Source organism: Oncorhynchus clarkii, chromosome 7 (assembly GCF_045791955.1).
Source record: "Oncorhynchus clarkii lewisi isolate Uvic-CL-2024 chromosome 7, UVic_Ocla_1.0, whole genome shotgun sequence".
Taxonomy (NCBI): Eukaryota; Metazoa; Chordata; class Actinopteri; order Salmoniformes; family Salmonidae; genus Oncorhynchus; species Oncorhynchus clarkii.
In genome coordinates, this window is record NC_092153.1 from 69,531,668 (window position 1) to 69,592,054 (window position 60,387).

Genomic DNA, 60,387 nt, shown 5'->3' on the forward strand with positions numbered 1-60,387 from the left:
CTGACATAAACTGTCAACTGTGAGACATTATATAGACAGGTGTGTGCCTTTTCAAATCAAGTCCAATCAATTCCTTTTTCCACAGGCAATGAGGCCCTTTATCTACTTCCCCAAAGTCAGATGAACTTGTGGATACCATTTTTATTTCTCTATGTCCAGTGTGAAGAAAGTTAGAGTTAGTTTCGCAAGCCATTGCTATTTAGCGTTAGCGCAATGAAGATACCCATGGACTTACAGTCATTGTTCTAACGCTACTTAGCATTGGCTCACAAAACTACCTCTAACTTCCCTTAATCACTTTGCCATACCCTAGCTTAGCTGAAAGGACGCCCCTGCTCTCTGGTTGCTGGCCAATAGCATACTGTGCTCCTCTTTAAAAGGCTGTGTGTGTTTTGTGGGGTTTCATTTCTGCTGAGGTCATGATGGAGGGAGTCACAGTACGAGTCGGCCTTCTTGGACTGCTGCTGGCCTGCGTTACCACAGCAATGGCCAATAAGGTACAGTAGGGTCACGCACAGGACGCAGGGTCACAAGGGGGAGGGCACTCTGTCAGGGATTATATTGTGTTATGTTGTGTTGATTAGCATGCATGTGATTGACTGTGTGTTTTTGTGGGGTTACATCAGTTCAGATGTGTCTTTTGACTACAGTTTTGGATGTGCAGAGAGCACAAGGTTGGAGAGCTCAAGATCCCCTCAAGTTTTAGGGGTTAGATTGAGCTATGCTGTGATAGACTTAGACAAGTCTACGGTTGTCCTTGTTGCTGTTTCCCTAAACCGTCCGATCAGCCCAAAACAGATAGAGTGCACCATGTCTCCTAGGTAGACAAACAGCAACATGTTATCATATCACGTCTGGGGTGAAAGACCGACTGGTCAACACCTTTTTCTCTTTCGAGAGTGCATGAGTCTAGAATGCAGTCAAACAAACATGTAGGTGTAACCAGTCCGAGCCCAATCAGGTTTCAGATATACTAATCTTCAGTTCTGCTGGTTATTATTTAGTCGTAAATGGTGCAATTGCTTATGTGTGTGTGGGTCTCGCGCGTGTGTGTAACTTGAGTGTGTGTGTGTACAGAGGCAGTCTTGTTTTCTGGGCAAGTCATGCCACAGCATGCCACAGTATTATGGAGGGTTATCATTGCTAATTTTAAAATGCAACTCTTAAACGCTAAATTGCATTAATCATTTTTGCATCCCAATCATTAAATGTAATTTGGAATGGTTATTGATAAATGCAATGCTTAAATGCTAAATTGGAATTCCAATGTAGTATTTAAGCATTTAATTTTTAGAAATTGCACTGCTAACACTGTGTGAAAAAAAAGTCTACATCTGTATTCAAATGTTGTCTGACAGTAAACAGTGCTGATGGTGTTTCCTGATCCTTTATAGAACAGGGACTGGGACATCTACAGCTTTCACATCAACTCCACAGTGACCAGTCGCTATGCGACCACTATTATCACCAGTCGTGTGGCCAATCGGATGGACCAGTCACAGGAAATAGAATTCCATGTCAAAATTCCCAAGATGGCCTTCATCAGTAAATTCAAAATGTGGGTCTACATGAATGTATCCCTATTGAGCCTGAGCAGATATCTCTACTGTCTTACATATAGCTTACACAAATGTTTGCATATAAACTCTCTCTTCCTCAGGACCATTGAGGGGCAGACGTATGATGGGGTTGTGAAACAGAAGGAGGAGGCTCAGCAGCAATACACTCAGGCAGTGTCTCGTGGCCAAAGCGCTGGCATAGTCAGGTGTGTGTGTGGGTGTCTGCAGGTCCGGCCCTAGCCAATAAGGGACATAATTGGCCACTTGTTTGTGGAACTCAGTCATGGTATCAACTTACTGTTGAGCGTTAGAGTAGTAGACGACACAAGGTTCAATTAAAACATTTGGCAGTGCATCAACAGTTTTCCTATTATGTAAGTCACTGACAGTCACTCAATTACCAATAGGGGTCAGTGGTATAGTGGAGGGTAAATGCAAGTAAACACAGTTTACCCACCTTTTGAGAAATGCATTGCAAGTATAGGGAGTGCTACTTTTTTGCTGTGACCAGCAATCCGAGTTTTCCCATCTATCTTTTTACCACTATATCTTGGTATACTACAAAGCAGGATCAATGCGTTAGCCAGCTAATTTGCCTAAATATAATAAAATATTCTCTCCCCATCGTAAAAATGTGTAGAATTGCAGGAAATTCATTTTAAAACAGCAACATCTTCTCTTAACCACACAACAAAATGTTTGCAGACAACTGAAAAATGTTCTCTAAGATCAATGGCAAAAATGCGTAGAATTTAACGAAATGAACTTTAAAACTACAAACTACGTGTTGGTGCGTGCTAGACTGTCTCTATATGTCTCCTCAGTTCTGTGGGGAGGACCCTTGAGGAGTTTAAGACGTCTGTGACTGTGGCCGCGCTCAGTAAGGTGACCTTTGAACTGACCTATGAGGAGCTGCTGAAACGCCGACTGGGCAAATACGAACTGCTGATCCACGCTCGACCCATGCAGCCTGTCGCTGACTTCAAGGTGAGAGCATTAGCATTATCAAGGCATGTACTCATGTGCATACAGTGCATTCGGGAAGTATTTAGACCATTTCTCTTGTTCCACATTTTGATACATTACGGCCATATTCTAAAATGTATTAAATAATTTTTTCACTCATCAATCTACACACAATACCCCATAATGACAAAGTAAAAAAAAAAAATTGTTATACATTTTTGCAGAAATACCTTATTTACCTAAGTATTCAGACCCTTTACTATGAGACTCAAAATTGAGCTTAGGTACATTCTATTTACATTGATCATCCTTGAGATCATCCTTCCTTTTTACAACTTGATTGGAGTCCACCTGTGGTAAATTCAATTGATTGGACATGATTTGGAAAGGCACACACCTGTCTATATAAGTTCCCACAGTTGACAGTATAAGTCAGAGCAAAACCAAGCCATGAGGTCGTAGGAATTGTCCGTAGAGCTCAGAGACAGGATTGTGTCGAGGCACAAATCTGGGGAAGGGTACCAACAAATGTCTTGAGCATTGAAGGTCCCCAAGAACACAATGGCCTCAATCATTCTTAAATGGAAGAGGTTTGGAACTGGGACTGGGAGACTAGTCAGGATCAATGGAAAGATGAATGGTGCAAAGTACAGAGATCCTTGATGAAAACCTGCTCCAGAGCGCTCAGGACCTTAGGTTCACATTCCAACAGGACAACGACCCTAAGCACACAGCCAAGACAACGCAGGAGTGATTTTGGAACAAGTCTCTGAATGTCCTTGCCAGTGGCCCAGCCAGAGCCCGGACTAGAACCCGATCTAACATCTCTGGAGAGACCTGAAAATAGCTGTTCAGCAATGCTCCCCATCCAACCTGACAGAGCTTGAAAGGATCTACAGAGAAGAATGGGAGAAACTCCCCAAATACAGGTGTGCCAAGCCCCATACCCAACAAGATTTGAGGCTGTAATACCTGCCAAAGGTGCTTCAACAAAGGACTGAGTAAAGGGTCTGAATACTTATGTAAATGTGATATTTCCATTTTTGGATATTTGTCATTATGGGGTAATGTGTGTCTATGGATAAAAAAATTAATATATATATATATATATATATATATATATATATATATATAATCAATTTTAAAATAAGGCTGCAATGTAACAAAATGTGGAAAAAGTCAAGGGGCCTGAATACTTTCTGAATGCACCGCACAGTAATACTAATCCTAGTGAAATCAGGTGGATAGTGCTCATAAGGGTTGATGTGATGTTTTCCTTCTCTTCCTTATGGCCAGATTGACGTGTACATCAATGAGCGACCAGGCGTTAACTTCCTGGAGATTAAAGGAGGGCTGAGCACCAAAGAGCTGGCTAATGCCATCACCAAAACACACGCTTCTAGTGAGGTAGTCCACAACAGAGTAATGTAGAGCTAACCAAAATAACATGTGAAATCAAATCAAGTTTTATCGGTCACATACAGGTGTTTAGCAGATGTTATTGTGGGTGTAGCGAAATGCTTGTGTTTCTCCCTCTGACAGTGCAGTAATATCTGACAAGTAACATCTAACAATTTTGTAACAAATACCCAATACACACAAATCTATGTAAAGGAATGGAATAAAGAATATATAAATATATGGACGAGCAATGTCAGAGAGGGATAGACTTAGATACAGTGAAATAGCATAGAATACAGCATATACAGTACAAATGAAATGAGTAATGCAAGATATGTAAACATTATTGTAGTGCATTATAAAATAGACTAGTGTTACATTTTTTAAAGTGGCCAGTGATTTCAAGTCTGTGTAAATAGGCAACAGACTCTCTGTGCTAGTGATGGAAAATTAACAGCTTTGAAATATAAGTTGTTTTTCAGTCCCTCGGTCCCAGCATTGATGCACCTATACTGACCTCGCCTTCTGGATGATAGTGGGGTGAACAGGTAGTGGCTCGGATGGTTGATGTCCTTGATGATCTTTTTGGCCTTCCTGTGGCATCGGGTGCTGTAGGTGTCCTGGAGGGCAGGTAGTTTGCCCCCGGTGATGTGTTGTGCAGAACACACCACCCTCTGGAGAGCCTTGGGTTGCAGGCGGTGCATTTGCCGTACCAGGCGATGATACAACCCGACAGGATGCTCTCAATTGTGCATCTGTAGAAGTTTGTGAGTGTTTTAAGTGACAAGCCACATTTCTTCAGCCTCCTCAGGTTGAAGAGGCGCTATTGCGCCTTCTTCACCACACTGTCTGTGTGGGTGGACCATTTCAGTTTGTCAGTGATGTGTACGCCGAGGAACTTGAAACTTTCCACATTCTCCACTATGGTCCTGTCAATGTGGATAGGGGGTGCTACCTCTGCTGTTTCCTGAAGTCCACGATCATCCCCTTAGTTTTTTTGACGTTGAGTGAGAGGTTATTTTCCTGGCACCACGCACCCAGAGCCCTCACCTCCTACCTGTAGGCCGTCTCGTTGTTGTTGGTAATCAAGCCCACTACTGTTGTGTCGTCTGCAAACTTGATGATTGAGTTGGAGGCGTGCTTGGCCACGCAGTCATGGGTGAGGGGGATGAGCACACACCCTTGTGGGGCCCCAGTGTTGAGGATCAGCGAAGTGGAGGTGTTGTTTCCTACACGTCAGGAAGTTTAGGACCCAATTGCACAGGGCGGGATTCAGACCCAGGGCCTCAAGCTTAATGATGAGCTTGGAGGGTACTATGGTGTTGAATACTGAGCTATAGTCAGTGAAAAGCATTCTTACATAGGTATTCCTCTTATCTATATGGGATAGGGCAGTGTGCAGTGTGTTGCCGATCATGTATCGTCTGTGGATCTATTGTGGCGGTAAGCAAATTGAAGTGGGTCTAGGGTGGTAGGTAAGGTAGAGGTGATGTGATCCTTCACTAGTCTCTCAAAGCACTTCATGATGACAGAAGTGAGTGCTACGGGGCAATAGTTCAGTTACCTTTGCATTCTTGGGTAAAGGAAAAATGGTGGCCACCTTGAAGCATGTGGGGACATCAGACTGGGACAGAGAGAGATTGAATACAGTATGTCTGTAAACACACCAGCCAGCTGGTCTGCGCATGCTCTGGTCTGCGCATGTCCAGTCAATACATAACATATATCACATGAAGATGAACCAAGGGGATTGACACCTTCAAATGTATTCAATTCAAAACATCGTACAATTTGGTGGCATAATTTCAAACCCTATTCTTCGCACCCATGTCATTGTCACATATCTGTGCATGTTAATTCTAAAATGTATGATCTCATGCTGAGCCAAGCTAAATTAGGCTGTATTTTTAAAAGCAGAAGCCTAAACTACCACCATCTCCGCAGGCCTGGGTACATTTCTACCCAAGCAAGGAGCAGCAGAGTCAATGTGACAGCTGTGGAGAACAGGGCCTGAACGGAGACCTGGTCATTGTTTATGACGTCCACAGGAACACATCCATGGGAGAGCTCAAGGTACACTTATCTCACTCTAATCGTGTCATTCATTTCTTTATTTCTACCCTGTCATTTAATCACTATCTCTGATTCTCTATTCAGGAGTCAAAAGGGTATTTTGTCCATCACTTTGCTCCCAGTGACCTACCACGCATACCAAAGAATGTAGTGTTCATCATCGATCGGAGTGGCTCCATGCATGGCAGGAAAATGAAGCAGGTTTGTTTGTGTGTTTGAATGTGTTGCCTGCTGTAATGACGCTAAAGGCTTAACGATTGAGAATTGTACACATTTTTCTATTTAATGCATGTAACAATTAATTTTGATTGGTTGATTGGTTAATTTTGATTGGATGCACTGTCAGACCCGGCAGGCCTTGTTGAAGATCCTGGTAGACCTGATGGAGGACGACCACTTTGGCCTGATCACCTTCGACTACACTGTGTCTGCCTGGAAGAACGAGCTGCTGCCGGCCAACCAGGAAAACCTGGAGGCTGCCAAGAGCTTTGCACGACACATTCGAGACAGAGGAGGTACAATTTATTATTTACTTACTTAATCCTCTTCCCTATTTTCAAAAGTTTCCAAAACCAACAGTACAATTACAGTGTATCATAATTTTGTAAGACACAGGCAGCCCAATTCATATTTCCTAATGTGTAAACAGCGATAACCACATGGTATCCCATCATTTAACTTCTGATTTATACCATCTCCATATGTAGATTTGGTTTAGATCAGATTTGGTTCAACTGAAGTGTTTTCTGTTTTGCACATGACCTGCTGTTACCATGACAACAACCCAAAGATTTTTAAAGGTGGTGTGACAAGTAATGGACAGTCAGAAAAAAACATTGGATATAGAAAGAAAATCAGATTTGGATTCTTGGGGTGGCTGTGTAAACAAATCCAAAGTGCACAAAAATCTGTAGATTCTATTTGATTAGATAGATTGAAATTGTGCCTTAAACATCATAGCATAGTTGAAAGATATGTGTTGCGTAGAAACACGAAGTGGGTGGCCAGCAGAGATAGATGGGATGGGCTGAGGGAAGCTGAGGGTTGGTACGTGGAATTGGAGACAAGTGGGAGTGGAGCTGCTGTGTGAGAGAGAATGATGGTCAAAAGATAAAGGGGGAAAAAAAGTCAAAATAAAACATAATAAAAGCATATTTGAATGACACTAAGTGGCAGTGTTTTTACAACTAATGCCAGATTCCCTGAGGCTGAGGCTGTGCAGGTGTTTGTACACATGCATATACACACACTCTCATTCAAATAAACACATACAAGAACACACACATACAGTACATGCAATAGTGCCAGACATGCACACAAACATATAATGCTGTTATGATTTCAGTTGTCCTTTGTTTTAAATTTATTTATTTATTTATTGAATTGTTTGTTGTTTTCTTCTGTCTTTTCCTTGTTTCATTCTCTTGGTTGTTGGTGCATTGGGGGGTTCATGGGGGTGGGTAATGGAATTAATTGTTGTTTTCTTCTTCTGAGGGGGCTTGAATGGTTGAGGAACTTGGAGGGTTCATGTTTCACAAGATTGTGATCATATTTTATTTTAATTTCATTTATTATTTTACCAGGTAAGTTGACTGAGAACACGTTCTCATTTGCAGCAACGACCTGGGGAATAGTTACAGGGGAGAGGAGGGGGATGAATGAGCCAATTGTAAACTGGGGATTATTAGGTGACCCTGATGGTTTGAGGGCCAGAATGGGAATTTAGCCAGGACACCAGGGTGAACACCCCTACTCTTACAATAAGTGCTATGGGATCTTTAATGACCTCAGAGAGTCAGGACACCAGTTTAACGTCCCATCCGAAAGACGGCACCTTACACAGGGTAGTGTCCCCAAACACTGCCATGGGGTATTGGGATATTTTTTTAGACCAGAGGAAAGAGTGCCTCCTACTGGCCCTCCAACACCATCTGGTTTCCCATCCAGGAACTGACTAGTACCAACCCTGCTTAGCTTCAGAAGCAAGCCAGCAGTGGTATGCAGGGTGGTATGCTGCTGGCAATCATGAAAAAGGAAACTATGACATATATTTTATATCACTATCATGCATACGCACCCTCACACATAAGGATGGCTCTGTTGCAGAAAGACTGAGACATGTTTGATAGTGTCTTGATGCTGTATTGTTTGTCCTTCATGTTCTAATACTTTAATGTCACCCCTTCCTTGTGTTTTTTGTAATAAATAATAAAAAATAAATACAAATAAACAAATAAAATAAGTGCACAAAAGGGTAAAATAATGGGAGCAATGAACAATAGCCTAGTTAGTGACAATAGGAGCTAATACATAGATGTGTGGTCCTCTCTCTTCTCTTCTTAGCCACCGACATCAATGCTGCTGTGTTGGAGGGCACAGCCATGCTAAACCGAAACCCACGAGAGGGCTCAGCCTCCCTCCTTATACTACTCACTGATGGAGACCCAACCACAGGTACACACACACACACCACACCACACCACACCACAAACACAATAAAAGCCAATCTCACTTTCCTCAGGTGAGACCAACCTGAAAAAGATCCACAAGAATGTAAAGGAAGCCATTGGTAAGAAATTCCCACTCTACTGTCTCGGTTTTGGAATGGATGTCAACTTTGAGTTCCTGGAAAAGATGGCACTGGAGAACAGCGGTGTGGGACGCAGAATATATGAGGATTCTGATGCTGCTCTGCAGCTGCAGGTAAGGGAACACCCACTGTGAAGCAGTGCATTCACACAACAGTCTCTGCACTACAATGAATTTGAATGATTTAAATCATAAAACACCAATGATCAAAAATGGTCCCAAGTAAGCTTAATTAGCTGGAATATAAAAGGCCTGAACTAACCTTTAAAGCACAATAAGATCATATCTCATCTAAGGAGGCTTTACTGTTGAGTCCTGATTTCCTAAATGTAGATTATGCGAGCGGAAACCAGGAGGAGCAAGGGGCGTGACTAATGGCCTCTGTACATTTTAGTCATTTAGCAGACACTTATCCAGAGTGACTTACAGAACCAATTAGGGTTAAGTGCCTTGCTCAAGGGCACATCGACACATTTTTCATATAGTCGGTTCTGAACCATCAACTTTTCTGTTATTGGCCCAACACTCTTAACCTCTAGGTTACCTGTAATGTATGATTAACAGGGCTTTTATGAAGAGGTGGCCACACCCCTATTGACGGACGTGCAGATGGTGTATGTGGGTGGAGCTAACCTGACCCAGACCAACTTCAGCCAGTACTACAACGGCTCTGAGATCGTGGTGTCTGGCCAGATCACTGACAACAACATAGAGACATTCACTGCAGAGGTCATAGCCATATCGGTGAGGTCACCTCTACTCTGCTACCTTCACAAGTTCATAGGTCAAATCACTCCATACTGTTCTGTATTTTTTATTTATTTTGAAGGCAATAAAAAAATATATATAAAAATTATCACTCCATATGATTACTTTGGAGAGAGTTCAGCAAAATATCAAAATATACAATCAAGTCAATGTTTAGTATTGTAATGTGAGGATGCCTTGATTATTTCAGAAAAGCAATAGGGTGATGTACTCTGAGACAATATCAACGGACGAGCCCATTGAAGCCAGGCCTGATAGCCACATCCAGAGGCTGTGGGCCTACCTCACTGTGAAGCAGCTACTGGACAAAGAGTGAGTCTGCTTTGCATGGCATTTTGTCTGTTATTGGGTGTATTTGCACCTGTGTCTATGCAGGTTTCCATCCTAGTTGTTCTTATATTATTTTAAAAGATACTGATCTAATTAGTATTTATTAATCTTCCTCTGAAAAATGCAGTCCAAATGATGTCACTACCAAAACACACACATTAAAAGACTGTAGAATGAATGTGCCTTAACATTCACCCCTACAATTAAAATCAGGAAATGGGATTGCAACCCTCTCCATCATGGCCACATAGTGAGTAGTCTGTCTGCCAACATTTTAAAAACATTTGTGAACAAGTTAGTAAATCTTCATGTATTTCTAAGAAGTGCCAATACCGAACATATAATATTTTAAATGTATAAAGTTTGGTTTTGGGATTCAAATATGTTTTTGGGGATGTACATCTGTCCAAAGGATATGCCAGCCATGGGGATTCATTAAAGTCCAAAGTAAGTCTATTGACACTGTTTTTCTTTTCATTGATTGAAAAAAACATCTGATGTGATGATCTACATTAAAAACATAGATATCTACATATCGACTGTACTACTCGCGCTGCTAAGACTCTCGACCATTGCTATTCAAACTTCCGGGAATGCTTACAAGGCCCTCACCCACCCAAATTTCGACAAATCTGACCACGACTCCATCTTGCTCCTCCCGTCCTATAGACAGAAACTCAAACAGGAAGTACCCATGCTTCGAACTATTCAATGCTGGTCTGACCAATCGGAATCCACGCTTCAGGATTGTATTGATCACGTGGACTGGGATATGTTCCGGGTAGCTTGCGAAAATTATCTACACACATACACGGATACGGTGACTGAGTTTATAAGGAAGTGTATAGGAGACTTAGTACCTGCTGTGACTATTAAAACCTACCCTAACCTGAAACCGTGGATAGATGGTAGCATTCGCGCAAAACTGAAAGTGCGAACCACCACATTTAACTATGGCAAGGTGGTAATGTGGCAGAATATAAACAGTGTAGTTATTCACTCTGCAAGAAAATCGATCAGGCTAAATGTCAGTATAGAGATAAAATGGAGTCGCAATTCAACGGCTCAGACACGAGACGTACAATATGTAGCAGGGACTACAGACAATCACGGACTACAAAAGGAAAACCAGACACGTGGCCGAGACCGACGTCTTGCTTCCGGACAGGCTAAGCACATTCCGCTACCAAGGACTGTGGGCTCTCCTTTTCCGTGGCCGACATGAGTAAAACATTTAAAACGTGTTACCCCTCACAAGTCTGCCGGCCCAGACAGTATCCCTAGCCGCGTACTCAGAGCATGCGCAGACCAGCTGGCTGGTGTGTTTATGGGCATATTCAATCTCTACCTATCCCAGTCTGCTATCCCCACATGCTTCAGGATGGCCACCATTGTTCCTGTACTCAAGAAATCAAAGGTAACTGAACTAAATGACTGTCGTCCCGTAGCATTCACTTCTGTCATCATGAGGTGCTTTGAGAGACTATTCAAGGATCATATCACCTCTACCTTACTTGCCACCCTAGACCCACTTCAATTTGCTTACCGCCCCCAATAGATCCACAGATGATGAAATCGCCATCACTCTGCGCACTGCCCTATCCCATCTGGACAAGAGAAATACCTATGTAGAAATGCTGTTCATTGACTACAGCTCAGCATTCAACACCATAGTACCCTCCAAGCTCATCATTAAGCTTGAGGACATGGGTCTGAACCCTGCCCTGTGCAACTGGGTCCTGGACTTCCTGACAGGCCGCCCTCAGGTGGTGAAGGTAGGACACATCACCTCCGCTCCTCTGATCGTCAACACTGGGGCCCCACAAGGGTGCATGCTCAGCCCCCTCCTGTACTCCTTGTTCACCTATGACTGCGTGGCCAAGCAAGCCTCCAACTCATTCATCAAGTTTGCATATGACACAACAGTAGTAGGCTTGATTACCAACGATGACGATAGGAGGCGAGGGCTCTGGGAGTGTGGTGCCTGGAAAACAACCTCTCACTCAACGTAAAAAAAAACAATGGAGAGGATTGTGGAATTCAGGAAACAGCAGAGGGTGCACCACCCTATCTACATCGACGAGACCGCAGTGGAGAAGGTGGAAAGCTTAAGTTCCTTGGCATACACATCACTGACAAACTGAAAAGGACCACCCACACAGACAGTGTGGTTAAGAAGGTGCAACAGAGCCTCTTCAACCTCAGGAGGCTGAAGAAATGTGGCTTGTCACCTAAAACACTCACAAGCTTCTATCGCCGCCTGGTATGGCAACTGCACCGCCTGCAACCGCAAGGCTCTCATTACCGGCGGCAAACTACCTGCTCTCCAGGACACCTACAGCACCCGACGTCACAGGAAGGCCAAAAAGATCATCAAGGACATCAACCACCCGAGCCACTGCCTGTTTACCCCGCTGTCATCCAGATGGTGAGGTCAGTACCGGTGCATCAAAGCTGGGACCGAGAGATAGAATCTGTTTTTCAATCTCAAGGCCATCAGACTTGCACATTAAAGGCCATCACTAGCACATTAAAGGCTGCTGCCTATAGGCATAGACTAGAAATCACTGGCCACTTTAATAAATGGCGCACTAGTCACTTTCATATGTATATACTGTATTCTATACTATTCTACTGTATCTCATTCACTTAATGTCTACATATCTTGCATTACTCCTATTATGTACATACTCTATTCTATACTATTCCACTGTATCTTAGTCCTTTCCACTCTGACATCGCTCGTCCATATGTATATAGTCATAATGAATTCCTGCTTAGATTTGTGTGTATTGGGTATATGTTGTGTAATTTGTTAGATATTAATTGTTACATTTTACTGCACTGTTGGAGCTAGAAGCTCGAACATTTCGCTACATCCGCAATAACATCTGCTGATCACGTGTATGTGACCAATAAAATTTGATTCAATTTAATAATTTCTGTTTTGGATTATTTGTAGTTATTGAAGGACAGGGACATCCATTAAGTGCCAACATGCTGAAAAGTACACAAAAAAGACAGAGAGGATAAAAACTGCCCCTGTGATATATCAAAAATATTTGAAAAAAGAAAGGGGAAAAAATGCTAAAAGAAAGGAAGAAGGAAATGAACATTTAAAATATTTACCTGAGAGGGAGAGGATGTATACAAGGGCAAGATGGAGGTCAAGTCAAAGACAACACAGGGCAGGAGTGAAAAGGCAAAAAGTCAGACAAAAATACTGACATTAATGTATTTAATTGATTGTGGTAATAATATACAGAATGTCAATCACATATGCCAAGGCTCATGGAAGTTGTTCTGGCTCGTGGTGGCCCAATGCTCGATTAAGACGCTTTAGCCGTTGTTTCCTTTATTTTGGCAGTTACCTGTATATGAAAGGTCACAACCGAAACAAACAAAGATATCAAAAGTGAATTTAAACATATAGCAACATAATTAATTACACGCATAAATAATTACATGCATAAATAATTCCATCAATCAGTACTGAATTAGAGGGTGATGCCTCTGGAATTTGTACACTGAGTAGGTGAAATGATGGCGATTGTACTCCTTTTAGAGCGACGTGAGAGAGACAGTTCCTCAATTTAGGGTTCTTTAATGTTGATTGGAGATTTTAACAAGCTTTTCAATTTTGTGCCATGTAACTCAGCTGTGGTTATCCAATTAACTGTCCAGTTATCCATGCACGATGTTGAAAATGTAGCTAACAATGTTAGATAACTAGCATTTAAACAAGATACTTAATTCTGTAATAATGACCAAAATATTCATAAACTATTGACAAATTAGTTTGTTAAACAGTGGAAAAACATATACCTTACCTACAGTTCTGGTATTCACGCACAGTGATGAATAAATTAGTCAGAAAGGAAAAACAAAGATTTGTGTTCACAGCAGTAGGTAGCGAGTGTAAAGCCTCTGGTGAGATGAGTCAGGCGCAGGACAGCAGATATGAGAAATGAAATAAATTTTACTCAAATAAATCACAATACACGTCGCATAAATACAAGGCCACAAATACGGACCGTAATACAATAAAATATTACTCACAAACAAACATGGGGGAACAGAGTGTTAATTAAATAATGAACAAGTAATTGGGGGATTGAAACCAGGTGTGTAAAACAAAGACAAAACAAATGGAAAATGAAAAGTGGATAGGCGATGACTAGAAGGCCGGTGACGTCGACCGCCGAACGCCGCCCGAACAAGGAGAGGGACCGACTTTGGCGGAAGTCGTGACAGCGAGCTGCACTTGGTAATGAACTAAACACTCTGCCAGCCACGGTTACCAGGTCAAGCTAAAATGTCTAGCCCAATGACTACACAAACCCTGCCCACAAGGCCTGAAAACTAGGGCCAAAATGTTGTTTTTTTGCAGCAAGAGGGGAGTTGCCACATTTAGCTAATAAACCCTTTTTTTATAATGTCATTGAGCGAACTAAGAAGGAATCTCAACTTAACTTCTAACAAACTAAGAATCAAAATGTGGTTTTCCATCAAAATAATAATTATTGCGAGCTATTGTGACTAAAGGAATTTGAATATGTAGCAATAGAAAATATCATTTGCCCTTTTTAAACTTAAAAAAATGTATGTTAGGCTATTTTCTGGCAGTCGTGATGTTATTATGTGCCAGATGTTAAGACTACAAACTGTCATAAATGGCTTATTTGCGAGATTGACATTTCAATTGGCATCTGGGTTTATGATTTGTAATTCAACTTTGTCATGGTTGGGTTAGCTAGATGCAGGTAACCTATAGCTCCTGATGGGCCTACATCTAATTTCAGAGAGCCTACAGTAGCCTAGGCAAGATGTTAGATGAACGATTTAGCAGCTTGCTTAGTTCAAATTGACAGACTAATTTATTCAACATGAACAGCGAGGCAATTTCGAGGTAAGAAGTGCTTCCGTTGCCTGCTAAAATAGGCTACTGAGGATGGGGTTGTAGTTTCAATCACTGAATCAAATATTAAAATATGGATATGAACTGAATAGGCATGTGCTTGTCAACAACAGCCAGTATTGTTTTTTACCTGTAGCCTAATCTGACTGACTGTTGCCTTCAATCTAATGCATTCTAACATCAGCTGATCGGCAATTGCGACAGAATTGTGACTATGATCACAATTGATAACTTCCAATTTTATTAACTAAACATGTCCATAAATAATTGAATAATAACACAAGGCTACAACAATAATAAACTGAAGTTATAGGCTATTTGTTAAATCCGTTTGTCAGCTCCAGATAGGCTACACAAGTGGCACAAATTGATTTGCAATGACTCCAGTGATATCATAATTTCAACATATTTATTGTTTTAAATGGTAGCCTTCATAGGCATATAATAATTAAATAATCAAATAAAATAATCAAATTAAATAATCAAATTAAATAATCAAATAATTAACAGGCTAATTAATGGCCAACAGATGCAAATGTATCATTCTCCACATTTAAAAAAAAAAACTCTGTTTATTAAGTTTTACACACACACAGAGACAAGACAACACAAAGCAATATAAATAATATACTCAACTAGTGAAAAAAAATAGCTTTAAAGATACCATACTTTAGACAAGTTAAACACACCAGGCAGAAAGCTACAAAGGTTAAAGGGCAATCTATAGTACAGGGACAGAGCAAACACCTCACCATTGTTCCTGTAAACAGTCAAGGGATAAGGGTGGAGAAATGCAACCACTCACAGACAGCCATGGCCACAGACCGACCATCCACTGGACCAAAAATAAAGTTTACAAAGTTTTAAAATAAAAAACAAATAGAATGATTATTCATGTAGGTGTGAACAAAATGTAAAAATAACTGGGAAAAACAAGCTCACACTTCAGTCTCTGCCCGGGCAAGATGAACAAGGCATCCGCGGGTCACAATCAATAAGCACATGGACCTTAATACCCCCCCAGCAAAAACACAGAGAGAAGCTCCTCCAACCCTTAAGTCACAGGGGGGTCAAATACAGACTTATTTTAGTTTTAATTGAAATGCCATCAGAGGACTGTTTAAAGTAAGACCGGAATGGAGCCCAAGCCTCATTAAACAGTTTGGGGTTTCCACGTGAATTGAATTGACTTTTTTCTAGTTTCAGAGAGCAGAACACATCTCTCACCCAATATTTATAAGATGGGGGAGCTGCCATCTTCCAGTTCTGTAGTATTAGCCGTCTAGCTAAAAGAGTTGTATAAGCAACAGTGTCCGACTGGATTATTGATAGGGGGGTATCCATGGGCAGGACTCCAAAAAGAGCTGTAAGGGGAGACGGATCTATAACAGTGTCATATATATCAGAGAAACATTTAAATATTAATTCCCAGAAACCTGACAGTTTATGACAGCCCCAAAACATATGCAACAGTATGGCTGGTTCCACTTTACATCTGACACAGGTAGGATCAAAATCAGAGAATATTCTTCCAAGTTTGGCCCCCGACCAGTGGGGTACGGTGAACCACCTTGAATTGAATGAGGCTGAGTCTAGTGCTAGAAGAGGACGAGTACACCCTGTGCAGCACAGATTCCCAGGCGTCTTCCCCAAGTTCCTCCCCCAAATCCTTTTCCCATCGAGTCTTTAAAGGCACCAAAGAAGGGTTCTGTAAGTCATGAATGATTGCATATACATGGGCAACACCTTCATATTCTCCACAATTTAAGGTTAGTTTCATTGTGGGCTTTTACCCATAACCAGTGCTTAATTTTAGCCGGATCCTGTCTCCGTTTTGGACTGTTTTGTTCTGAAACCTATTTTTCCGGATCCGATACCTCTCATGGCCTGAAAAATAATTTTGACTTTTTACAATGTAAAACTTATAATAAAAATGTTACAAACAAAGAGACAAAGATCAATCGAGTTACCACCTGGACTGGACACAGATAGACAAACGTATATTTTTGAGAAGATTAGGGTGTTTTAGAGGCTATGGACAGAAACAGGCTCTCCGAATATAGATTCCCTTGTTCATGCGTGGTTCGGACGGACCAGTCATCAGCATTGCTGCTACTATTTTTTTTATCCTGCTGCTCAGCCACTTTACCCCTGATTGTATGCATATAACCACCTCATCATTCACTACTATCATTATTGATTTCGTTCGTGTACATACTGTATATTATTTAATTTATATTGACACTATTTCTGATACTGCTACTACGCAAGTAACCATTTGGCTGTACCATTTACACCTTCTGTTGAGACCCATCCACTTAGCAAGACTTAGCAAAATATTGATATATAAAATGAATATTGATATGTGTGGTCGTAACATGACTTTGTAACATACCACAACAATGTTATGTGTAACGAATCTCTTCTTCGGCTGAGGAGGAGTAGGAAGGATCCGACCAATATGCAGCGTGGTTAGTGTCCCTGTTAATTTATTAGAACTGAACACACAAAATAAAATAACAAAGTAAATGAAAGAAACAAAACAGTCCTGTCAGGTGAAACAACACAGTAAACAGAGAATAACTACCCACAAATCCTAGTGGGAAAACAGGCTGCCTAAGTATGGTTCTCAATCAGAGACAACGATCGACAGCTGCCTCTGATTGGGAACCATACCAGGCCAAACACAGAAATACCAAACCTAGAACAAAAACATAGAATGCCCACACCAACTCACGCCCTGACCAAACTAAAACAGAGACATAAAACTTTTACTCAAGTAGTTTTTTACTGGGTAACTTTTACTCAAGTAGTATTTTTCTGGGTAACTTTTACTTCACTCATTTTCTATTAAGCTATCTTTTACATTTACCCAAGTATGACAATTGAATACTTTTTCCACCAACAGATGTGGCTGGGTGTTATAGTATTTCTTTCACACGACCCATCAATTTAGACAAGTGTGTCTGGGGAGGCATCATAAAACATGTATATCTGGACACATAAATAATTACCCACTACACCATGAGGCCTAGAATCTTTTTATGTTTTATATATAGCCTAGATGTAGATGTAGCCCAATAAGCAGGCAGTCTACAGGAGGGAACACTGAAAATCTGTCAGTAAACAAACAGCATGCTGACAACAGGCCTTTAGCAGTACTTAAAATGCAATAGCGGGAAAACACAGGTTGGAAAGCAAATGGCTCCTGCTGAAAAGAGAAGACTCTTAGCAGTAGGCAACCAAAATATTTTAATAACTTCCAAATATTGTTTAACGAAGAGCTTTTTGCCATCACAAAGGAGTGTGAAACTGGAAATCATTTTTAGGACTAATTTCCTCCTCATATTGTAGCCTACAATATGGGAAAGGGAGGATACCTAATCAGTTGTAAAACTGAAGGCATTCAATTGAAATATGTTTTCCGCATTTAACCCAACCCCTCTGCCATAATAAAATCCACGGCGCCCAGGGAACAGTGGGTTAACTGCTTTGCTCAGGGGCAGAACAACAGATTTTTACCTTGTCAGCTCAAGGATTCAATCCAGGAACCTTTTGGTTACTGGCCCAATGCTCCAACCAATAGGCTACCCGCTGCCCCTCAATGTCTCCAAACACCTAGACCTAGGCTATTGATGGATTCATGAAATGGCTGTTTTTATTGATCTCAGTTTGTCAGTGTCAAAGTAGCCTGTCATTGCGTTTATTTGTGTGGTATTAAAAAAGATTATGCCAAAGCCTCCAGTTGTGTAAAATTATGTTGAATTGCATGAAATGCATTTATAAAAGGCCACATTTTTCCCAGACACTAGGCTACTAAAAATGTTCCCCATGTGTGCTACTTCTGTAAGTGCCTCTACTCTACTGCTCTATGGCCCTACATAAGGCTGTATTGAGACAATTACTTATCAATGACCCAAGACCAGATCAGGTAATCCCTACCATTGTGTTGCTGAATTGTCATAATGCTGCAGCAAATGTACATTATCCCAGGGGCGTTGGCAGACACAATGTAAGTGACTTAAGGGGCCTTTTGGACCTAGACTTGGCGCTCTGGTATCGATTGCAGTGCAGTAGCAGAGAGAACAGTCTATGTCTTGGGTGACTGGAGTCCTTGACCATTTTTGGGGCCATCCCCAGTCAGGATGCTGTCGATGGTGCAGCTGTAGAACGTTTTGAAGATCTGGGGACCCATGCAAAATCTTTTCAGTCTCCTGAGGGGAAAAGGTGTTGTAGTGCCCTCTTCACAACTGTCTTGGTGTGTTTGGGCTATGATGTGGACACCAAGGAACTTGAATCTCTCAACCCGCTCCACTTCAGCACCCGTCAATGTTCCTGTAGTCCACGATCAGCTCCTTTGTCTTGCTCACATTGAGGGAGATGTTGATGTTCTGGTACCACACTGCCAGTTCTCTGACCTCCTCCCTATAGGTCGTCTCATTGTTGTCGGTGATCAGGCCTACCACTGTTGTGTCGTCAGCAAACTTAATGATGGTGTTGTAGTCGTGCTTAGCCAAGCAGTTGTTGGTGAACAGGGAGTACAGGAGGGGACTAAGCACGCACCCCTGAGGGGCCCTTGTGTTGAGGATCAGCGTTTCAGATGTTATTGCCTATCCTTACTACCTGGGGGCGGCCCATCAGGAAGTCCAGGATCCAGTTGCAGAGGGAGGTGTTTTGTCCCAGGGTCCTTAGCTTAGTGGTGTGCTTTGTGGGTACTATGGTGTTGAATTCTGAGCTGTAGTCAATGAACAGCATTCTTACGTAGGTGTTCCTTTTGTAGAGGTGGGATAGGGTAGTGTGGAGTGCGACTGAGATTGCCTAATCTGTGGATCTGTTAGGGCGGTATGGGAATTGGAGTGGGTGTCGGGTTTCTGGCATGATGGTGTTGATGTGAGCCATGACCAGCCTTTCAAAACACTTCATGGCTACCAACGTGAGTGCTATGGTGCGGTAATTATTTAGGCAATTTGGCTTCTCTTTCTGGGGCACAGGGACTATGGTGGTCTGTTTGAAATGTGTAGGTATTACAGACACGGTCAGGGAGAGGTTGAAAATGTCAATGAAGACACTTGCCCTTTGGTCCGCGGATGCTTTGAGTACACGTCCTAGTAATCCATCTGGCCCCGCGGCTTTGTGAATGTTGACCTGTATAAAGGTCTTGCTCACATCGGCTAAGGAGAGAGTGATCGCACAGACATCTGGAACAGCTGGTGCTCTCATGCATGCTTTAATGTTGCTTGCCTCAAAGCGAGCATAAAAGGCATTTAGCTTGTCTGGTAGGCTCTCTAAGCTTTACATGAATGTGGTTCTGAATATTAACAAGTTGAGGAGACTAAATTACTTGTTATGTTAGATTGTAAACTGTCATGGTCAAACCATATAGATTCAATGGTTGTAAAGATGGGGAGAGGTCAGGCCATAATAAAGAGAGCTTTTTTGACACCACACTCCACAAAGCAAGTCCTGCATGCTCTAGTTAAGTCATATCTTGATCCCACCATGTGGTCAAGTGCTGCTAAAAAAGTTAAGCTGCAGCTGGCCCAGAACAGAGCAGCACATCTTGCTCTTCATTGTAATCAGAGGGCTGACATAAATGCTATGCATGCCAGTCTCTTTTCGCTAAGAGTTAAGGAGAGACTGACTGCATCACTTCTTCTTTTTATAAGAAAGATTGTGTTGGAAATTCCAAATTGTTTGCATTGTCAACATACGCACAGCTCTGACACACACACACTTCTCCCACCAGGCATGCCACCGGGGGTCTTTTCATAGTTCCCAATTCCAGATCAAATTCAAGAACGTGTACAGTAATATATAGAGCCATTATTACATGGAACTCCTTTCTATCTCCTATTACTCAAATGAACAAAATACCTGTTTTCAAAAACAGTTAAAGCAACACCTCATGACACACAGCCTCTCCCCTATTTGATTTAGATACTTTGTGTATATGTATTGATATGTAGGCTGTGTGCCATTATTTAAATGTATGTAGTTCTGTTCTTGTCTATAAATGTTCTGTATTATGTCATGTTTCATGTTCTGTGTGTAGTAGCTCGGCTTTCGCAACAGCTAATGGGGATTCTAATAAAATTCCAAAACATACATGGCAAACTCAATCTGCCTTTCTCTCACTGGACACCTCCGATCTCCAGCCCTATGATCACTCCCACAACTAACACGCACAACTTTCTCCACCGATACCACACATTCCTTTGTCTCATGCAGTCCTGCACACTTCTCACATCTAGGCATTTCCCTCCTACACACTGCTGCAATATGCCTGTAAACTTGACACCTAAAACGCCGTAATAGTTTCTGAACAAAAGCTCTCACTGGATAACGAACGCTTCCTACCTTGACCTTATCTAGTATCCACTCTGCATCAAAACCCAGCATGACAGATAATGTCTTCTACGTTTCCCCACGCTCTCCACCGGATCTACTTCTCACCAAACAGTGGGCGTCACAGACACTGGGAATCCTCCATTTCAACTGATCCCCCTCAACACCTAATGCCACAACCTGTTATCAGTCTATTCAACGGCACCCTGCTCTGGAGAGCAAAAGCATGTCACAATTCTTGTCCCTAATCTTGTAATCCTGAGCGCCCTCTCCCTCTTGGCGGAGGAAATACAATAAATAATTTACGAGTCCACTACGAGTTAATTTCACCAACTCAGCAATCCCCAACCTCTCCACCACCCAGGAGCATACAGATCATATTAAATTACTAGAAAGGCTATGTCATAAACCCTCAAAATTCCACAATGTGGTGTAAATGGAAGCCATGTTGGTTAGGAAGAAATCCAAACCAGTCTAATTGGAATTAATGGCAGTAGAGGTGTCACACCCTGACCTTACAGCTTTTATGTCTCTATTTTGCTTTCGTCAGGGTGTGATTTTGTGGGCATTCTATGTCCCTTTTTCTATGATTTGTATTTCTGTGTGTTTGGCCGGGTGTGGTTCTCAATCAGAGGCAGCTGTCTATTGTTGTCTCTGATTGAAAACCATACTTAGGTAGCCTTTTTCCCACCTGTATTTGTGGGTAGTTGTCCGTGTATAGTTGCCTGTGAGCACTACGTTGGCTTCACGTTTTCGTTTTGATGTTTATTGTTTTGTTGGCGACATCTTATAATAAAGGAGTATGTACGCTCACCATGCTGCGCTTTGGTCCGTTGTTTCCACCTCCGTTGTTTCCACCTTGTTTCCACGATCGTGACAAGAGGCATAATCCTACTTTTACTTATGCAGGAAAATATAAGTAAGGAATGTGATATCAGAAATTGTGTAATATAGTTGTTGTTAACCTAAAATATTGTAATGTAATTATAAATAGTTTATATAGGTTTTATACAAATGTTCTGTATTAATAGCCTCTACAGTATTCACACTCCATAACTTTTTCCACATTTAGTTGCGTTACAGTCTAAATTTAATTGATAAAATGTAGATTTTTGTTCAATGGCCTACACACAATACCCCATAATGTCAAAGTGGAATTATGTTTTTCTTTATGTTTACAAATGAATATAAATAAAAAGCTGGAACGTCTTGTGTCAATAAGTATTCAACCCCTTGGTTATGGCAAGCTTAAATAAGTTCAGAAGTAAAAATGTGCTTAACAAATCATATAATAATTTGCATGGACTGTGCAATAATAGTATTTAACATGATTTTTGAATGTCAACCTCATCTCTGCACCCCACACATACAATTATTTTTAAGGTCCCTCAGTCAAGCAGTCAATTTCAAACACAGATTCAACCACAGGAGGTTTTGTTGCTTTGGGGAGTGTTGTGTGTTTTTTCCTGGGTTTACATTTGCTTTTCTGCTAGTATTTTCCCTTTAAACAATGGCTTGACATACTTTTGATGTTACCCTAATAAAGTTTAGAAATGTTTGTGAAGGTGTGGTATTGTGTGGCTGTTATTAAGCTTTAGCTAATGCAGACCTATGATATGAAGGAAGTGCGCCCCAGCGATTCAACTGACTCTGACAATTGAACTTGAGGTAAGGAAGACTGTTTCAGACCTACCAGAGTTACTTCTATAATATAACAATATAATGCTTATCTTTATACAAAATATTCTGACCGAACGATAACAAATTACCCTCCTTCTGTATGTCTATAACTGTTTGGCAGACGTAGTAGCCGTCTGACATGAAGAAATGCACGTTGGTGTAATAACATGCCACACATACAGCTCTGGAAAAAAATGTAGAAACCACTGTAAAATGATCCGTTTCTCTGGTTTTACTATTTATAAATACGTGTTTGGGTAAAATTTACATTTTGTTTCATTCTTTAAACTACTGACAACATTTCTCCCAAATTCCAAATAAAAATATTGTAATTTAGAGCATTTACTTGCAGAAAGTTACAACTGGTCAAAATTACAAAAAATATGTCAGACCTTGAATAATGCAAAGAAAATAAGTTCATATTAATTTTTAAAAAACACACGTAGGAAGAGTTCAGAAATCAATATTTGGTGGAATAACACTGATTTTCAATCCCAGCTTTCATACGTCTTGGCATGCTCTCCGTCTTTCACATTGATGTTGGGTGACTTGATGCCACTCCTGGCGCAAAAAAATGAAGCAGCTCGGCTTTGTTTGATGGTTTGTGACCATCTGTCTTCCTCTTGATCACATTCCAGAGGTTTACAATGGGGTTCAGGTCTGGAGATTGGCCTGGCCATGACAGGGTCTTGATCTGGTGGTCTTCCATCCACACCTTGATTGACCTGGCTATGTGGCATGGAGCATTGTCCTGCTGGAAAAACCAAACCTCAGATTTGGGGAACATTGACAGAGCAGAAGGAAGCAAGTTTTCTTCCAGGACAACCTTGTACGTGGCTTGATTCATGTGTCCTTCACAAAGACAAATCTACCTGATTCCAGCCTTGCTGAAGCACCCGCAGATCATCACTGATCCTCCACCAAATTTCACAGTGGGTGCAAGACTCTGTGGCTTGTAGGCCTCTCCAGGTCTTTCACCCAGTGAAATTTGGTGATTAATTTATTGTTTTAGGAAAGGAGTCTAAAAAACAATAAAATAATAACCTATGAAGTTTCCCATGTGCTTCACATTGAAACACCAGGAATAGTGTTTTTGTAATTTGGTATAGGCTAATTTTAAGGACAGGTAAATGTGGCTCATTTCGCCAATAACCCTTGTTTGTTGATGGCGCTGGCTGCGCCAGGTCAGATCTGAATGTTTGTTGATGGCGCTGGCTGCGCCAGGTCAGATCTGAATGTTTGTTGATGGCGCTGGCTGCGCCAGGTCAGATCTGAATGTTTGTTGATGGCGCTGGCTGCGCCAGGTCAGATCTGAATGTTTGTTGATGGCGCTGGCTGCGCCAGATCAGATCTGAATGTTTGTTGATGGCGCTGGCTGCGCCAGGTCAGATCTGAATGTCCAACACCAACATTTCCTAAATGAAACTAAAACGGCATATTGTTTTTATGAAGATTTTAGAATATTCGCATGAAAATCTGAGGACAATTGGATGGAAACCTAGCTAGTGAGCTAGTCCAGCATCACTTTGGTTATGCCTGTGCATCATGGCACAAAATATATGGAAGTGGAGGTGTTCTAGACAATTATGCCTGTACCATACATTGGCTGATATGGCGATCAGGATTGCAGGTAAATAAAAAGTGTTAGGAAATGTGATAGTTTTTTATTCCATAACTGTCACGACTTCCGCCGAAATTGGTGCCTCTCCTTGTTTGGGCGGCGTTCGGCGGTCGTTGTCATCGGCTTTCTAGCTGCCACCGATCTACGTTTCTTTTTCCATTTTTCCATACGTTATAATTTATTCCCTATTTAACCCTCTAGTTCCCACATGGTTTTGTGCGTGTTTGTTCTTTGTTTAGTGTTCAAGACTTCTGTGAGCTGGTGTGTTTTCATTGCGTGGAAATTTTGTTGATTCTTTTCGAGTAAAGTACGTATTTTACTTAGTTCTGTGTCCTGCGCCTGACTCCGTCCTAACCGCTGCACATTGACACATGACAATAACTCCATTGATGATAATCTTATTGTGATTATGTGGCACAACACAATTTCGTGATTTCACAGATGGACCACTTAAAAGGAGAATTTAACCCAAATCTCTATTTATTTTATATAAACAGCATACTATAGAAGGGTTTGTTTTCCCATTTTACCCATAACCAGCGATACACTTTCTTATCCTTGCAGTATGGAGGCTCTGAAAAAACACGGACAAATGCTAAAAACAACAACAAATACTGTATGTCCTATTAGAAATGGAAAAGCTATCAGTTTAGTGATGCAGGTCTTTACATGTTGTACACATATAATTGTGTCATTCAAACTTTATCCGCCGAAATTACAGAAGTTAAATTCTTATCCCATTAAAGAAATATATTTTACTATTTGGTAAATGTTTTATGCAAATAAAATTATTATTGTACTTAAATCATACCTGTGTGTGTGTGTGTGTGTGTGTGTGTGTGTGTGTGTGTGTGTGTGTGTTTGTTTTAGGGTGCAGTCAAGCGGGAAGATGAAGGAGAAGGTGAAGAAAGAGGCCCTGGATCTTTGTCTGAAGTACGGCTTTGTGACTCCTCTCACCTCCATGGTGGTCACCAAGCCCCAGGGAGAAGCCTCACAGGTGGCCCACAAGCCCAAGGAGGGAGAGAAGCCTTCAGGATCCAGGCAAGACTTCTCTGGGTTGGGTTTCCAGTTCATGAGTGGAGAAGCCGGATACCCCGGTGAGCAAAACTACCATCATCAATGCAAGCACACCAGCATGCATGCACACACAATAGGTATACACATATGCTTATGTGTGCACTCATACACACACATACTGTCTACAACAGTGAATGACAATTACTGTATGGTGTGAGTCAATGGAGTAAATAAAAGAGCAAATACTGTCAATCTATAAACGTACAATTATAACCTGTATATTGACTTTAAATATACTACATGAACAAAATCTCATTCCAATATCATGGGAATTCATATGGAGTTGGTCCACTTTTTGCTGCAATAACAGCCTCCACTCTTCTGGGATGGCTTTCCACTAGATGTTGGAACATTGCTGCAGGGACTTGCTTCCATTCAGCCACAAGAGCATTAGTGAGGTCGGGAAGTGATGTTGGGCGATTAGGCCTCTGTTCCAATTCATCCCAAAGGTGTTCGATGGGTTTGAGATCAGGGCTCTATGCAGGCCAATCAAGTTCTTCCACACTGATCTTGACAAACCTTTTCTGCATGGACCTCCCATTGTGCACGGGGGCATAATCGTGCTGAAACAGGAAAGGGCCTTCCTCAAACTGTTGCCACAAAGTTGGAAGCACAGAATTGTCTAGGATGTCATTGTATGCCATAGCATTAATATTTCCCTTCACTGGAACTAAGGGGCCTAGCCTGAACCATGGAAAACAGCCCCAGACCATTATTCCTCCTCCACCAAACTTTCCAGTTGGTACTACGCATTGGGGCAGGTAGTGTTCTCCTGCCATCAGCCAAACCCAGATTCATCTGGTCGAACTGCCAGATGGTGAAGCGAGATTCATCACACCAGAGAACAAGTTTCCACAACTCCATATTCCAATGGTGGCGAGCTGGTTCAACCGACGCTTGGCGTTGAGCATTGTGATCTTAAGCTTGTGTGTGACTGCTCGGCCTGGAAACCGATTTCATGAATCTTCCGACTAACAGTTTTTGTGCTGACGTTGCTTCCAGGGGCAGTTTGGAACTTGGTAGTGAGTGTTGCAACCGGGGACAGACAATTTTTACACACTACGCGCTTCACCACTCTGCGGCCCCGTTCTGTAAGCTTGTACCACTTTGTGGCTGAGACATTGTTACTCGTAGACGTTTCCACTTCACAATAACAGCACTTACAGTTGACCGGGGCAACTCTAGCAGGGCAGAAATTTGACGAAGTGACTTGTTGGAAAGGTGACATCCTATGATTGTGCCACGTTGAACGTCACTGAGCTCATCAGTAAGGCCATTCTACTGACTGAAATAGCCGAATCCACTCATTTGAAGGGCTGTCCACATACCCTATATATATACAAAAGTATGTTTTCTGTTTACCAGGGCCCCCTGCACAGCCAGTGTCAGATTAAGGTGGTTAAACAAATAACCTACCCCTAATTTTAATCTTCAATCTTCGCTGGGATATTCACTTCAGGATTTCCGGAAAAAAGGTGGCTTTGAGAAAGTTGCTTGAATTTCTCAACCCTTACTGCTATTAATCCATACAAATGCATACTGTACATACATGGCAAAACAGTCAAAATGAAGTATGTTTTGAAACGTCTGAAATACATCTGAGAGATATAGTAAAGTCCTGGGGAAAAAAATCTATAATTGTGTATGATAGTCTATGTGGAAAAAACCCTATCAGCTCCAATTCATTTTACCCCAGAGTTATTTTGTTGGGAGTTAGGACTTCGGCATCCTTGGGTCCTGTACAGTTTGTGAGCGTCATTGTACACAACAGACGACTTGCGTGCGTGTTCGTGAGAGAATACGGTCTTAATAGTTTGTAGCTCAAACCGTTGTAGCTTAAACACTGCTCTAGGTTAGCTCCCATCCACCGCACAGGCAAATGGATGCATTGTAATGAGACGTGTCGCATGCAAGATCCTGGAAGTCTATAATTCAAACTCACAGATCTTGACAGTAATTTAACAGCATCGACATTCATCTTACAGCTGGAATCCATAGTGGTGAAACTGCCAAGTCCGTTTGCGATGTTACAACAACAAAGACGGTACTTCAAACAACAAACACTCGACAAGGACATCATTGTATGTAGTAACAAAACTATAACAAATAGCCTGGGCGGCGAGTGGCGCTGATTCGCCTATTGCGGGACTCAGCGTTAAAGGCCCAGTGCAGTCAAAAACATGAATATCTTATGTTTTATTTCCAGAGTGGACAAAACATTTAGAACACCTTCCTAATATTGAGTTGAATGTTTGTACACTCAGTGTATACAAACACTGAAACCACTATAAATAGCATCAGGATCAGTGTGATCGGGTTTAGATTAGTATAGGTAGATGCAATGATTAAAATGAAATCAAATCAAATCTACATTTTGTTAAAGTGTGATTTTTAAACAAAATAATTGTCACAATACTGTACACTTACTAGCATAACAAAAAGGGGAGTCAAAATGTGTAGAGGGACAACATTCCAACAAAAACAATGTCAACAACAGTAGAGAGATGCTATATTAGTGCAATGGCCCAACGCTATTAAGCCAATGCACTTTCGTGGATCAGGAGGAGGAGGTGGTGGAGTAGGAGGAGCAGGTGGTGGAGTAGGAGGAGCAGGGGGAGGAGCAGGAGGAGCAGGACAAAGAATAGGCAAGTGACTACTGTATCTTTCCCCTACATCATAGCTCCACTTGTTGAACATCAGTTTAGTTGTGCTCAACGTGTGATGTCTTTTGTCTTAGGCTTGCTGTTTGATGCTGCGGAGGATTCATATTCTGCCTATATAATGGGTAATTGTTCCACGTTATAAAATAATTGCAGAATATGTTTTGTCTGTTTGTGCTGTCTGTGTGTAGAGCCATGCCTGTTTCAATGCCCTCACTGACCAACTGATTGACTGTACGGTATGTGTGGTGCGTGTGTGTGTGTGTGCGTGCGTGCATTTGTGTATGTGTGCGCACGAGTGCGTGTCTGGCTGGCCGGACGTCTGGCAATGGGTGTGTGTGTGTGTGTGTGTGTGTGTGTGTGTGTGTGTGTGTGTGTGTGTGTGTGTGTGTGTGTGTGTGTGTGTGTGTGTGTGTGTGTGTGTGTGTGTGTGTGTGTGTGTAGGATCCTTTGTGTAATGTTCTGACTGTGTGTAGGATTGTCTTTGTAAATGTTCTCTCATCTTACATTTTCAACTGAAATAGAGGAACATCAACCAACTCACTCAACTAAAACTGCAACTAGAGCTACACCTACAACTGGTACTGCAATAATTGTTTCTTTTGTGTTTGATTAAGATGATGCTGTTTTTTCATAAACTAATTATCCTCATCTCTCTACCCTCTGCATCCTATCTCTCTGTCTCTGTCTCTGTCTCTGTCTCTGTCTCTGTCTCTGTCTCTGTCTCTGTCTCTGTCTCTCTCTCTCAATTACATTTTCAATTTAATGGTCTCTATTGGCATGGGAAATATATGTTTACATTGCGAAGCAAGAAAAATAGATAATAAACAAAGTGAAATATATATATATATATATATATATTGTATAGTAAACATTACACTCGCAGAAGTTCCAAAGGAATAAAGACTTCAAATGTCCTCTTTCTCTCTCACACTCTCACTCACTCACTCACTCACTCACTCACTCACTCACTCACTCACTCACTCACTCACTCACTCACTCACTCACTCAGTGAGTTCTCCCCTGAGGTTACTGTTGCCAGCTGAGGATCAGGCCCTGCCACTGTGCTATGACATCCCTGTGGCTCTCTCGCTCAGACTCCTAAAGGACCCCAACAATGGTGACCTGACCTTAGATATCAAATGTTCTTCAATGCCTTACTTCATTCGTAAATTTATTAATTCCTTGACCTGTCCACATTATCCCCTCACTCCTCAAACATCTTTGAATGAATGAATGGTGTCCATCTTTTCCCAGAGTTGTCTATGAACGGTCAGCTTGGACAATCAGCCAGCGCAGGCTACCAGAAGATTGTGATCCACTACAAAAACAATCAACATATTGAGTTAGACACCACTGTCATCACCTTCAACAATGGACAGGATGCAACATATTTCTCCTGGAGTCTGAAAATCAATCACAAAACAGACAGGTTCTGAATCACAGACAAACTACAGACCTTCTGATATAAGTCATTTTGTGCTACAGTATTGTTTGTTTCTGTGATTAGATTTCTGCTTCAGCTTATTGTGCAGTGCAAGGTGTTTTAATTATATTATAATGAGTGAGTATATCCCCCCACACACACACACACTTCCAGAACAGCCACAATTATTCGGGGAATGGACTCTACTAGGTGTCAAAAGCATTCCACAAGAATGCTGGCCCATGTTGACCCCAATGCTACACACAGGAAACTGTTGAGCATGAAAAACCCATCAGCGTTGCAGTTCTTCACACACTCAAACTTGTGCACATACTCCCATACCCCGTACAATGGCACTTAATTATTTGGTCTTGCCCATTCACCATCTAAATGGCACACATACACAATCCATGTCTTAATTTTCTCAAGGTTTAAAAATCCTTCTTTAACATGTTTCCTCCCCTTCATCTACACTGATTAACAAGTAACATCAATAAGGGATCATGGCTTTCACTTGAGTTCACCTGGTCAATCTATGTAATGAAAAGAGCAGGTGTTCTTAATGTTTCCTTTCTACATTTATACATTTGGTAAAAATAGATATTTACTTTTTTTGTCAATTGAATTGATATGTCACTTCCTGCAGTGTGTCTCTGATCCTACGGGACAAGGAGGTGGACATCACCATAGGGTTAACACGGATCATCATCATGCTCTATGAGAGGAATGGAATTAAGTTCCTGTGGCCCGTGCTGAGGCAGCGCCCAACGGGAGGCAATATTATGGGGATCGTGGGTGAGTGAAACATTATCAGTTAGGACTACATTCCACTTCATATTCCTTCGTTTCTATGTGAGTGATTACATTTTTTTGAGACGCTTTTGAAAAAAATCAAGTACTCTAACTAGGAAATGTGCCCTAAAGAATTCCCACTATGGATGCTCACTAAATTGATGAAAATACAGTAGTTAATGACACAGTCTGCTGTTTAGCACTCACTTTTATCCAAAGCGACTTAAACATGCATGCATACATTTTACGTATGGGTGGTCCCAGGAATCAAACCCTCGACTCTACCAACTGAGCTATAGAGGAACACTCCTGATTTATTGTAGCAGGGGATAGATTTTAACAAGGCTAATCTGAAAACAAGGCTCCCTAAATTTTATCAGCATTTCGAATGTGCGACATGGGCTGGCAAAGTCCTGGACCATTGTTACTCTAACTTCCGCGACGCATACAAAGCACTCTGTCGTGTCTTTGGCATCATTAAAGTGAAGACTGTTATTTTATCAAATCAATTCTCTGTTATTATTATTACGTGACTAAACAAATCATGTAAATGTAATTAACTAGGAAGCCGGGGCACCAAGGAAAATCTTCAGATTACAAAGTTATAATTTTCCTAATATAACATTTCAGATATTTTAATATCTGGTCAATTAGTCTTCTAATTAATGAATTGTTCTTTACCTCACGTTAGTCTCATTCCAAACATTGGTTATAACATTGGTTATCTGCACGAACCCAGCCTTCACTATGAATCATCCAGACATCAATTGTCTAAATCATTTATTTACTAAATAAATAAATAATCACAGAAATGCATAAACAACAAACAAAGTAGATATGGTTACAAGGAAATGATAGGGGATGTGCCCTAGTGGGCTAAACCGATATGACGGTTTGGTAGACAAAGGGACTGAGAAGGGTGCAAAAGACAAAAGACACTACACAGTTGATAATTATAATAATTGAAATGCTAATCCTTTGGCAGCATGAGTGAAGGATGCTTTGTTGCGAAATAGGAAGCCAATTCTAGATTTAACTTTGGATTGGAGATGTTTAATGTGGGTCTGGAAGGAGAGTTTACAGTCTAACCAGACACCTACAGTGCCTTGCGAAAGTATTCGGCCCCCTTGAACTTTGCGACCTTTTGCCACATTTCAGGCTTCAAACATAAAGATATAAAACTGTATTTTTTTGTGAAGAATCAACAACAAGTGGGACACAATCATGAAGTGGAACGACATTTATTGGATATTTCAAACTTTTTTAACAAATCAAAAACTGAAAAATTGGGCGTGCAAAATTATTCAGCCCCCTTAAGTTAATACTTTGTAGCGCCACCTTTTGCTACGATTACAGCTGTAAGTCGCTTGGGGTATGTCTCTATCAGCTTTGCACATCGAGAGACTGAATTTTTTTCCCATTCCTCCTTGCAAAACAGCTCGAGCTCAGTGAGGTTGGATGGAGAGCATTTGTCCAGCCATCCAGAGTAGTGATGTTGGACAGGTGGGCAGGTGCAGGCAGTGATCGGTTGAAGAGCATGCATTTAGTTTTACTTGTATTTAAGAGCAATTGGAGGCCACGGAAGGAGAGTTGTATGGCATTGAAGCTTGCCTGGAAGGTTGTTAACACAGTGTCCAAAGAAGGGCCAGAAGTATACAGAATGGTGTCGTCTGCGTAGAGGTGGATCAGAGACTCACCAGCAGCATGTTTTGGGTAGCATCGAGCAACAACATTGATGTAAACGCTGATTCAATGAGTGAGTTTATTAGCAAGTGCATCAGTGATGTTGTACCCACGGCGACGATGAAAACCTTCCCCAACCAGAAACCGTGGATTGATGGCAGCATTGGTACAAAACTGAAAGCACAAACAACTGCTTTTAACGGGATGATATGACAACAGCCAGTGAAAGTGCAGGGCTCCAAATTCAAAACAACAGAAATCTCATAATTAAAATTCCTCAAACATACATGTATCTTATACCGTTTTAAAGGTAATCTTGTTGTTAATCCCACCACAGTGTCCACTTTCAAATAGGCGTTACAGCGAAAGCACCACAAACTATTATGTTAGGTGACCACCAACTCACAGAAGAAAAACAATTCCTGCCAAAGAGAGCAGTCACAAAAAGCACAAATAGAGATAAAATGAATCACTAACATTTGATCATCTTCATCAGATGACACTCATAGGACTTCATGTTACACAATACATGTATGTTTTCTTTGATAAAGTTCATATTTATATCAAAAAATCTGAGTTTACATTGGCGCGTTACATTCACAAGTTCCAAAAACATCCAGTGATTTTGCAAAGCCACATCAATTCAACAGAAATACTCAACATAAATGTAGATGAAAATACAAGATATACAAATGGAATTAGAGATATACCTCTCCTTAATGCAACCATTGTGTTAGGTTTAAAAAAAAACGTACGGAAAAAGCCAACCTTGCAATAATCTGAGACGGCGCTCAGAAAATAAATAAAATTATCCGCCATGTTGGAGTCAACAGAAATCAGAAATCACATTATAAATATTCCCTTACCTTTGATGATCTTCATCAGAATGCACTCACAGGAATCCTAGTTCCACAATAAATGCATGATTTGTTCGATAATGTCCATTATTTATGTCCAAGTAGCTACTTTTGTTTGCATTTTTAGTACACAAATCCAAACGCAAGTGCAGGTCCATCCGGACGTCGGACGAAAACTTCAAAAAGTTATATTATAGATCGAAGAAACTTGTCAAACTAAGTATAGAATTAATCTTTAGGGTGTTGTATTCATAAATCTTCAATGAAGTTCCAACCGGAGAATTATTTTGTGTGTAGAGAAGCCATGGAATGCTGGTCGCTATCATGTGAATTGTGCATGACCAGGACCTGGCTCTCTTCCAGACATCTGACTCATTCAGCTCTCATTCAGCTCCACAACACAGTAGAAGCCTCATTCAAATTTCTAACGACGGTTGACATCTAGTGGAAGCCCTAGGAAGTGCACGTTCATCCATATCCCACTGTGAATTCAATAGGGGCTGGGTTGAAAATCGACCAACCTCAGATTTCTCACTTCCTGTTTGGATTTCTTCTCAGGTTTTTGCCTGCCATGTGAGTTCTGTTATACTCACAGACATCATTCAAACAGTTTTAGAAACGTCAGAGTGTTTTCTATCCAATAATAATAATGATATGAATATATTAGCAACTGGGACTGAGGAGCAGGCCGTTTACTCTGGGCACCTTTCATCCAAACTACTCAATACTGCAGCCATAAGAAGTTTTAATCAGGGCAAGGCGACCGGAAACATGACCGAATACAAACAGTGTTGCTATTCCCTCCGCAAGGCAATCAAACAAGCTAAGCGTCAGTATAGAGGCAAAGTAGAGTCGCAATTCAACGGCTCAGACACGAGAGGTATGTGGCAGAGTCTACAGTCAATCATGGACTACAAAAAAAAACAGCCCCGTCGCGGACCACGATGTCTTGCCCCCATGCAAACTAAACAACTTCTTGGATTGCTTTGAGGACAATACAGTGCCACCGACACGGCCCACTACCAAAACTTGGGGGCTCTCCTTCACTGCAGCTAACATGAGTCAAAAATGTAACATGTTAACCCTCGCAAGGCTGCCGGCCCAGACGGCATCCCTAGCCGCGTCCTCAGAGCATATGCAGACCAGCTGGCTGGTGTGTTTACGGACATATTCAATCAATCCCTATCCCAGTCTGCTGTTCCCACATATTTCAAGAGGGCCACCATTGTTCCTGTTCCCAAGAAAGCTAAGGTAACTGAGCTAAACGACTATCACCCCGCAGCACTCACTTCCGTCATCATGAAGTGCTTTGAGAGACTAGTCAAAGATTATATCACCTCCACCCTACCTGACACCCTAGACCCACTCCAATTTGCTTACCGCCCCAACAGGTCCACAGACGACGCAATCCCACTACACACTGCCCTAACCCATCTGGACAAGAAGAATGCCTATGTAACAATGCTGTTCATCGACTTCAGCTCAGCATTTAACACCATAGTACCCTCCAAACTCATAATTTAGCTCGAGACCCTGGGTCTCGACACCGCCCTGTTCAACTGGGTCCTGTACTTTCTGACAGGACGCCCCCAGGTGGTGAGGGGAGGAAGCAAAAGCGCCTCTTCAACCTCAGGAGGCTGAAGAAATTTGTCTTGTCACCAAAAACACACAAACTCTTACAGATGCACAATTGAGAGCATCCTGTCGTGCTGTATCACCTGTCGTGCTGTATCACATACTGACTCAGGGGCGGGGCGGCAGGGTAGCCTAGTGGTTAGAGCAATGGACTTGAACTTGCAACCGGAAAGTTTCAAGTTCAAATCCCCAAGCTGACAAGGTACAAATCTGTCATTCTGCCCCTGAACAGGCAGTTAACCCGCTGTTCCTAGGCCGTCATTGAAAATAAGAAATTGTTCTTAACTGACTTGCCTAGTTAAATATAAAGGTTAAAAAAATTATACAAAAATATCTAGCCACTTTAACTTCGCTAGGGTAGGGGGCACTATTTTCACTTCCGGATGAAAAGTGTGCCCAAAGTAAACTGCCTGCTACTCAGGCCCAGAAGCTAGGATATGCATATAATTGGTAGATTTGGGTAGAAAACAGTCTCAAGTTTTCGAAACTGTTAAAATAATGTCTATGAGTATAACTGAACTGATTAGGCAGGTGAAAACCTGAGAAAAATTCATCCAGGAACTTTACGGATACTATTTGGATTTTTCGTCTGCCTGTTGTGACTGCGTTTGAGCCTGTGGATTACTGAACAAAACATGCGAACAAAACTGAGGTTTTTGGATGTAAAGAGAGACTTTATCGAACAAAACTAACATTTATTGAGTAAATTAATGTCTTGTGAGTGCAACCATATGAAGATCATCAAAGGTAAGTGATTCATTTTATCTCTATTTCTGACTTTGCTGGTTTCTGTTTGTAATGATTTGTCTGCTGGGCACTGTTCTCGCATGGTTTGCTTTTGCCTTAAAGCCTTTTTGAAATCTGACACTGTGGTTGGATTAACAAGAAGTTAATCTTTAAACCGATGTTTTACACTTGTATGCTTTATGAATTTTCATAGTGAATGTTTCTGTTTTTGAATTTGGTGCTCTGCAATTTCACTGGAAGTTGGCCAGGTGGGACGCTAGTGTCCCACGTACCCTAGTGAGGTTAATAATTAAAAATTGGATGTAATAAATGTATCACTAGTCACTTTAAACAATGCCACTTTATATAATGTTTACACACACTACATTACTCATCTCATGTGTATATACTGTACTCTATACCATCTACTGCATCTTGCCTATGCCGTTCTGCAATCGCTCATCCATATATGTATATGTACATATTCTTATTCGTTCCTTTACACTTAAGGTAGTTGTTGTGAAATTGTTAGATTACTTGTTAGATATTACTGCATGGTCGGAACTAGAAGCACAAGCATTTCGCTACACTGACATTAACATCTGCTAACCATGTGTATGTGACCAATAACATTTGATTTGATTTGATTAGAGCTACAGAGGACCACCTGCTCATACTGTTCATTTGATTCATGGTGACAGTATTTGTACTGTGTGTTACAGCCCGTCCACCTGTTGCCTATGAGGAGGTCCAGGGAACAACAATGAAACTGAAGATTCAGGACAAAGAAGTAGAAGTCTCCAGGTAAGATCAACTGTCTATCAGAAACGAACTGCATGAATAGTGATCTTGACTGTTCAGAGGATATGTGTCTTCAGCAATAATGTGTCTTTAGTGTATTTATTGAGTTTATATTTTGATGATTATGTTTAATTGTATAGTTCTGTGAGAATAGTTAGGGAAACTGAAGTGTACTGTATATGCTAAGAACCTTGTGTGTGTGTTTTTTTGTGTGTTTTTTTTGTAGGGACTCTGCTGTGGATCTCAGCATTCGCTCTGCCCCCACCGTGGCATGCTGGTTGCTGCCTCTTCAGTCTGCCCTACAGGGGGAGCTATCTGACTTTACCGTCACACAACTCTAACTGACCATGTAATTTCTCCCATCACCAACTAATCAACACTATACATACAGTAATTCTGTTCTAGAATTAAGAAGAGAAACAATAAAGCCGGAGGTTTCTTTATAGAGTCCAATGAGTTCACATAATAACACAGCTAAATTCTCCTGTTACATATACATTGTTGAATAAATGGATCCTTTTTTGAACAATGACAACTTTTGTGTTGCATTCCACACTCTTCAATAAATAATGTTTTTGTGACTAAACTCAAGCGAAGGATCAATATAGAACAAAACATACTTGGCACCATGAACACACATACACACTCTCTCTCACACACACACACTCACATACTGTATGCGAGCACACACACACACACACACACATACACACACACACACACACACACACACAAGCCTACTGTGTGCCTGTATTTGCATTAATTTTTCACTCTCTGACTTCCGTTTACACTGAGGTCAGTAGCTGTTTGTACTGGGTGGGTCTAGGAGGTTGTGGGTCACCATGTTCATAGCATGGACATTAAACATTCTCTATTTACAGCTAACCATAATTTTATCAGCTGTGTATCGTATGATCTTAGAAGTCATGTGTGTATCATCCCCACCAGGGAAAAGCTATTAAGCAATCCAGGAATGCATTTCTGTAATAGTTCTCTTGAAGTAAGGTGACTAATACATTTTACAGGACACCCTGCTGAAGGAAACAAACTGAACAGGAAAACTGTGCCTTGAACCACTACATACAGTATGGGGTGGGAGGGTAGCCTAGTGGTTAGAGCGTTGGACTAGTAAGGTTGCAAGTTCAAACCCCCGAGCTGACAAGGTACAAATCTGTCATTCTGTCCCTGAACAGGCAGTTAACCCACTGTTCCTAGGCTGTTATTGAAAATAAGAATTTGTGCTTAACTGACTTGCCTAGTAAAATAAAAAAAATCACTGATATTTTCACTAAATCTACAATCTAATTGTAGTGTCACTCCCTGACCTTAGAGAGACGTTTTATTTCTCTATTTGGTTAGGTCAGGGGGTGGGCATTCTATGTTCTGTTTTGTATTTCTTTGTTTTGGCCGGGTATGGTTCTCAATCAGGGACAGCTGTCTATCGTTGATAGCCCTTTTCCCACCTGGCCTTGTGGGTAGTTGTCTTTGTTTGTTGGCACTATAACCTTTAGCTTCACAGTTGTTTTGGATTGTTTATTGTTTTTGTCGGCGTCAAATAAATACAGGAATATGTACTCTCACAACGCTGCACCTTTGTGCTCTTCATTTGACGGCCGTGACATGTAGACTCTTCTGTGGGTCTTGACATGACTAAGCGTACAGTATATTAACAGACAGACACATGCTTGACAGACTTTACATTGGATTTACAGTGCCTTGCGAAAGTATTCGGCCCCCTTGAACTTTGCGACCTTTTGCCACATTTCAGGCTTCAAACATAAAGATATAAAACTGTATTTTTTTGTGAAGAATCAACAACAAGTGGGACACAATCATGAAGTTGAACAACATTTATTGGATATTTCAAACTTTTTTAACAAATCAAAAACTGAAAAATTGGGCGTGCAAAATTATTCAGCCCCCTTAAGTTAATACTTTGTAGCGCCACCTTTTGCTGCGATTACAGCTGTAAGTCGCTTGGGGTATGTCTCTATCAGTTTTGCACATCGAGAGACTGACATTTTTTCCCATTCCTCCTTGCAAAACAGCTCGAGCTCAGTGAGGTTGGATGGAGAGCATTTGTGAACAGCAGTTTTCAGTTCTTTCCCCAGATTCTCGATTGGATTCAGGTCTGGACTTTGACTTGGCCATTCTAACACCTGGATATGTTGATTTTTGAACCATTCCATTGTAGATTTTGCTTTATGTTTTGGATCATTGTCTTGTTGGAAGACAAATCTCCGTCCCAGTCTCAGGTCTTTTGCAGACTCCATCAGGTTTTCTTCCAGAATGGTCCTGTATTTGGCTCCATCCATCTTCCCATCAATTTTAACCATCTTCCCTGTCCCTGCTGAAGAAAAGCAGGCCCAAACCATGATGCTGCCACCACCATGTTTGACAGTGGGGATGGTGTGTTCAGCTGTGTTGCTTTTACGCCAAACATAACGTTTTGCATTGTTGCCAAAAAGTTCAATTTTGGTTTCATCTGACCAGAGCACCTTCTTCCACATGTTTGGTGTGTCTCCCAGGTGGCTTGTGGCAAACTTTAAACAACACTTTTTATGGATATCTTTAAGAAATGGCTTTCTTCTTGCCACTCTTCCATAAAGGCCAGATTTGTGCAATATACGACTGATTGTTGTCCTATGGACAGAGTCTCGTCCCTCAGCTGTAGATCTCTGCAGTTCATCCAGAGTGATCATGGGCCTCTTTGGCTGCATCTCTGATCAGTCTTCTCCTTGTATGAGCTGAAAGTTTAGAGGGACGGCCAGGTCTTGGTAGATTTGCAGTGGTCTGATACTCCTTCCATTTCAATATTATCGCTTGCACAGTGCTCCTTGGGATGTTTAAAGCTTGGGAAATCTTTTTGTATCCAAATCCGGCTTTAAACTTCTTCACAATAGTATCTCGGACCTGCCTGGTGTGTTCCTTGTTCTTCATGATGCTCTCTGCGCTTTTAACGGACCTCTGAGACTATCACAGTGCAGGTGCATTTATACGGAGACTTGATTACACACAGGTGGATTGTATTTATCATCATTAGTCATTTAGGTCAACATTGGATCATTCAGAGATCCTCACTGAACTTCTGGAGAGAGTTTGCTGCACTGAAAGTAAAGGGGCTGAATAATTTTGCACGCCCAATTTTTCAGTTTTTGATTTGTTAAAAAAGTTTGAAATATCCAATAAATGTCGTTCCACTTCATGATTGTGTCCCACTTGTTGTTGATTCTTCACAAATAAATACAGTTTTATATCTTTATGTTTGAAGCCTGAAATGTGGCAAAAGGTCGCAAAGTTCAAGGGGGCCGAATACTTTCGCAAGGCACTGTATACCTCACTGATAACACACACACACAGCCAAGGATATAGACTTTGATCCGTCTGGGTACATTAGTTAAAGTTTTACCACAATAAACAAGCAGGGTTCCTGCTGGATATTACTGCTGCGTTGCCTTGTCTATTACTATGGGTTGTAATGGGCTGTAACGTGTATGTTTAAAAAACATTTTTTAACTAGGCAAATCAGTTAAGAACAAATTATTTTTTACAATGACCGCCTACTCTGGCCAAACCCGGACGACGCTGGGCCAATTGTGTGCCGCCCTATGGGACTTCCAATCACGGCTTGTTGTGATACAGCCTGGAATCAAACACGGGTCTGTAGTGACGCCTCTAGCACTGAGATGCAATGCCTTCGACCGCTGCACCAAACTCGGGAGTATGTGTGTTGTGTGTGTGTGAGAGAGAGTGTGTGGCTGTCGGGGGGGGGGGGGGGGGGGGGCTGGAGAAGGACACGGGGGCTGGACAAGGACACAGAGGGGAGGGATCATGCCATGGTTGAGCGATAATCACCACATGACTCAACCTACCAAATACCAATTACCTGGCATTGACAGAGTACACTAACAACAAAACTGTTGGATTTCACAGGATGCATAATCACTGTATTCCCTTACTGCGTAGAGTTGTAGCTTTTTCAATCAAGGAATGTAATATACTCTGGCAGATGGACGTGAAGATAAAATATCTATGCTGTAAGTATTACACATGTATGCTCATGTAACCGCTGATTAGAATAACATACTACATATGATAGACACTGAGTGTACCAAACATTAAGAAAACCTGCTCTTTTCATGACATAGACTGACCAGGTGAATCCAGGTGAAAGCTATGATCCCTTATCGATGTCACTTGTTAAATCCACTACAATCAGTGTAGATGAAGGGGAGACGACATGTTAAAGAAACATTTTAAGCCTTGAGATAATTGAGATATGGATTACGTAGGTGTGCCATTCAGAGGGTGAATGGACAAGACAAAATATTGAGGTGCCTTTAAATGGAGCATGGTAGTAGGTGCCAGGTGCACCGGTTTGTGTAAAGAACTCTAACACTGCTGGGTTTTTCACGCTCATAAGTTTCCTGTGTGTATCAAGGATGGTCCACCACCCAAAAGACATCCAGTCAACTTGACACAACTGTGGGCTATTCTCTCATTCTATCATAGCTAGGCTGTCATTAATGTTTACTGTACCAGTTGAAATTGAGCAAGGCATGTCACAAAGATCTATCTAATCTTAGTTTACAGGCAGCACTTTGTTCTCTCTGTTTCCCTCAGGTAATCCCCTCAATTCTTCAACACAGGCTGGTGTCTGACATCAGGAAGTTGGCATCAGTCTAGACTTCTAACAAAGCTCAATGCCAGAAAATTGGACTTGCTCAACTTGATTTTAGAACTTGCTCAACTTGTTTTCCATGTGTCGCTAGAAACACAGAGGCGTGCTGATGGTGTTGTGTGTGGACATATCTGACAACAGTTGATAATCACAGATGAAGAAAACAAGTGCTTGAGGATCAAAGTGGTACAAACCTTAATGTGTCAAATTTGAGGAAAATTATGAAAGCAATGTTTTTGTGGTGGTCGCTTGCAATCCTTCTCTTGATCCAGATTGTCGCTTCAGCTTTGGAGTTGGAGATGCTTGACTATAAGAGTGAACACTTCACCTGCTCAAAGGTAATAAACTAATGATCATGATAATGAGAGGTCAACAATCAAGGTGTGTGTGAGAGAAAGAGAGGGAGGGAGGGAGAGAGTTAAGGAGTCTGACATAGAAATGAGGGACAGGAATGACAGAGATGGGAATGGAACAGAGAAAGTGTGCCTCAGAAGAAAGAAATGTTGAATTCTTTCCAAATAATAAACACTTTTGAAATGTAACAAATGTACAGAAAGATCCAGAGGTATATCAAGCCTTTTTTGATATACTACATTATTATTTTTTTTGAACCTTTATTTAACTAGGCAATTCAGTTAAGAACAAATTCTTATTTACAATGATGGCCTAGGAACAGTGGGTTAACTCCCTTGTTCAGGGGCAGAATGACAGATTTCTACCTTGTCAGCTCGGGGATTCGATCCAGCAACCTTTCGGTTACTGATCTAATTCTCTAACCTCTATCCCTAACCCTTTTGTTTAGTTGTTAGATTGTTCCATTGCTAGCTTGTTTTAACTACTCCTATAGAAATGGTAGTCTGTCAGGTACTCAGCAGGAAGGTCTGATTTCCCTATTATTAAAGCAAGACCCAGATGGCAAATATAAAGATCCAGTCTATCTAAAAAAACTAAAAATACTAGCAAAATGCGTAGCACTCAGAATTAAAAAGGTTTTACCAGGTATTGTTCATCCTGATCAGACAGGTTTTTTACATGGATGATACATTGGAGATAATATACGACAACTACTAGAAGTAATAGAACATCATGAAACATCTAAGAAGCCAGACCTGATATTTATAGCGGATTTTGAAAAGGCCTTTGATAAAGAAAGACTGGATTTTATTTATAAATGCCTGAATTTTTTACATTTCGGTGATTCTCTTATAAAATGTGTAAAAGTAATGTATAGCAACCCTACGTGTAAAATAGTAAATAGTGGCTACTTCTCAGAGAGTTTACATTTGTCGAGAGGAGTTAAACAAGGGTGTCTGCAGTCACAATATCTATTCGTTATGGCTATCGAAATGCTAGCTATTAAAATCAGATCCAATCACAACATTAGAGGATTAGATATCCAAGGCTTAAAAACAAAGTTGTCTATGTATGCCGATGACTCAAGTTTTATATTAAGTCCACAAGCTAGATCCCTGCAATGTCTCATTGAAGATCTAGATAACTTTTCCGGACTCTCTGGACTAAAACCTAATTATGATAAGTGTACAATATTACGTATTGGATCTTTAAAAAATACAACTTTTACATTACCCTGCAGTTTACCTATAAAATGGCTAGACATACTTGGTATTCATATCACAAAATATATAAATGAGCTCTCTAAAATGAATTTCAATAGAAAACATGGAGAGGTAAATATATGTATATTTATGGAAAAATTGCCCTGATTAAGTCCTTAGTCATATTTCAGTTTATTCACTTACTTATGGCACTGGCTACTCCTGATGATACATTTTTCAAATCATATGAGCAAAAAAATATATATTTATCTGGAACGCTAAACAAGACAAAATAAAGCATGCCTATCTATATAATGAATAGGGTGGGTTGAGATTATTAAATAGAAAAGCACTAAAACTCTCTTTAAAAGCTTCACTTATTCAAAAGTTTGACTTGAACCCTAAATGGTTATCCAGCAGATTACTAAGAAAAGCTCATCCATTGTTTAAAAATTGCCTTTTTGCCTTTGTGCAGATTGCCATGTCTCATTTTCGATTAATTGAATATGATACTTTTTACAAATATTACAACAAATATTATTGCTGAACTCAAATATGCTGGTTGATAAAATACCTGTATTTATGAGAAAGATGTTTGAAAAGGGTATGTTCTTAAATTATATTGTAAATTGTAATGGTAGAGTTATGTCTTTCATGGAGTTCAGAATTGTATGGGAAGGTCTGCTCAATCCAAGAGTACAACCAATTGATTACAGTATTACCCCCAAAATGGAGGAGGCAGGTGGCAGCGAGAGGAGGTAGGGAACTGGTCTGTCTGCCCAATATAAAGGATCAAAACTGGCGGAGGAATAAAAATAGCATAAATAGGAAAGTATACCAGTTTCATTTGAGGACCAGGATGTTGACAACTGTGCCATACAGATACATGGTGTATGAGTTGATATATAAAATGATGCAAGATTCAAGACTTCATGCTTTAGGATAGGCATGCATAGGAACAGAGATGTTTCAAAATAAGAGGCACTTCCTGATTGGATTTTCCTCAGGTTTTTGCCTGTAATATCAGTTATGTTATACTCACAGACAATATTTTTACAGTTTTGGAAACTTTAGAGTGTTTTCTATCCTAATATGACAAGTATATGCATACTCCAGTATCTGGGGCTGAGAAATAGGCTGTTTCAAATGGGTACGTTTTTAGCCAAAAATGAAAATACTGCCCCCTACACGCAAAAGGTTAATTAAAAAAGTGCTTTCTGGACCATTTTTCGAAATTCTTTTGATTTTTTGGGGTCAATTATACATGTATAAGAACTATATGAACATACTTTAGTCAGGCATATATTTTGTCCATTTGCAATATGATTTCATAGGAAGTCAAAAGTCGGTGAACCATTGCCAAATGCAATAAGAAATGTCCAAATGCAATATGAAAGAATTGAAAGTGCCAAATCAGGATGTTTTGTCCATTTGCCATGTACCATCATAGGAAGTCAGTTTCCAAACCCAAAAGTTAGTGAACCATGTCCAAATGGCATTTATACTGCCCAAATGATATATTACACTATATTAAGCCATGAATCAACCTAGATGGTCTATTTGTCATGTATGATGAGGGAGAAGTGGGACTCTGTTGATTTAAAAAAAAAAAATGAATGTAAACATCCAAAATGTCCAGGGGCACCCCCTATTGGATGGGCACGGGTGGGGGGTGCTCCCTACCCAACCATAGACCCCTTGCACCCTCCTAAAGGCATTAAAAAACATTTAAAAAATGTGCTTCTGGTAACCCATTCCAATCACCAGGCTGTCCATTTGCAATATGTTTCAATGGGCATTTACCAACACAAATTTGACATGCTCAAAACTGCTGCAGGAATGCAAAATTGACTGGCCCAATGAACTCGAGATGGCCGGGCAGTGATTCTGGATCCTCTCCATCGCTCGTTGGTGTTGATTTCAGAATGTCCATTTGGTGATGGTCTATCACTGTTTAAACATATTGCATATGGACAAAAGTCAGCCAGCAAGTCACCGTCCATCAGTCAACTAGATATCATTCTGACACCAAAATGATACAAGCTGACAACAAACCCACTTTTTCCAACTCTTTCAGAAGACAACTATCAGATATTTCAGAGCAGGCCCAAAATTCACAGCGCCTTCTGTTTAAACAATAATAAAAACAATAAACACGTAGTTACGTTCTAGCTGCAGGTCCAGTTCTGACATTATGTGTAGGCCTAGCTGAGGAAACCCAGAATCCCAAGTTTTGGCTCAATAGGTCATTTGGAGCCCGAGCAGCGACCTTAATTGGTGCTGAAAATCCACATTTTCCGTGCGTTGCTACGGGGTCCTTGAATGAGCTATAGGACAGAAACATTAGGGTCCGTCTCTATGGGCCGAAGGCGGTTTCAATGCACCTAATCTTGCGACTCCGGGACTTTTCTAAATGTCGTCATTTTCGTGATGGTCAAAATGAATTTAAGTTATTGCAAATGTACGAGGCTGTTTCTTGGTCTGAGAATCTTCCAGAGCCACATAACTCACCGTGCACTATCAACTCTAGAACAGGTTTTCAAAGTTTCAGAGCTCTAGGTCTGACAGTTCTTTGATAGTTCGAACGAAGGTGACTATAGCAGGCTCTACTGTGTCACTCCATCCTTGGTGTGTGTGTGTGTGTGAGTTTTTCTTGGAAATATTATGGGAGAAATGACTGTTCTACAGTTCATGAGGGATGCCTTATCACACATTTGAAGTTTTGGAAAGATGTTACTTTTTTAACCCTTCGAAACAGCCCCTATGACCCCAATTTAACAAACTTTCGGTTGGCACAGGAAGCTGAAAGTGAACACATATCCTCATTGGGGTAGGCTTTTACAGAATCCTGAGTTTAAAGTCTTTACGTTAAGAATTGACTTATTTACAAAGGTTTGAATGCAATGATTTTCACAAACTGCAGGTTTGGTACATCAAAACACCTACCATTTAACCACTACATTTAACCACTTCCGGTTGCTCCAGGAAGCTTAGAATCAACACAGGTAGACCTCATAGTGGCTTGATGAATTGTCATCGAAGACAGGTTCATAAGGCATTCATAACCCACATAGGCTTCAGGTTGAATTTAGGGGAGCAGACAATGTATTCCTATGGGGAGAGAAGTCATTGCAAACTGTTTGATGTAAACACCTTCTTTTCACTGTTAAAGGTTAATGGCACACGGTCAAGGTTAGGCTTGCACAGATCGGGAGGACCTCAGGAACGTTCCTGAGGTCGAATTCTAACCCTAATGGTTCTCCCGCTGTCACCCAAAAGCACCTGAAATTTTGGGCCAGGCTTCATAATCTCTAGGCTGTGCCGAGTTCAACGAGATTCCCCTCTTGACCGTAGATTATGGTAATGACATTACAGGCTCTGTGTGTCTTTAAGCCCCGTACCGTGTCACTCCATCCTTGCTGTGTGTGTGTGTGTGTGTGTGTGTGTGAGAGTGTGTGTGTGTGTGTGTGTGTGTGTGTGTGTGTGTGTGTGTGTGAGAGAGTTTTTTCTTTGACATCTGTTGGGAGAAATGATTGATTTACAGTTCATGAGGGTTGCCTAATCACACATATGACGTTTTGGAAAGATCTGATCTTTTTAACCCTTTAAAATCAGCCCCTATAAACCCAATTTAAGGCACTTCCGGTTGACACAGGAAGCTGAAAGTGAATACATATCCTCCTTGGGGGAGGCTCTTACAGAATTTTGAGTTTTAGGTCTTTACGTTAAGAACTGACTGATTTACAGAGGGTTGAATGAGTGTGTGTGATTTCAGAAAACCACAAAAATTCACAGAAATCTTGCAGAGCTCCGAAACCTGCCTTAATGGATTCGTCTGAACACGCTGCAACTGGATCTGTAACTTTTTTTTAAAACACACATTTCTTTGAACTTCACCAATTGTACATTGTACGATTTCTCTTAAATTACGATAGATAAATGGCTGGTTCTTTTTTCCCCGGCACCATAGGTTCATGTTCTTTGACGTGAAGCGGTCAAATTAGCGCTCTATTTTCATTTTTGACCTAAATCAATGCCATCTTGTTTCTGGGCTAACAGCCCATTAGTCCAAACCTATGCTCACCAAGTTTTGTCTTCGAAGTCTTTTCCGTTTAGGAGAAATGGCCATGTCGTGATTGGTGATGTTTTGTACATTTGCAATAAGATTCCACAGAATTTACCGGGACAGCGGAAAAATGACCAAAATTGGTCAGTTGTCATTTTCTGAGGTCCCCCTTTGTGGCACCTGACCACACGACTGAACAGTAGTCCAGGTGCGACAAAACAAGGGCCTGTGGGACCTGCCTTGGTGTTAATGTTGTTAAGAAGGCAGAGAAGTGCTTTATTATGGACAGACTTTTCCCCACTTTAGCTACAGTTGTATCAACATTTTTTGACCATGACAGTTAAGGTTACTTGTCCAAGGTTACTCCAAGCAGTTACCTCCTTTTTGAAATATGTAGGACTAACTTTTACCTTGCCACCTATTCTGAAAGTAACTGCAGCTCTTTGTTAAGTGTTGTGTATTCACTCACTGTAGCAGCTGACGTGTATAGTGTTGATTCATCCACATACATAGACAGCCAGTGCCATGGCATTAGTAAAGATTGAAAAAAGTAAGGGGCCTAGACAGCTGCCTTGAGGAATTCCTGATTCTACCTGTATTATGTTGGAGCATGGTGAAGTTATTAATTACACTTAAATGATCAATAAACCCTGTCACTACAAAGATACAGGCGTCCTTCCTAACTTAGTTTCTGGAGAGGAAGGAAACCGCTCAGGCATTTCACCATGAGGCCAATGGTGACTTTAAAATAGTTACAGAGTTTAATGGCTGTGATAGGAGAAAACTAAGGATGGATCAACAACATTGTAGTTACTCCACAATACTCATTTAATTGACAGAATGAAAGGAAGGAAGCCTGTACTGAAAAATTACAGCATATTTCTGGAATGATTTTCTCTTAACAGCTAATCAGAGTTTTGACAGTTGATACACATGTTTGATATCGTTATGAAGCTTAAAATCTTCTCTTTTCAACAGTATATATAGCTTAAATGTATGTTGTGGTCCATGCGACTGATAATGATGGAGCAAGTTACATATGTTTCACACATTTGTAAAAAAAAAACATTTTTCTCATGTTCGTTCAACAATGACCTGCTAATTGCTAAGGAAAATGCTTTAAGGCCTACCTTCACTTGTAAATTAAATCCATTAATCTATCCTTCTGGATGATATCAATTTTGTCAGGTTAATGTGTATGCTAGCTAGTTAACTTCATTAATGTTAGTTGACACTCAGGGGATGACAGTGCCAAACTATGTAAACACAACCATAAGCACTGCATATCCTCAAAGGGGAAGAGGTGACTATCTCTGATATACAAAAACATTTTTAAGGCAATACGCATGTACAAACTATGAAATTTGCTCAATGAAATGAATGTAGATAGCACCATCGGTAATATACAGTGCTTGCTCTTTCCATCAACAGTGAAAAGAGTCAGGAATGTGATTTGAATGCGTTTCAATGAATGGGAAGGTAGGCACTGCATCCGGCAATCAGTGATGCATACCCTGGCACCTCTCCTGAGTGTTTCTTATGCAGTTTTAGCAAATGTTGGTATTTTCAACGTACAAACCACCAGAATAATTGAGAGAAAACATTAGATATTTGTTTGTTGTTGTGAACATGTATTTTTTACTATATTTTTAATTTGGATTTTCATAACAGCTATTTTGATTCGATTATCACAGGGTAGGCACTGGCTAACTTGCCTACTCGTCACTGGGTTGAACACAGTAGGGTACCTATCGGTAGGTGTGTAGTTACTGTGTATGTATGGATGAATAGAGTATAATACTTGCATACAACAACAGTAGTTGTGTAGTGACTGTTTACCTTGTCTCTCATCAGGGTATCTCTAACTGCACAGTGAAGGCAGGTGCTGTGGTTCTGATCCCAGAGTGTCCTGTCGATCTGGAGGTGCAGCCGGTGCTGTGCTGCAGACAGGGCACGGCATGCAGACCCTGCCTACACATTCACCTTGACATCCAGCCCAGAAACCACCAGACAGGTGTGTGAACACTCAAAGCCCCATTTTTTATGCTGCTGTTAAAATTGAAAAAGACAACAGTTTGGTAGAGTGCCCCCGTATTAGCTTGTAACGCATGGTTTATTTAAAATACTCTAATTTTGTGTCAGTAAGTCATGCTATCCTCACTCCTGCAGCCTACTGGGTTCTCTGTGTTTCAGCATCATATGTGAATGTATGTTACAACGTACCAGAACTAGGAATGGACATTTGCAAGATTCTGGAGTTCACAGTGATCCCTGCTGCTCTGGATGGGCAAGCTACATCCAAGGTACATTCCGTGTGTGTGTGTGTGTGTGTGTGTGTGTGTGTGTGTGTGTGTGTGTCTGTGTCTGTGTGTGTCTGTGTGTGTCCATGCGTGGGTGCATGTGTGTGTGTTTTGTGATTAATTTCTATGTTCATCTATACCCAGCAGGCATGGCTGTCACTGCTGCTTAAAGATAATGCAGTGTCCTTCAACAGTCAGGTGACTGTGTATGTTTGTTCCCACCACTCGATAGTGGTGCTTCCCTCAGTGGATGAAGGTATTGCATTTCCCATAGTAATCTAACATTTTATGTCATTGCTTTGACTGTCAATACATATTGGTTAGTAATTGATCCTCTGAAATTTTGAGATCTGATAATTATTTGTCCTATCTACCCTTAGTGTGCTCATCTGCTGCACAGGGGGTTGTAGAAGAGTGTGACAGTGAGTTACATGCTCTATGTTCTACATTTGTTTGTTTCTATGGTTCCTATGTTGTTAATACCATATAAATAGAATTACTAGAATGGGTATCTCTATTCAGGAGTGTAACCATAGGAGTAAAGCAAGAAGTAAAAACAGAAAGCACTGTACAGCATTCAATCGGGTTCCATTTCTATTCAACTCATTCTAATTCTTTAGTTATTACATCTCCTGTGTCCTGTGTGCAGGACTTTAATTTTGGTCTTACTTTAATATTGGTCTCACTTTAATTAATGGACCGTCCTCTACAGATGATTAACCCATAAGAGTCTAAGCCCTGCCTAAGCCGGGGAGGGGGGTTCTAAGAAGCTAAATTGTTTTAAGAAGGTCATACCAAGCATCATTTAGCTATTTGATTTAGATTTGTAAGAACCCTTGAGGTATAATTTGTTTTATATATTACAAAATAATTTGATGAAAAATTATTTTTGACCTTCCTGCTACTAGCCCTTACAAATGGATTAATGAACAGATTCACTACATGGAACAACAGATAGCAGCCCCCCCCCCCCCCCCCCCCCCAAATATTCAAAAGGAAGTTTTTTCTGAAGTGTGTGTTCTATATCTGAGAGATATAAGAAAGATCAGGATATATATACACACACAAGTGTAAAGGAATGAATAAAAATATGTACATAAAAGTATATGGATGGATGAGCGATGGCCGAACGGCATAGGCAAGATGTAGTAGATGGATTAGAGTACAGTATATATATATGAGATGAGTAATCTAGGGTACGTAAACATTATATATAGTGGCATTGTTTAAAGTGGCTAGTGATACATTTATTACATCCAATTTTTTATTATTGAAGGGGATAGAGATTTGAGTCAATATGTTGGCAGCAGCTGTACTGACCTCGCCTTCTGGATGATAGCGGGGTGAACAGGCAGTGGCTTGGGTGGTTGTTGTCCTTGATGATATTTTTGGCCTTCCTGTGACATCGGGTGGTGTAGATTTCTTGGAGGGCAGGTAGTTTGCCCCCGGTGATGCATTGTGCAGACTTCACTACTCTCTGGAGAGCCTTACGGTTGCAGGCAAAGCAGTTGCCGTACCAGTCGGTGATACAGGCCGACAGAATGCTCTCGATTGTCCAAATTTTTTCAGCCTTCTGAGGTTGAAGAGGCGCTGCTGCACGTTCTTCACCACACTGTCTGTGTGGGTGTACCATTTCAGTTTGTCTGTGATGTATACGCAGAGGAACTTAAAACTTTCCAACTTCTCCACTACTCTGCCATCGATGTGGATAGGGGTCTGCTCCCTCTGCTGTTTCCTAAAGTCCACGATCATCTCCTTTGTTATGTTGACATTGAGTGTGAGGTTATTTTCCTGACACCACACTTCGAGGGCCCTCACCTCCTCCCTGTTGGCCATCTCGTCGTTGTTGGTAATCAAGCCTACCACTGTAGTGTTTACCACTGCAAACTTGATGATTGAGTTGGCGGCGTGCATGGCCACGCAGTCATGGGTGAACAGGGAGTACAGGAGAGAACTGAGAACGCACCCTTGTGGGGCCTCAGTGTTGAGGATCATCGGGGTGGAGATGTTCTTTTCTACCCTCACCACCTGGGGGAGGCCCGTCAGGAAGTCCAGGACCCAGTTGCACAGGGCGGGGTCGAGACCCAGGGTCTCGTGGTTAATGACGAGTTTGGAGGGTACTATAATGTTAAATGCTGAGCTGAAGTTGATGAACAGCATTCTTACATAGGTATTCCTCTTGTCCAGATGGGTTAGGGCAGTGTGCAGTGTGATTGCAATTGTGTCGTCTGTTGACCCATTGGGGCGGTAAGCAAATTGGAGTGGGTTTAAGGTGTCAGGTAGGGTGGAGGTGATATGGTCCTTGACTAGTCTCTCAAAGCACTTCATGATGACGGAAGTGAGTGCTACGTTGCGATAGTCGTTTAGCTCAGTTACCTTAGCTTTCTTGGGAACAGGAACAATGGTGGCCCTCTTGAAGCATGTGGGAACAGCAGACTGGGATAAGGATAGATTGAATATGTCCGTAAACACACCAGCCAGCTGGTCTGCACATGCTCTGAGGACGCGGCTAGGGATGCCGTCTGGGCCGGCAGTCTTGCGAGGGTTAACATGTTTAAATGTTTTTCTCACGTTGGCTGCAGTGAAGGAGAGCCAGCAGGTTTTGGTAGCGGGCCGTATCGGTGGCACTGTATTGACCTCAAAGCGAGCAAAGAAGTTGTTTAGTTTGTCTGGGAACAAGACATCGTTGTCCGCGACGGAGCTGGTTTTCTTTTTGTAGTCCGTGATTGACTGTAGACCCTGCCACATACCTCTCGTGTCTGAGCCGATGAACTGCGACTCTACTTTGTCTCTATACTGACGTTTAGCTTGTTTGATCGCCTTGTGCAAGGAGTAGCTACACTGTTTGTTTTCGGTCATGTTTCCGGTCGCCTTGCCCTGATTAAAAACAATGTTTCGCACTTACAGTTTGCTCGAATGCTGCCATCAATCCACAGTTTATGGTTGGGGAAGGTTTTAATAGTCGCTGTGGGTACAACATCATCGATGCACTTGCTAATAAATTCGCTCACCGAATCAGCGTATTCATAAATTTTTTTGTCCGACGCTATGCGGAACATATCCCAGTCCACGTGATCGAAGCAATCTTGAAGCGTGGAATCCGATTTGTCGGACTAGCGTCATACAGACCTGAGCACGGGCGTTTCCTGTTTTTGTTTCTGTCTATAGGCTGGGAGCAAAAAAAATGAGTCGTGGTCAGATTTTCCGAAAGGTGGGCGGGGGAGGGCTTTGTATGCGTTGCGGAAGTTAGAGTAACACTGATCCAGGGTTTTGCCAGCACGGGTCACGCATTTTATATGCTGACAAAAATTAGGGAGCCTTGTTTTCAGATTAGCCTTGTTAACATCCCCAGCCACAATAAATGCAGCCTCAGAATATGTGGTTTCCAGTTTATATAGAGTCCAATGAAGTTCTTTCAGGGCTGTCGATTTGTCTGCTTGGGGGGGATATACACGACTGTGATTATAATCGAAGAGAATAATCTTGGTAGATAATGCGGTCGGTATTTGATTGTAAGGAATTCTAGGTCAGGTGAACAAAAGGACTTGTTCCTGTATGTTGTTATGGTCACACCACGTCTCGTTAATCATAAGGCATACACCCCATCCTTCTTCTTACCAGAGAGATGTTTGTTTCTGTCGGCGTGATGCGTGAAGAAACGAGGTGGCTATACCAACTCTGATAACGTATTCCGAGTGAGCCATGTTTCGGTGACACAAAGAACGTTACAATCTCTGATGTCTCTCTGAAAGGCAACCCTTGCTCGGATTTCATCTACCTTGTTGTCAAGAGACTGGACATTGGCGAGTAGTACTCGGGAGCGGTGCGCAATGTGCCCGTCTACAGAGCCTGACCGCTCCGTCAGCCCCTTCTGTGGCGCCGTTTTTTTGGGTCGTCGGCTGGGATCCGAACCACTGTCCTGGGTGGTGGACCAAACAGAGGATCCGCTTGGGAAAGTTGTATTTCTGGTCGTAATGTTGGTATGTTGACGTTGCTCTTATATCCAATAGTTCCTCACGGCTGTATGTAATAAAATTTAAGATTTCCTGTGGTAACAATGTAAGAAATAATACATTAAAACAACAAAATACTGCATAGTTTCCGAGGAACGCGATGCAAGCACCGTAAGTCTAGGAATGCCTTGATATTCTCCAGATTTCATGATAACATGCACACATTCAAGGCACCCAGTGCCAGAGGCAGCAAAGAAACCCCAAAACACCTCTGAACCTCCTCAATGTTTGACTGTATGGAAGGTGTTATTTTTTGTTATGGCCTAATTTTGTTTACTGTAAACATAGAGATGGTGTGCTTTACCAAAAAGCTCTAATTTGGTCTCATCTGTCCACAGGACACTCTCCCAGAAGGATGTTGACATGTTCAGGTGTGTTTGGGAAATTGCAGTCAGGCTTTCTTATGTCTCTCTCTCAGCAGTGGGATCCTCCTGGGTCTCCTACCATATTCATAACCCCTTTCATTGAGTTGGCAACGGATGGTGTGAGTTGAAACTGATGTACCTTGTGTCTGAAGGTCAGCTTGTGTTTGAAGGTCTGTGTGGCAGTTGATCGAGGTACTTTCCTAACCATTTGAACAATCCTTCCCTGCAATCTTCAACGTTTTCTCTTGCAGCCATGACCAGGCAGGTTGGCTACAGTGGGATGGGTCTTAAAACCTATCAATAACATTACGCACGGTGGAAACAGGAACATCAAGGTCTCTGGAGATGGACTTGTAGCCTTGAGATTGTCCATGGTTGGCTGCAATCTTGTGTCTGACCTCCTCAGATAATGATCTAGTTTTCTTGTTCATTGCAACGACGATACAAAACAACGATACAAAACATGAGTCCTTTTCTCTATATTCAAACTGGTTGAATTAGTGATTTTTATATTGTGGTGCATTATGGTGCATTATGTTAAAAAGTGCAAGGGTGCCAATATTTTTGGTACTGGGGGACCTTCAAACGAGTCTTGTGACAAAACCGACATGTTCATGAGAGTCTCACATCACCTTTGCATAGTTGAGTCAAAATAGTGTGTAGCCCACACTGTTCGGACGCTACAGACAGAAGTTGGCAGATCGGCTGTACTGACTTCAGACCCCTTCAGTCCCCTTCAGACAATTTTCGGGGGTGTAGAGCAAAACAGAGAACACCATCGTGTTCGTGGGAGTCTCATCTTTCCATAGAGAGGTCATAATAGTTCAGATGCTACAGACGATTTTGTGAGAAGACCGATTTTCGGGATGTCTCATGGTCTGACAAACACCTCCTTAGCTCTGTTACCTTTCACCGCAGATGCGTAAGTGCGACATAGGAGGATGCTGTGAATTGTGATGGATCAAATGCAAAAAACAGATGTCTAGCTTCAACTGACAGATTTTTATGGGGATTTGTGTATTATGTTAATTTGATTATCGATTGCCTCCCTGTTGAAATGCAACCTCTTGTCTAGGGCTATGCCAAGGATTAGAGTTAGAGTTAGGATTAGGGTTAAGACTAGAGTTAGGATTAGGGTTAAGACTAGAGTTAGGATTAGGGTTAAGACTAGAGTTAGGATTAGGGTTAAGACTAGAGTTAGGGTTAACAGTTTGCTGATAGTCAGTTGAGCATAAATAAATCATCTGTAGGGGACTATCCAAACCAATAAATAGTTTGTCCATGGCCATTTGTTCTGTTTTTCCATAATTATTCTGGTTTATTTGAAGAGAGAAAGTAACATTTTTCTGCTCTGTAATTGGCCAGTGTGTCTGTCAGTCCCTAGTTTCAGCGCTCTGATTGATCAGGAAAGTCATGAGGTGAGGCTGCAAGTCAACAAGGCAGATGACAGCCCCTACCCACTGGAAATGTGCCTACAACATGAAGATAACGGAGTGTGCAGGGTCCGTGATGTACTTGGCATTCATTTAAACTCAGTTAATATGCAACAATTTTCTCAGACTTTCACCCTTCCCAGTGATAGCATGTTGCTTGTTGTCTTACAGACCTGTAAGGAGAGTACAGTTCCACTGCACTCTGTCACCCCCTGCATGTGCTTCCAGGTACTGATTTTATTTCCCCTTATTTTTTATTTAAAAAGTTAAGAACAAATTATTATTTACAATTTCAGCCAAACACAGACGACAATGGGCCAATTGTGCACCACGTTATGGCACTCCCAATCACAGCCAGAGCCTGGATTTGAACTAGGGACTGTAGTGACACCTCTTGCACTGAGATGTAGTGCCTTAGACCACTGCACCACTCAGAAGCTCAAGCTGGATTAGGCCTACAGTACTTTTGTCAGTAGTGCTGTTACTAGACACATCCAACTCAGTGTGAGACAAAGTTATCCCTTTTGTGTTGCTCTCTGTTTTGTGTGTGTGTTTTAGTAATCAGTGTGTGTGTGTTTCAGGTGTATGTTAATCGTGTCTGTGTTTCAGGTGTGTATTAATCAGGTTGTGTTAATAGGGGTGTGTGTTTCAGGTGTGCTAATTGGTTGTGTGTGTGTTTCAGGTGTGTGTTAATCGGTGTGTGTGTGTGTGTTTCAGGTGTGGTGGAATAAAGGAGACGAGAGGTCTCATCGATCCATTAGCTGTCCCTTTAGAAACCACACTGGTAAGAGAAGAACCATGCAGCATCCTTCTTGTTACACCTGTGTTACACTATGACAGTAATGAATGTGGGCCATGAAGTTGATTCCCATTGCATCTATAACTCCCCTATAAAGTATGGTATATTATACCTTTATCTCTCTCCACCAGAGCTGCTGCAGAGGAATGTATGGGAGAATGTGTCAGTATCTGTGGTGCAGGGCCAAATGAACAGTGGTGGTGCCATGCTATCCTGGAACCTGACTGCCCCCTGTAGGGTGGAGGCAGAAGTGTGGCCCTGCCAGAAAGGGGCAGGCTTGGACAGGTGCACAGAGCTGGTTGCCTTTAGGCAGCGTCTGTCAGATGACATTTGGAGGGAAAACAGCAGGGGACACTGGGTACATATATCCAACCATTTGATTGATGCTTTTGATCATTTTTTTGGCTTTTTATTGGTGCGTCTTTAGTGACCTTTTCGTTGTTGGGATATAACGTTACTGTCATGTAGCAATTGTTTGTTTTGTTTTTTACTTGTGGCTTTTTTATGGTCTGGTGAGATATGAATAAGACTGATAGATGATAGATACATTTGTTATATGTTTTAGCTGATGCCCGGTGTGTTTGAGGATGTCGTACTTGGCCTTGATCTCTGTGTGATGGTAAGATACTTCTACAGGTTGACTCTCGTTGTTCCCCAGTACTGAACTGGGATCCTGTCATATCATGATGAGAGCTCATCTTATGTTAAGTGTGTGTGTGTGTGTGTGTGTGTGTGTGTGTGTGTGGGGGGGGGGTCTCCAGGTAAAAGGGAAGAACAGTGAGCTTGGCCCCTTCTGTCCCATTGACTGTGAGTATTTTAGGAGAGGGCTGAGGTATCATTATCAAAGTTGATATGGATCCTACTGAAACTAATACAAGTTAGATTTCCTGGCCACAGATTTTTGGTGTTTAAAAAGATGGCTGTTATGTTCAAATCTGTATCCTCAATAAAGTATTTATTTTTATGCTCAATAAAATACATGTTCACAGGAGGGAAGCTGGTAAGAAATTCTAGGAGGATTGGAAAATAATCATATCTTTACTTCTCCCTCTCAGCCAGTTGGTGGCACTGGCGCTGGAGTCTGTTGGTCCTGCTCTCCCTGATGCTGGCTGTCCTAGCAGCAATTTGTCTATATTTCCTGCATGGTAAACTGAAACGTGAGTCACTCTGTCCTTCTCCCCAACTACACACATGCAAAGCCACTGTGTGTAGAGACAAAAAGAGTCCAAAAGTGTTAAACTTGTGTTAGGTTTGTGTTGTGTTACACTGTGGTGAAGTGAGTGCTAGGCTCTTCTCACCACAGATGTGCTCTCTGCCTCCCACCAAATCAGTCTTAATAGAGAGAGAGGAGTAGTTTTAAAGGAGATCAACATGTAGAGAAAGAGTGCCCCCTGAGTGGCACAGCGGTCTAAGTCACTGCATCACTGTGCTCAGAGGTGTCACTACAGACCAGGGTTTGATCCCGGGCTGCATCTCAACCAGCCATGATTGGGAGTCCCATAGGATGGTGCACAATTGGCCCAGCATTGTTAGGGGAGGGTTTGACCACAGGGGTTTTACTTTGCTCATCACGCTCTAGCGACTCCTTGTAATTCCTGCAGGCTGACCTTGATCGTCAGATGAACTGTGAACTTTCTTCTGACACATTGGTGCAGGCTGACCTCAGTCGTCAGTTGAATGGTGTTTCCTCTGACACATTAGTGCGGCTGGCTTCAGAGGACACATTACTCGACCTTCACCTCACGAGCCCGTTGGGGAGTTGTAGCGATGAGACAAGATTGAAAAAATACAAAACATTTAAAGAAAGAGAATGAAGATCTTTCCTATACTACGTGTATTCCTCAGTGTCCCAGATTCCCTCTCCTCTCAATAGCTGACTTTACTACAGTAAGGAATTTTGGGGTTGGACAATAGTCCAGGGCTTTTGTAAAGGTCAAACAACTCTTACTTGAAATGACACATGAGACTCTGTGTTACAGAACCATGTCAGTGTGTTTCACATCACATTTCTGTCTCTCCAACAGGGTGGGCATGGGAATGGTACCAGAAGGAGTGTGGTCGACGTAAGCAGGTTTCTCATACTCCAAATATACAATCTGAAAATAAAAAAGATACATATTCATCTAACAATAATCATTGACAAAACAATGGAAAATGAATGTTTCTAACTCCCCATGCCCTTTGCCTCCCTCCCTCCTTCCCTCCTTCCCTCCTTCCCTCCTCCCTCCCTCCGTCCTGCCCTCCCCTCCCTTCCTCCCTCCTTATATCCCTCCTTCCTTTCCTTCCCTCTCTCACTCCCTCCCTCCCTCCCTCTGTAGTAGCCAACAGGGGACACATAGTGCTGCTGAGCCCGCCGGACGTGGATGGCTCTGTGTCAGAGCTGATGTGTGAGCTCGGTTCCTCTCTGTGTGCCCAGGGCTTCAGTGTCTCTGTGGACCTGTGGAGTCGGGCTGAGCTGTGCTCTCTGGGGCCTCTGCCATGGCTGCACTCCCAGCTGCAGCACTTGGACAGTCAAGGGATCCGGGCAATACTGGTACTGACACAGGCAGCCTGGGAGAGGGCAGAGGACTGGGTCCGACAGTGGGACCAGCAGGGCCAACAGGGAAAGGATATAGTCCAGGGAGTGGAGAAGGAGGAGGGGGGTGAGGAGGTGGAGGGGGAGGATAATGGGCTTCTCCAGGGCTTGTCCTCCCCGTATGCAGACGTGTTCAGTGCCGCTCTGAGCTGCATCAAGGCAGAACACAAACTGGGCTGTGCAAGAGAGCACTTCCTCCTGGTGCACTTTGAGGCCCATTCTGCCAAGCCCCCCAGCAGTGAGAGGGGTCTCCCAGAGCTGTTCCAAGGGCTGCCCATGTTCCATCTGCCCTCCCAGAGCCAGGGGCTTCTCGCTGAGCTGGCCATGGGGCCCACAGGGCCCGAGGCTGGTATAGGTGGGCATAGGGTCTGAAGGAAGCCACACAGAGACTGTCTGGGGGACTTATGCTTTTGTGGAGAGACTCAGGGGGGTACCTGATTAAGGAGCTGCCTCATAAGTGTGTTGTCACTGGATCGCAGGCCGTTCCATTACAGCAGAACAGTCACCCTGAGATCAAATCTTCCCCAACCACTAAGACAATACCGGCCCCCCTCATCACCCCAATAACCCCAGACTTTACATTCACACTGAATACACTGGACATGCAATGTGTTGGATGCAGAAGCCTTGGATTGTATTTGGTGATGTTATGAGGGCTTTTATTGAGCCAATACACAGTGTGTAACCTACAGTAGGCCTACACCTTCAGGAAGGACTTCTATGTGTGACTTATTATGTAGGCTACATGAAATGTTTAACAATTGTTCTTTATCTTACTCTTAATTCATGATTTGTAGATAGAAATGTCTGAAAGGCCTATTGGAATATTTGCTGGATCAAAACTCAAGATAGGACAAACCTGAATGATATGCAGTAATCTAGAGGTTAGAGAGGCAGACCAGCAGCTGGAAGGTTCACGGTTTTAAGCCCCGGGCCAGGCAACACAAAAATGGAACTGAACTGGCAGCTGGAAGGCTGCTGCTCTCTGATCCCATGTAACACCTCCTGTCATTGTTCCCTTAAGCAAGGCACTCTACACCCAACATTTGCTCTCCATCCAGGGGTGCTGCCCTGCTGCTGATCCTCTGCCTCTCCTGGTGTGTGTGTGTGTCTGTGGGTGTTGAGAAAGGCAGAAGACAAATTCCTGTTCTAACCAGTGGACAATAAAGATATATTTTATTATATTCTATTCTCCTTATCTGTTTATGCATTAGTGTAGAAATTAAATGTGGTAAGCCTATGTAAATGACCTAAATGATTATTGACCAAAACATAATCTCTATCATGGACTGAATAATGCATCATTTTTTTTCAATGTGCAAGATGAAAAATAAATATATTTCGATACAAACAAGAATTTCTCATCACAATTTATATTGTCACTAGGAGGAAAATAGTACTTTGCGATTTCACAAACGTTTTAAAAAGACAAACAAATATCTGGGAAATAGCCGCGAGAGGGGTTGCGCGAAAGCCAGGAATGCAGCCCCGGTCTCACACTTGTGCAGTTATTGTCAGGATTTGGCCAGGGTTGTTCCGGTTTTTGGTCACTAGATGCCCCCATTGTGCTTTTTGACCTTTTGTTTTCCCTTGATCCCCATTATTATTTGCACCTGTGCCTCGTTTCCCCTGATTGTATTTAAACCCTTAGTTTTCCTCAGTTCTTTGCTCTGTGTTTGTATGTTAGCACCCAGCCCTAGTATTCTGTGAACTCTTGTTGATCCCGGTGGACTCTCTTGTGGAATTCTGTTCTTGTTTATTTATTTTTGAGTATCTTTTGAGGCTTTTTATGCTATTCCTACCACCTTGTGGATTTACCTTGTTGTCTTGGAGGATTACCTTTGTTCTTGTGGAATTCCTTTTGAGGTTGTGAAGTTACATGTTTTCCTGAAGGACTTTTTACTTCATTAAATACACTGTCTCAAGTATTGCTGTGTCTGCCTCATCTTCTGGGTTCTGCCGACTATTCGTGGCTCAGTAGGTTAAGTGACTGTTTCTCACTCCGGAGACCCGGGTTCGTAACCGGGTCCTGACAGTTATAAATAACATTGATTATCTGTGTGGTGGTGTGGTGGTGCTCTAGCTGGTGGTGCTCTAGTCCCGGACCCTTTCGCCCCTCAAGAGACTGTGATTGGTCAAGGGCTATTTGAGAGAAAACGAGATCAACCAGAACGACTGCAGCTGATCTCAACCGTGCAAAAAGGCATCCCAAAGAAAGCTGCGAAGCTCAGTCAATTCTTTGAAGAGTGCCTTCGGACAAAACTGTTAGTTTCCCGATAATTTGCTCTTCACGCTCAGGGTGTAACTAGTAGGGTGTAACTAGCCCCTGTTCTTGCTCTTGCTGAACAAAAAAAATCCTCGGTATCATCACAACAACTTTTGGAGCTATTTCAACAAAACGATTTTGTGGTAAGAGAGAAAAATGTAGATCATTTTTGAGTAAAGTAGTAATATGTTGGATGAGTGTGTTCCCCACCCCTACTAGGGGGTAACTGTTCCCTGGGGGATAGTTAACGTTACCCCTTTATGGTTATGAATGTGTTTCTACCTGTCATTTAGACAATGACTAGCCCAGTTAGCGCTAGTTTATGCTAACTTGTTCTAGCAACTTCACTAGCAGTAAATGATAGCCAGCTATCTAGTTAGCATAAGCTGCTAGGAGTGCAAGCTAGCAACCTTAATACAAGATCAT

At 41.7% G+C, this 60,387-nt stretch overlaps 2 protein-coding genes across 6 annotated transcripts; both read left to right on the forward strand.

The window, feature by feature from the left end:
- Positions 1 to 288: 288 nt before the first annotated feature.
- On the forward strand, positions 289 to 36,439 carry LOC139413769 (inter-alpha-trypsin inhibitor heavy chain H3-like). Of its 2 annotated transcripts, XM_071161502.1 has the most exons (21): positions 353 to 497; positions 1,395 to 1,558; positions 1,661 to 1,765; positions 2,384 to 2,546; positions 3,822 to 3,932; positions 5,871 to 5,999; positions 6,084 to 6,200; positions 6,346 to 6,514; positions 8,343 to 8,453; positions 8,521 to 8,702; positions 9,153 to 9,332; positions 9,547 to 9,668; positions 25,121 to 25,347; positions 27,889 to 27,972; positions 28,065 to 28,112; positions 28,512 to 28,568; positions 29,000 to 29,107; positions 29,245 to 29,419; positions 30,060 to 30,208; positions 35,829 to 35,910; positions 36,134 to 36,439. In XM_071161502.1, the coding sequence occupies exons 1-21, from the start codon at positions 420 to 422 to the stop codon at positions 36,246 to 36,248; spliced, it is 2,676 nt and encodes an 891-aa protein (XP_071017603.1). In that variant the 5' UTR covers positions 353 to 419; the 3' UTR covers positions 36,249 to 36,439. The 2 variants fall into 2 exon arrangements, with proteins under 2 accessions (XP_071017605.1, XP_071017603.1); XM_071161504.1 differs by lacking the exon at positions 27,889 to 27,972 and having other exon boundaries at positions 289 to 497.
- A 3,031-nt stretch (positions 36,440 to 39,470) lies between these two features.
- On the forward strand, positions 39,471 to 59,046 carry LOC139413772 (interleukin-17 receptor C-like). Of its 4 annotated transcripts, none has more exons than XM_071161510.1 (16): positions 39,762 to 39,944; positions 40,531 to 40,926; positions 48,065 to 48,224; positions 48,404 to 48,513; positions 48,655 to 48,766; positions 48,891 to 48,932; positions 52,862 to 52,894; positions 54,266 to 54,390; positions 54,493 to 54,549; positions 55,039 to 55,105; positions 55,252 to 55,478; positions 55,686 to 55,739; positions 55,882 to 55,927; positions 56,176 to 56,277; positions 57,145 to 57,183; positions 57,439 to 59,046. In XM_071161510.1, exons 2-16 carry the CDS (start codon positions 40,810 to 40,812, stop codon positions 58,065 to 58,067), a joined length of 1,920 nt encoding a protein of 639 aa, XP_071017611.1. In that variant the 5' UTR covers positions 39,762 to 39,944; positions 40,531 to 40,809; the 3' UTR covers positions 58,068 to 59,046. The 4 variants fall into 4 exon arrangements, with proteins under 4 accessions (XP_071017614.1, XP_071017611.1, XP_071017612.1 ...); XM_071161511.1 differs by having other exon boundaries at positions 48,658 to 48,766; XM_071161513.1 differs by lacking the exon at positions 52,862 to 52,894 and having other exon boundaries at positions 39,471 to 39,944; positions 48,658 to 48,766.
- The last annotated feature ends 1,341 nt before the right edge of the window (positions 59,047 to 60,387 follow it).

Excerpts from the sequence above, each read along its gene's own strand:
- LOC139413769 (XM_071161502.1), top strand. The coding sequence starts at position 420 with ATGATGGAGGGAGTCACAGTACGAGTCGGCCTTCTTGGACTGCTGCTG. Across the intron at positions 9,669-25,120 it reads AAGCAGCTACTGGACAAAGA|GGTGCAGTCAAGCGGGAAGA; the intron begins GTGAGTCTGCTT and ends TGTTTGTTTTAG. Across the intron at positions 29,420-30,059 it reads ATCAATCACAAAACAGACAG|TGTGTCTCTGATCCTACGGG; the intron begins GTTCTGAATCAC and ends CACTTCCTGCAG.
- LOC139413772 (XM_071161510.1), top strand. The coding sequence starts at position 40,810 with ATGAAAGCAATGTTTTTGTGGTGGTCGCTTGCAATCCTTCTCTTGATC. Across the intron at positions 40,927-48,064 it reads AACACTTCACCTGCTCAAAG|GGTATCTCTAACTGCACAGT; the intron begins GTAATAAACTAA and ends GTCTCTCATCAG. Across the intron at positions 48,767-48,890 it reads GCTTCCCTCAGTGGATGAAG|TGTGCTCATCTGCTGCACAG; the intron begins GTATTGCATTTC and ends ATCTACCCTTAG.